At 46.7% G+C, this 72089-nt stretch overlaps 1 protein-coding gene across 1 annotated transcript; it reads right to left on the reverse strand.

Moving 5' to 3' along the window:
• Positions 1 to 13381: 13381 nt before the first annotated feature.
• On the reverse strand, positions 13382 to 23513 carry LOC123149010 (carbonic anhydrase, chloroplastic-like). Its single transcript, XM_044568539.1, has 5 exons — positions 23452 to 23513; positions 23297 to 23345; positions 14544 to 14800; positions 14360 to 14465; positions 13382 to 13643 (listed from the first exon to the last, which is right to left on the reverse strand). The coding sequence occupies exons 1-5, from the start codon at positions 23511 to 23513 to the stop codon at positions 13476 to 13478; spliced, it is 642 nt and encodes a 213-aa protein (XP_044424474.1). The 3' UTR covers positions 13382 to 13475.
• Positions 23514 to 72089: the final 48576 nt, after the last annotated feature.

Genomic DNA, 72089 nt, shown 5'->3' on the forward strand with positions numbered 1-72089 from the left:
AAAAAATAGCAACTGGGCCGGCCCACATCGGATCGGGGGTTATGCGCCCGATTGCAGAAAGGCTTTTAACGGGCGCAGGAGGCGCCGTTTAAGAATCGCCTCATGAAAGAGAGATTCCCTGCCACACGTGAGCAACTAATTGAGAAGCCTCGATGAAATCCTATTTGATGCATGATGCGTCAAAGTGCCCGTATTTCGCTCAGGTGAGTGCCCGAAGCGACGCGATGGGCCAGCCCATTTGCTTACACAGCATACCTAGAGCTTCATCCATTTATGGCAACATTCTGGATGATCCGTGAACCTGTTTTTGTATCTTTTACCGGTTTTTTTTTGTGTTCTAGTTTTTATTTTTGTTTTTGATGCTTTCCTTGATTTTCTTTTTTTCCAAGTATACTTTTTTTTAGAATTTTTTGTGGAAATTTAGAAATGTTTGTTCTTTTAGAAAATCATCATATTTCAAAAAAGTTTGTGCATTCAATTTTTTTCCTCAATTCACGAAAGGTTTGCATTATTTCAAAAATTGGTTTTATTTTGAAAATTATTTTTTTAAGTTTACTTTATTTAGGGAAAATGTTCAGAAATTTCAAAAAAGTTCTTTCTTATAAAAATGGTCAAAATTTAGAAAAGGTTGTGTTTCAAATTTTGTTCATAAATTCAGAAAATGGTAGCATATTATTGAGAAATTATCTGCGTAATAAAAAACTCATATTTTCCAAAAGATGTTTAGAATGTTTCAGTAAAAAAATCGTAACTTCTGAAAAAAGGTCGAGTATTTCATATAATGTTCCCATATTATATATTTGTTCACAAATTTTAAAAATTATTCATGTTTTCAAGTTTCGAGAAAATGTTTCCCTTTTCAAAATTGTTGACAAATTTCAGAAAAGTGTTCGTGTTTTCAAGTTTTGTTCGGGAGTTTAAAGAATGTTTGCCTTTGCCCAGTTTAGTTTTAAAATTTCGAAGAACTGTTCCCATTTTCCAAAAAGTGTTCATGACGACTGTTTGCTGGAGAGAGCGGCATATAGGAGGTCCCGAGCGCTCGTTCGGGCGCCTCCCCAAGGGTCACTTGGGGTGGGCTAAGAGTGCCGCACTTGGCAAGCTCTCAGCTGCTACCACTTGTCACGCTCTGGGCAGTCCCTTATGATTTTCTTTATTTTTCCTCACATGTTTTTGACTTTTTAGATGGTTTTTATTGGTTTTTTTGGCTTTTCGGTTTTTCATCGGTCTTTCTTAGATTTTTGATTAAAATTTTTAAAAAATGCGCAAAAAAAATCTGTTTTATTTTTTTTTGCTTCCGCGAGAAGCACAGTTTGCTTTCACAGGAGGCACGGTTCCGCTTCTGCGAGAGGCACGGCCGTGACTCTCGGAAACGGCAAAGAAAGCACTTTTTTATTATTTCCGCGAGGGGGTATGGTTTTGCTTCCGCGAGAAGCACCGCCATACCTCTCGGAGACCGAAAGAAAAACGTGTTTCTCTTTTTTTTCCTTTCGTGAAATGCACCGTTTCATTTCCGCGAGAGGCATGGATTTGCTTCCGCGAGGCACGACTGTGCCTCTCCCAAACAGAAAAAATGTTTTATTTTATTTTTCTTTCACGAGAGGTACGGATTTGCTTCTGCGAGAGAAACAACCATGCCTCCCGGAAACAAAAAAACCATATTTATTTATTTATTTATTCCTCCCACGAGATGCATGGTTTTGCTTCCGCGAGAGCCACGTATTTGCTTCCGGGAGAGACACGGTTGTGACTGTCGGAAATGACTACCGGAAAGGAAAAAAAACATGCTCCTGGTGTGGTTTTTTTGTCCAAATTTGTTCGTTAAAAAGAAGTTCGTCAAAACCTATCAACATGGGATATAATTTTGAAAATCTCGACGCGAGGAATCCAACACTAAAAATGTTTGAGATTTGAATGCACAGTTTAAGAGATAAAATGTTTTTAATAAATGGATCTACGAAAAAAGAGAAACTATTAGGTTGCGACAAGTGGTGCACATGCAGCGCACCACTTGTCATAACTTACGGAGGTGGAAGTGATCTTTGGAAGTAGTACTCCTCAATTTGTGATTTCGCTACCACACACATACCGTGGTTGCTACTTGGCGCGTGCTTTTAGCGACAGACGCACAGGAGAAGCTCTCGTAGCGCTATAGTAGTTACACTTCTCTATTTTTGTTCGGTTACCAATGAAAAACCGAACCGATCAAAATGAGTTCGGATAACAAAAGTAAAAGCCGAATTTTACATTACCAGTATTAAAAATAAAAAATTGGGTTATTTGGGTTTCAGCTTCGGTTCCTCGGCTTTTATGCCCACCCCTAGTGGGGGAACAAGGAAGTAAGTTAATTAGGTTGTGTTGTTAGAGCAACTCCAATGGGGCGACCCATTTCGTCCGTCCATGTCCGTTTGGGTCCGCCTGGACAAAAACGACCGCCCAACGCGCGGACTGTCGGTGTCAAAACCGGCGGATCTCGGGTAGGGGGTCCCGAACTGTGCGTCTAGGCGGATGGTAACAGGAGGCAGGGGACACGATGTTTTACCCAAGTTCGGGCCCTCTTGATGGAGGTAAAACCCTACATTCTGCTTGATTAATATTGACGATATGGGTAGTACAAGAGTAGATCTACCACGAGATCAGAGAGGCTAAACCCTAGAAGCTAGCCTATGGTATGATTGTCTGTTCCTACGGACTAAAACCCTCCGGTTTATATAGACATAGGAGAGGGCTAGGGTTACATAGAGTCGGTTACAATGGTAGGAGATCTACATATCCGTATCACCAAGCTTGCCTTCCACGTCAAGGAAAGTCCCTTCTGGACACGGGACGAAGTCTTCAATCTTGTATCTTCATTGTCCAGGTGTCCGGCCGAAGGTATAGTCCGGCTATCCGGACACCCCCTAATCCAGGACTCCCTCAGTTGCCCCCGAACCAGGCTTCAATGACGACGAGTCCGGCGCGTAAATTGTCTTCGGCATTGCAAGGCGGGTTCTCCTCCAAATTCCGTGTACCTGTTGAATAGTGTCCGGTTTCTTGTAAATGTAGTGCTCCTTGGCTTCTACGCCCAATAATGGCCGTCTTCCACGTGTCAAACGAATACGAAAAGTCAGGGTGTTTTTTTATATTTACACCCCTAGTCGCGTGAATGAGCCGCCTATTTAAGGGGACGAGGATTTAGATCCAAACCACACCTTCTCCCCTCCGCGAGTATTCATCAGAGCGTATCCGACAGAGGTCCATTCTATCATGGCCGGCCGCCGCAGCTCCTCCTCTCGCCCTTCCAGCCCTCAGCCTGGAGATTGGAAGAGGTGCTCCATCCCGCACAGCGAGCTAGTGACGCTCCAGACCAAGGGATTTCTCCCCCGGCCTATATGGTCCCGGTTCGAGCCGGACTTGCCACCTATAATGGCGGAGAGCAAGCGGAGAGCGCCCCCAATCCCTCCAAAGGAGAGCGGGTATGCCTTGTCCCTTACTTAATAAGAGGGCTCGGATTTCCAATTCATCCGTTTCTCCGGGGGCTCCTGGAGTTCTATGGCCTCCAGCTGCACAACCTCACGCCTGCCTCCATATTGCATATCGCGGGCTTCGTAGCCCTTTGCGAGCTATTCTTGGGCTGCGAGGCTCATTTCGCGCTGTGGAAAAGGCTATTATGCCTTGTGCCCCGTTCTCAGAAGGGGTCAATATATCAAGTGGGCGGAGCCGAAGTGTGGCGCATCGCCGGGACCGGATATCTATCCGGAACCCCAAAGAAGGCGTCCGAGGATTGGCCTTCGGAATGATTTTATATAGAGGACGTCCAGCTACCGGATCCTGTCCGGATCGGCCTCCTTGAGTTCGACAGTGCTCCCCTAAATAAGCGCCTAAGCTGGCGTCCACGGAGCCCTCAGAGGGAAAGCGACAAGGATGTTCTTTACCTGATGGGCCGGATAAGATTGTTAGCTCATTCCGGACTGACCATGATCGGGGTCATGGCCGCATGCATCATGCGAGGGGTGCAACCGCTCCAGTATAGAGGCCACCCCATGTGGGACTTCAACGGGGAGGACGACGCCACCCGCCACGGCCGTAAGGGGTCGGATTCGGCTGCCGCTCTAATAAAGACCTTGTCCACTTTGTACAAGGGAGAAGAGGAGGAATTTCTCCGCATCAACCCACAGGGTGGATTTTCTATGTATAATCCCCCAAGTTGGGTAAGTGGACACTTTTACTTGCCCATCCGTTTTATATTCCCATCGTTAAATATTCAGTCTAACGACTTCAACGCAGGAACTGTGCCAGGCTATCAAAGAAATAAACAGCCCTCCTCCACAACCCGAGGATCCGGGACGGTCCCTCGACCCGGCCTCTCAAGAGGATCCAGACTTATCTGTGGAGCTGATTGATGGGGTGTTTCATCAATTGAGCAAGGACAACGCCTTGGTGGCCATTACGGCCGATTACCCAGGGCTACTCCCAGCCTCACAGGTAACTGAGACCGAAGTCCCAGCACTTTGAAAAGGGATCTATCCTCGCGTGTTTTCGATTGCCGTATGACAACCGTGTTTTGCAAGGGAGGTCCTTGAGACGGGAGGCCGAGCCTGCAGCTACTAGCCAACGAGGGGCGGCAAGGCCCCGCGGGCTAAAAAGAAGTGCGGTCCGGACTGAGATGCCGGCGCAAAGGTATAGCGCGCCATCTTATTCCCAGGTGTTATTCCTTTAAGGCATACTAACGCTCGTGCTTTCTTCAGGACGAAGAGACCTCGCCGGACTATATCCGGAGAGGTTGCCAACCGCGCCTCCACCAGCCAGGCTCCAAAGTCTGGTCCGGAAGCGAAGGCGAACACAAGGCGCGCACCGGATGCTCCTCCGACAAAGGACGCGGACAGGCTGTCTGCCACCAATTCCGAGGTGGAGAGTGCCATGAACCACAGGCGTCGCCGGACAGTTCTTCGCGACGCTTGTTTCTCCCAAGAGGCATTGGATGCCTTCAATTCGGGAGATGCGTACCTCCGTGCCGCTCAAAATGGTCTAGCCAGAGCCACGGAGCAATATGTAAAAGACATACGGGTAAGAAAATTTTGCTAATTATATATATACCAGTAGCCCCCGAGACTTGAAATAGTTAGAATAACTGATTTAAGGATCATTTGTTATGCAGGTTCTTACATAAAAGAATACCCTACTGTCCCAGGAGCTGGAAGAGTGCAAAGCCCAACTTGAGGCCGCACTAGCCGCGGCAGGGAAGCCCAAGGAGACCCCCTCTGGTAATATATGCTTCGAAAGATAAGTATTTTGCGAAGTGCGGCGTGTGTGCAAATCTGACAAATGAAATTGCAGATGGCGCCGGATTAAATCCGGAACAACAACAACTCCTACGCCAGCTGAAGGCTGGTGAGAGCGTGCTGACAAAGGTGAGGCGGGAGAAGAACGATCTCCAAGATGCCAACACCAAGCTGGGCGTTGAACCGAAGGATGTTCGTGCCCAGCTGTTGGACTCCGTTAAGGAGAATCAACGGCTTCGATGCGGCATATTTAGTAAGTTCTTAAACGAACTTTGAAAAAAGAGTTCGGCGAGGAAGTCGACTAACAGAGTAATGTCTGTAGGTATGCTAACAGGTCGTCCTGCAGAGGAAATGCTCGGTTCTACGGGTGACCTTCTTTCCGAGCTCTCACAACTGCACGAGCGAGTTCGGCAGGTGATGCAAGGCGTTGCCCAGGCCTTGTGGCCATCCGTCTCCATGCCCGAAGGCCTTGGAGAGCTTGTAGAGAAGCTGAAGGGAGCGCGGCGGCGCTTCCGATTGTGGAAGATGTCGGCCTGCCGTCAAGGCGCCAAGGAGGCCTGGGCCATGGTGAAGACGTGGTACACGAAGGCTGACCCAAACCACATGGCCGAGGTCGGACCCGTGGGGCCCGATGGGAAGGAGATCCCTGTGAGCTTAGTATACGGCCAAGTAGAGTTGGCCGCAAAGTATTCCCAACAGGACTGTAAACTAGACAGCCTGTTAGATGGTATTGAAGAGGAATACAATCAGTCAGATTGACTATGTAATTTTAATTGACATGTGTAATGCCTTCTAGCCGGATTGTAGATCGTTTGTCATGGCCGACCTTTTCGCTTCAACCTCGGGACCTGACGGTCCGGAGTGTATCTGAATACCCTCGCGGTTATATAAGAACCGGGGTATGCATGGAGACCAGGCGTAGGGGTCATTAGTGCTTGAACAGACAAATGCCCAACTAGTTATGTTATATTACATGGTTAGTAAGAAACATCTTCCAGGGAGAATAGTTCCGTTAGGGGTTCCTTTCCCTGGGAGGCATGCCCTAAAGTGCATGTCCATTCTGCGAAAAGAGACGCAGGAAAAACATTTGGGGGCGCATAGATAAATAAAAAAAAGATCATCTTTAGTTGACCGACCGAATATTCCCTTAAGAACACTAGCTTTCGGCTTCACCCAGTCTGAGGTACACATCCGGCTGACCCGGCAGTAACAATCGCAGAGGTGCTCCCTTTACCACCTAGCCGAACAATCAGGAACGTAGGAGTAAGCACAGGAGCCAGGCAACCTAGCTTGGCCAAAACTTAAGTCATATCGATTCATATAATGGCGAATAAAAGGTACATGCGGAAGTATGACACATGTGTTGGACATGAAGCCCGTATAAATAAGCTTCTGTTTAAAGAAGCCCCCAGGTTTAATGAGCGCGGATAGCGCGTCACTTTATGAGCCTTTAATGGCTATAAGAGAGAGGGAGGGGAGAAGAAGAGAAATGTAAGACATAATGTATATAAAAAATGGACAGAGGAAGGAGACGAACACATAGTCCGGCGCTAGGCATAGAATCTTCGTAGACGGGCTGCGTTCCATGGGTTCGGCTCGAGTCAGTTATCCGATGCATCTCGCAGGCGGTACGCTCCACCAGTCAGGACTTGGTCGATTATGAAGGGACCTTCCCACTTGGGCTTGAGTTTTTCCTTCTTCTTGTCCGGCAGGTGTAGAACTAATTCACCAACATTGTAATTTTTGGCCCGTACTTATCTGCTTTGGTATCTTCGAGCCTGCTGTTGATAGAATGCGGAACGGGCTTTTGCCACATCACGCTCTTCCTCCAAGGCGTCCAAACTGTCCTGCCGATCGAGTTTGGCTTCTCTTTCTTCGTACATGCGCACTCGAGGTGAGTCATGAATTATGTCGCAGGGCAAAACTGCCTCTGCGCCGTACACCATGAAGAATGGTGTGTATCCGGTGGTGCGATTCGGCGTCGTCCGCAGCCCCCAGAGTACGAGTCGAGCTCCTCTACCCAGTGCGTGTTAGATTCCTTAAGGGACTGCACTAATCTGGGTTTGATGCCGCTCATGATAAGACCATTTGCACGCTCGACATGGCCGTTAGTTTGTGGGTGATAGACGGAAGCATAATCGAGCTTGATGCCCATGTTTTTGCACCAGAGTTTTACCTTGTCGGCCATAAAGTTCGTGCCGTTATCAGTGATGATGCTGCGGTGGACGCCGTAACGGTGTACAACCCCGGATATAAAGTCTATCACCGGTCCGGATTCGGCCGTCTTAACAGGACTTGGCTTCTATCCATTTGCTGAACTTATCCACCATGACCAGTAAGTATTTTTTTCTTGTGGGTTCCGCTTTTAAGGGGTCCAACTATGTCAAGCCCCCAGACCGCGAAGGGCCAAGTGATGGGGATAGTTTGGAGGGCGGTGGGTGGCATATGGCTTTGGTTTGCAAAAAGCTGGCAACCGACGCATCGTTGTAGTAAGTCCTGGGCGTCTGCCCGGGCCGTCGGCCAATAAAAGTCTGTACGGAAGGCCTTGCTTACAAGGGACCGAGCTGCAGCGTGATGACCGCCAATTCCGGCTTGAATTTCAGCCAGGAGGTTCCGCCCTTCCTCTTCGGAGATGCACCTTTGAAGGACTCCGGTAGTGCTTTTCTTATAAAGCTCTCCCTCATGGACTTTATGGGCTTTAGATCGGCGCACTATGCAGCGTGCCTCATTTTGGTCCTCGGGGAGTTCCTGCCTAGTAAGGTAGGCGAGGAATGGTTCTGTCCATGGGGCGATGACGGCCATTATTACGTGGGCTGAAGGTGTTATTTCATTGGCAGAGCCTCCAATTATGTCAGAGTGTTCGGTGTCGGGCAGTGCGGTTGGGTCCGGGCTGTTATTGTCGGGTTCCCCTTCCCATACTACGGATGGCTTGAACAGCCTTTTCAGGAAGATGTTGGTGGGGACTACATCGCGTTTTGCGCCGATGCGTGCCAGGACATCTGCCGCCTGATTATTTTCCCGGGCTATATGGTGAAATTCGAGCCCTTCGAACCGAGCTGACATTTTTAGGACGGCGTTGCGATAAGATGCCATTTTTGGATCCTTGGCATCAAAGTCTCCATTTATTTGGGATATTGCGAGGTTCGAGTCCCCGCGCACCTCTAGGCGTTGAATGCCCATGGATACTGCCATCCGGAGACCATGTAAAAGGGCCTCATATTCGGCTGCATTGTTGGAGTCTGTGTACATTATCTGGAGTACGTATTGAACCGTGTCTCCTGTGGGGGACGTCAAAACGACGCCAACCCCTAGACCGGCCAACATTTTGGAGCCGTCGAAGTGCATGACCCAGTTTGAATATGTGCCGTACTCTTTAGGGAGTTCGGCCTCCGTCCATTCTGCGACGAAGTTGGCCAAAACTTACGACTTGATAGCTTGCCGTGGCTTGTAAGTTATGTCGAACGGGAGGAGCTCAATGCCCCATTTTGCAATCCGGCCCGTCGCGTCGCGGTTGTTTATAATATCGTTAAGTGGCACTTCCGAGGCTACTGTTATTGAACACTCTTGAAAGTAGTTCGCAGCTTCCGGGATGCCATAAATACCGCGTATGCAATCTTTTGATAATGCGGGTACCGTGACTTGCACGGAGTAAGGACAGTGGACACATAGTAGACCGGCTTTTGAAGAGGGAATTTGTGTCCGTCTGTTTCTCGTTCGACGACGAGCACTGCGCTTACGACCTGATGGGTTGCTGCAATATATAATAGCATTGGTTCGCCAATGTTTGGCGCGGCCAGGATTGGGTTTGTTGCCAAGATGGCTTTTATTTCGTTGAGTCCGGCCGTGGCTGCATCCGTCCACTCGAAGTGTTCGGTGCACCGAAGAAGGCGGTAAAGTGGTAGGGCCTTTTCTCCTAAGCGGGAGATAAAGCGGCTTAGAGCCGCCACGCATCCGGTTAATTTTTGTATTTGTTTGAGGTCCTTCGGGATATCCAATTGTGACAGAGCTCGGATCTTGGCTGGATTTGCTTCAATTCCTCTACCGGATACAATGAAGTCCAAGAGCTTTCTGGCTGGAATGCCGAAAACGCATTTTTCCGGGTTGTGCTTGATGTCGTATGTTCGGAGGTTATCGAATGTTAGCCTCAAGTCGTCTACTAGAGATTCGACATGTCTTGTTTTAATGACCACATCATCTACGTATGCCTCCACTATTTTGCCGATCTGATTTGCCAGACATGTCTGAATCATGCGCTGATATGTTGCGCCGGCATTTTTGAGCCCGAAGGGCATTGTGTTGAAGCAGAATGGTCCGTATGGTGTGATGAATGCCGTTGCGGCTTGGCCTGACTCTGCCATCTTTATTTGATGGTAGCCGGAGTATGTGTTGAGGAAACACAACGAATCGTGTCCTGCGGTAGCGTCGATAATTTGATCGATGTGGGGGAGAGGGAAGGGATCCTTTGGGCAAGCCTTGTTAAGGTCTTTGAAATCAACGCACAGGCGTCAGGATTTGTCCTTCTTTGATACCATCACCAGGTTTGCTAGCCAGTCCGGGTGTTTTATATCTTTGATGAATCCGGCCTCCAATAGCTTGGCTAGTTCCTCTCCCATGGCCTGTCTCATAGGTTCGAAAAAACACCGAAGAGCCTGTTTGACTGGATTGAATTCTTTTAGGATATTTAAGCTGTGTTCGGCCAGCCTGCGTGGGATTCCTGGCATGTATGAAGAGTGCCGGGCGAAAATGTCCTAGTTCTCTCGTAGGAACTCTCGTAGTGCGGCGTCTACATCAGGGTTTAAGTGTGCCCCGATGGAAGCTGTTTTATTGGGGTCCGTTGGATGGACCTGGAATTTGACTATTTCGTCCACCGGTTTAAAGGAGGTGGACTTGGATCTTTTATCGAGTATCACATCATCCCTATTCACCATGGAGCGCAGCGCAGTCAGTTCCTCAGCCGCTAGGGCTTCGGATAGCGCCTCGAGGGCCAGTGCGGCTGTCTTGTTTTCGGCGCGGAGTGCTATGTCCGGATCACTAGCGAGAGTGATGATTTCGTTAGGCCCGGGCATCTTGAGCTTCATGTACCCGTAATGGGGTATTGCTTGGAAGACTGTAAACGCTTCCCGCCCTAGCAGAGCGTGATATCCGCTACTGAACGGGGCCACCTGGAACGTGACCTCTTCGGACCTGTAATTATCCGGCGTGCCGAACACCACATCTAGTGTGATTTTTCCTGTACAGCGCGCTTCTCGACTGGGGATTATTCCTCTAAAGTTGTGCTGCTTCGCTCAATGCGGTTCCAGTCTATTTCCATTTTTTGAAGGGTTTCCTCATAAATGAGGTTCAATCCGCTGCCACCATCCATGAGTACCTTGGTAAGACGAAAGCCGTCCACTATTGGACCGAGGACCAATGCGGCTGGTGCTCGGGCTGTTCGGTATTTAGATTCGTCACTGGCGTTAAAAGTAATAGCCGTGTCACTCCATGGGTTTATTGTTCCTACTTGGTAGACTTCGGCAAGGCTGCGAGTGTTCTTTTTCGCATATTATTTGATGCGAAAGTCTCGAAGACTGTTAATACCGTACTGGTTTCTCTAGGGTGGCTTTCTGTGGCTTCTGGAATTAGAAGATCTTTGCCAATTTTTGCCACCTGCCGGAGTATCCAACATGCTCTAAGGCTGTGAGTTGGTGTGGCGCCCTCTGCACTGTGAATTTTACAGGGTCCATTAAGCCATCCTTCCCGTACGGTTCCGTGCCCTGTAGAGGGCTTTTGCTTTTTGGTATTGAACCCGGGTGTCTGGCGATGAGGCATCCTTTTATTTCGGACTGGGTTTGTATTCAGGGCCGGATTGTCCCAAAATTTTATTTCGGTTTTCCAGGCACTTTCCATCGCACAGTACTTTCGTACTATGGACGCCAAGTCAGCGAAGCGTGTAATATCACGGCGACTTATGGCGTTGAGGATTCCCTTGTCCGTGCAATTATTGCAGAAGAATGAAATTGCGTCTTCTTCGCGACAGTCCTTTATCCTGTTCATAACCAGGAGGAATCTGGCCCAGTAGTGATGTACTATTTCTTCGGGCTCTTGCCTAATTTGGGATAGATTGCTTATGTACGGATGGGTGGGTGGAATCAAATCCGAAACCTCACCCAATCTGAGACCCAGGGGCCAAGGAGTTTCCGAACTCGGAAGTTTGGATTCTTCGATGGTGTCCAATGAATCTAGCCCGTCGTCTGACTTTAAGTTCAGGTCTTGAGTGATGTCCTCCCCTCCGCGGGTATCCAGCTTGGAGGGATCGGGAATCCGGACATAGCTAGTCCTTAAGATAGATGAAGGGTCGCCGCACTGTCCCTCTACCACGGCAACGTGATGGGTGACCTGGGGGGAGTTAATCTCTCTTAGATCGGGTTTAGGCCCAATCTGGTCGTAATCCGTAGCGGCTCCCAGGGCGGCGATGCGATCCAAGAGCTCGTTTAGGGAAGAGAGCTCCATTGGATCTAGCTGCTCGTCGAATTCCGAGCTGACGTGAAGATTGCTTTCGATGACCCGAGAGGTCATCGTCGGCGCAGTAGCCGAACAGGCGGTCATAAGGAAACCACCTAGCCGGAGAGTTTGGCCGACAGCCAAAGCTGCCTTAGCAACGGTGCCGTCTTTAAAGACGGGATGAGGCATCCTTCCTGATGGCGACGGCACAGAGGAACTCTCAATAAAAGCACCAATGTCGGTGTCAAAACCGGCGGATCTCGGGTAGGAGGTCCCGAACTATGCGTCTAGGCGGATGGTAACAGGAGGCAGGGGACACGATGTTTTACCCAGATTCGGGTCCTCTTGATGGAGGTAAAACCCTACGTCCTGCTTGATTAATATTGATGATATGGGTAGTACAAGAGTAGATCTACCACGAGATTAGAGAAGCTAAACCCTATAAACTAGCCTATGGTATGATTGTCTGTTCCTATGGACTAAAACCCTCCGGTGTATATAGACACCGGAAAAGGCTAGGGTTACATAGAGTCGGTTACAATGGTAGGAGATCTACATATCCGTATCGCCAAGCTTGCCTTACACGCCAAGGAAAGTTCCTTTCGGACATGGGACGAAGTCTTCAATCTTGTATCTTCATAGTCCAGGAGTCCGGTCGAAGGTATAGTCCGGCTATCCAGACACCCCCTAATCCAGGACTCCCTCGACCCATTTCCATTTTGTGTCCGCTTTGTGTCCGCATGGACCCATTTTGGTCTCAAATTTGGGTTGCATTTGGGTCCGCTGCGGACACAAAGCGAACGCTTTCTGCGTGCTCCTTGTCCGCTTCGTCCACTGCATGCGAGGTATGGCCTACTTGTCACAGGCTCACTTCTGTGTCCTCCTTTTGTCTGTACTGGCCCACCACCCACGCACAAGATCTCGTCCCGTGCTGTGCTCTTTGCCGGCGCCCGGAGCTACTTCTCGCCGGCGCCCGGATCTACTCCCCGCCAGGCGCCCGTCCCCCGTCCCCTACCGGAGCTACTCTGCCCCGGCCTTGCATTCATGCGAGCTAGCTAGCTGGCGTAGTAGCTAGCCACACGCCTGCGTGCACCGCTGCGTGCGTGCAGACCAGCTAGCTAGTCGGTCGTGTGCTAGCTAGCTAGCTAGCTAGCAGCAGCCTGCTGCGACGAGCCGCGCGCCACCGCGCTCGCCCCGGTAGCCCCACTCGCCATGCACCGTCGCATGGGTGCTGACCAGTCAAAATCACGCTGAGATAGCACGAAAACTGCTTTTGCTAAGTCTAAGGGACGAAATATGTCCGGTTTGAAAAGTTAAGGATGCAACTCGTCCGGTTTCAAAATTAAGGTACCAAATCTAGACTTTGCCAAGTTGACAGATGAAAAGTTTACCTTTCTTTTAAATTAATTGTAATAACAAGAGTAGCAACGAGAGGCAGTAAAAAGTCTGAAATAACAATTAGCCAGTGTCACATACCGAAGGGAAGCCCAAAATTCAAAAGGTAAACACTTGATGAAGAATATGATTAGAATAATATCTGATGTATTTTGATCACGTGACGATTAAATTATACATCACATAGTAACACAATACTTTTGCGTCAGAAAATACTATGGTTTATTACAAAAACTGACACCAAGCCATCCGACATTCACTACTCGGAAATACGAGTACGTACTCCATGGCATTCATATCGATGGATCGATATATCTTGCTATATGTACATATCTATATATGTCAGAGAGATGAGCGATGGGAGGAAGTTTGATTTTTAGCTTTCCATGTATCAAACTTGCCGGAGACGAAGTCATAGTGGCCGCCGACCAGCTTGACTGTTCCGTTGTCCAAACCATCCTTGACGAACGGGTAGGTTCTCAGATTGTCGAGGGACACGTCGACAACCGCCTGTGGACGAGAACGATTAAGAGAGATCTCTCGCTCAGCGAGTTAATCCATCATTCACACGCAAAAGAAATTTAGCATACATTACAAGCTAACTGCTAAGTACTACTCCCTCCGTTGCTTTTTTATTTTGCATGTCAAATTTATTTTAAGAAGTTTGACCAAATTTATATTAAAAACTATCACATCTAGCATATGTAAGATGTTTAATATGAAAATTAGGTACTTGATGCATCCAATGAAGCGAATATCTAATTCGGAGCTCGAGCTCATCTACACCCTATGAACAGTAAATAAAAAAAGTTACTTGACAAATAAAAAAATTCCAGATTTTTTTGTAATGAAAGATGCTTGAGTGCAAGATCTCCGTGTCAAGTTCCAGTGCATTTGAACATCTAAGCAGCTCTTGGCAAAAAAATCGGGTCCAAACTGTAAAAGACAGTAAACTTTTTCACGGACCCTAAATTTATGTTTTTTTGCTGAGAGCTATTTAAATGTTCAAATGCTCCGAAATTTGCCATGAACATCATGCACTCAAGCATATTTCACCACAAAAAATTTATAACTTTTTTATTTTTTTCTAATATTTTTAAGAAACTTACTGTTCACTCTCTGGCTCACCTGAACCCGGGAGCTAAAACGCCGCGTCTCCAATGAATCGATTACAATATGAAAGTAAAGTACTATAAAATGGTAGGTGGCCTATGGTGCAAGCGAACCTTTTCCAAGAAGGCACATTGCTCCTCTGGAGGTTTGCCTGAGTACTCGTCTTCGACCTTCCTCTTAGCCGATAACCCGATCCTGACCCAGTCCTCAACAAATTTGCTGAGACCAACCAACCAAACAGCTCCGGTCAGAAACAGACCAAAAAAAGAATCAATCAGAACTAAGCTACGTACTTACAAGGAGTCATCCGCGCCATCCTTGAGCGAGAGGAGGGTCTTGATTCCACCGCAGCGGCTGTGGCCAATCACCACGATGACCTTAACCTCAAGGACGCAGATGGCGTATTCGATGGCCGATCCAATGCCGGTGTGCTTGTTCTCACAGTAGAAGGGGACCATGGCGCCGATGTTGCGGACGATGAATGCCTCACCGAGTTCTAGGCCCAGGGTGACTGATGGGCACACACGCGAGTCAGCGCACGCGAACACCAGATACTGCAAAACAGATTTTATTGGCAAAAAAGTGAAGCATCAAGAGGATTCAAACACAATAAACATATAGTCGGCCTTTGCATAACTAGGCTACACACAACAAATACTAGTATACACAAAAAATCACACCAGTAGATAACAAATTCATATAAAACCAAACCTGTGCGTAGGCGAGAAAAAAGAAACTCAAAGTGATCAGATCCGCGATCAGCAAACTACAACAATGATCATATTCGCACCAACTATCTCATAACAACACACAGATGACGAGGTTCTTAAACAGCAACGCTTTTAGGTAGAGATAGATTCCTTCAACAAGGTAACAACGTAAAAACATCATCATTACCCGGTATAACCAAGTGAGGTCAGAACTAGACTACCATCGACGTCATACATTACAATATTTCTTTCAAACTCCAACATTTCACAATTTTTGGCGATAAGAAGAGAAACTACTCATTATAGCTTGGGGCATATTAGTCAACCTGGTGAAAAAAATAAAGAATGTGTTCATATGATGATATTATAAGAGCATGGTCAAGAGTAGTCACAATAGGGAGTATCATATACTAGTATCATGCATATGATACTAGTATATACGATACTATCTTCATAATGCATAGTATTATAGCTTGATATCATAATGACTTTATTTATTGTCATACATGACACATAATATTGTATCATTTAATACGATACTGTATTATATCATGATACTCAATTCTTTCCTTCCTAACTAGATTATGTGTCACATCGGAAAAATGCCTAGTTGACACGTATGATATTATCAATGATACTTTAATTATGACCAGCCTTATAGCTAGTTGATAGTTTTATGCATCCGTCATGTCATTTAGAGTCCCCATCTCCAGTCACTCATATATTAACGTGGTCTATAAGGTTGACTATTAGGCTAGCATTTTTTTCAACCTTATATCTTTCTCTTTCTTTATAATTACTACATTTGTCTAGGAGCAAGTATAGAACCAGGCTCTTACAAGTGAGATTTTTTAATGTATTTATTGTTCGCGTAAGTAAAAATGCTATGTACAGCAGTATATAAAACCCTTATCATACTTGCTCTGATTGGTGGAATAGACATTTTTGACACTGCTTTGCACTGAAGGCTGCCACTTTTGAAATTCTATCTCGGACCACTTTTTATTTAGTCCGGCAGGAGAAACTCGGAACTAAATTTTGCTTTTGTGACAAGGAACCGAATCGTAGAGACACCAGGAGAAAGAAAGGCAAGCAAAGCAAGTAGCAGCAACGTTCACTGGTCGCAACAGGGCTGTTGGAGACAGCCGGTTAGAACCGTACGATGGCCTCTTTTTCCCTTCCCGCATGGTGTAGTCAACGTAGACGAAATAATTTTCCTTCTGCCGTCCGACTCGCACAACTCCGCCTTTCCGCCCACGCATGTGCTGCTCCCACGAGGCACGACAGCACCCCCTACCCCGACATCACCACCGCTCTCTGCAACATCCGCATCACACCTAGGCCCAACATCCCTGATGATCGTCAACGCATCGTCATGGATGGCCTCCGTGACTGGTCGTCGCACCCATGATGTAGCCTCGCTACGCACCGTTCAGCTCGCTTGCGCTTGCCTATCACCGGTTGTAGAACTTCCCCATGCCGGTTGTAGCTCGTTAGCCGCCAGTTCCAGCACCACCTCATGGCGGTTGCAGCTCGCATGTCTCAGCACTGGAGGTCATGGACCGTTCCACTGATGATGGCCAATCCCAACATCGACATAATGGCTTGTCCAAACATGCCACGGTGCCAGACGTAGCAAATTTAGACCCAAGTTCCAGCACGCTATGATGACGGTCGCAACATGCCAATGCACCCAACTCCAAGCATCAAACACATCAATACATAGGTTTCAGCATGCCATGGTGCTGGTCGCAACAAATTGAGATGCTAGTTCCAACACGCCGGTGGTCGCTTCACGCAGAGGCGCCCAATTCCAAGTGCCCAACACGTCGATATGCTAGTTCTAGCATGCCACGGTGCATGTCGCAAAAAATTGAGACGATGGTTCTAGCATGCCATGATGGCGGTCACAACACGTAGTGGCACTGGTCGTAGCAAGTCGAGACACTGGTTCCACCATGCCATGGTGCTGTTCCCAGCATCGCACTTTAGTGGTTAAATCAAGCATTGGGTGGCCTGATCCCTGCTCGCTCCCAATAGCAATCGAAAAAAACACCGATGTTAGAAGCATTCCCATGGCAATAGCAATGGCCGGTTGACACCGCGTGTTGCTGATGGCAGTGTTGCACGTGCTGTTCGCAACTCTTTTTTTTGCGGGGGCAAAAAAAAAGAAGAAGTAGGGACACTGGCGGCAGCCGTGGCTTAGAGCACCCCCTTGCTCCACAACTATAAGCGGGCCACCCCCTTGCGGCTAGAAGTGCTCTCGTGGTTTCGATGTTGGGAGATATTGTTTGCACTGTGGCGTCATGAAGATGAGAAAGCCACATAAGGGTGGAGCTCATGTGTGGGACGCTCACTCGGTTGAAGAAGAGGAAAAAAAGGAAAGAAAACATGTGAATAGGAAAACGACAAAGGGATAAGGCAACTTCTGGATGTGAGCGAGGCGACCGGCCTGACATGCAGCCGGTCGCCTGGCTAGAAACATTTTCCAACCAAATCACTGAATAACCACTTGAATATGATGCATGATAGTAAGGCCCTTTTTTTTGCTGATTCTCCTAGAATCTTGAGGATCGGAGCTCCCGCATATTCTCCCAGAAACTTGAACCCATATTGTTTTGACAATCCTAGCTAGTTAGGGAGTCTAAATGGCTAGGATTTTTCAAAAAGTTCTCAGTTCAAGATTCTAGGACAATCTATGGGAAGGTCCGATTCTTAAGATTTTGAGAGAATCGATCAAAGAAACTTGCCTAAATCCAAAACGAATGACTTGATCATCTACCATACCAGCCATGCCTCTTTGTGAGTTACCTTGAAAGGAATACAAGCCCATGTCTGGAAGTTGATCCACCCACTGGTAGCACCATTATAGTGGGCTCTTAGACCTCTTTCAATGCAAATGTGCTTAGATGAGGTGCTAAATATATTAAATGCCTTAGCAACTCAAGTTCCCAATGCATAGGTACTAAGCTTTTGGGTGCTAAGCTTCATGCATTTAATTAGTTGTAGACTCAAAATTGTGCTTCTATCTAGGTACATGTGCTTAGCACCGTTTCTTTCTAGGGTCACCATACTACTGTCTCTTTTCTTAACTAGCATGCCACATCAATTTTTTTGCTTAGTTGACAATCTTAGCACATGTACAAGGTGGAGCATTGGGATGGGCCTTATGTATGTAGGCAGGGCGGCAGGGCCACAACCATGTATATCTGCCATGTTCACCGGTCTTGTGTGTGGAGTTCTATAAGGTCTAGTTGGGTCAAATTCGTAGAGAGCGCATGTATGTGGGCGTCTATTTGCTTTAAGATAGGTGAACTCGTTTATATCATTAATCCTTAATTTATGTACTAGGATCCATGCATGCCAGATTTTCGCTGCTTTTGGCATCTCCATCCACCCAGCTCTCATGCTTTTTCATTTTCTCTCCAAATTTCAATCTAGTATATCTTCTGAATCGAAAGTACAAATTATGTTGCTTTTGCATATACATGTTTGTTGCAAAAGTACTTTCGACCAAGGCCAAATTAGAATACATTTAGGCAATTTTTAAGGTTTTATCAAGTTTCAAAAACTTGATAGTTGTAATATTAAGTTTTTACCATGTTTCCTTTGTTTTTAGGGCTTTGGGTTAAAGTCTTAGTTTCTAAAACTTGATGAATTTATCATTCGTTCCTATCAAGTTTTGGTAGTTGAAGCTTGATGGACTTTTAAAAACTTGTCAAAACATATTCAAAAGTGGACTTGTTTCAATGCCCTCATCACAAGCAACACGAATATGCAAAAAGAAAATATTGGACTTTCCATTCAGAAGATATAAAAGATTTGAATTTGGAGAGGAAATGTTAAAGCATGAGTGGTGGGGTCGATGGATCTGTCAAAAGCTTTGAGAAGCTAATATATGGTCATTACACTACTAGAGAAAACTTTATAGGTGGAGGCTTAACAGTAGTGCAGGTCAGAGGCAGGCGCTACCGCTACTTTACAGTAGCACGGGTCCAAAGCAGCGCTACTGCTAACGATCGTACTACTAATCCAACTTGGTCACTTTGGATGGATCGTGAGGTAATCAGAAGGTCAGAAATTTGTGTGCTCCCACACATGTGTGCCACAAATCCTCCCTTCTTGTTGGGTTCTTATATGTGATTGATTTCGGTGCAAGGTACAGACGCAAGAAAAAACTAACTGGAGCCTATATATCAAGAATCCATCTCAAGGTGAGGATCTTAACAAGAATGCAACATCCTAGCCATATCCATCCAATTCCTGGTCATTGCACCTGGCTACTACTTCCTATATTTCAAAACATTTATTTAAAGTTCTGTGTTTGGTCTAAGTCAAAATTCCTTAAGTTTCACCATGTGTACAAAAAAAATTAACATCTAAAATATCAAATATATATTATGAAAGTATGTATTATGATAAATCTAATGAAAATAATTTGGTGTTGTTGATGTTGGTATGTTTTTCAGTAGCATAAATCTAGAACTTCAAATATTTTGAAAGAGAGGGAGTATATGGGATATAGACTGGCCTGATAGAACAATACTAGTATTTTTTTGCGCACTTTGTCCTCCATTGAACACTTGGGAAAAACTTCTCGGACTGTCACTCATCCTCAAATTACCCTAGACCAAGCATGCTTAACCTATAAGTTCATTGGAGACGAGCTTCTGGTAGAGAAGGTGCACATTGTTTATATGAGTAGTCTATCATTCCTATTAAACCATTATGTCATAAGTTAACCCATCCCATACATTTGTAACCTGCAGGTTCTTCGGACACGAGCTTCCGAAAAAGAAGATGCATATTTTTTACGTGAGTAATATATCATTCGTATTAAGTGAGGATGATTAACAAGGTGCACCTTCTTTTCTAAAAGCACAAAGTGCATAGAAAGCCTAATATTGGTCTATGGGGTCAGTCAAGGTCACAAGTGATAGCCAAGAAATTGAGGACTATGGCCGGGGTGTTATAAAGATGTGTTCACTTCTTCACAGGTCAATCGTGTTATACTTGGAACTCCCACCTTGGTGAATTATTATCCATAGGTTTTCATCAGGTTTTGATCTATCCATAATTTTGTACATCCTAACTGTTGGTCCTCCTGTTTCCTCGATTCCTAAATAAGTACAACCCACTACATATCCTACATGTCAACATGCATACTTCCACATCATAATTTTTTTTTGTAACCGTTAGATTTACTAACTTGGTGCACTAGCATCCATCCGATATATTCATGAGAACCTTCTACCATGCAACATGCAATAGTGCATTCTAAGCGAGTTTTAAATCGCATTGCATTTAACGGTGACATGCACTAAGCCCATTACCTATTTTCCTAGGAATGCAACAAAGCCACATCAGCATGCCATGCATGTAAGTAAAAAGCTACATTTTGTATTAGTGTGTCCATGCAGCAATCTCATGCCACATCATCAGTTCATGCATGTATGTCATTAGTTAATTTTTTGCACGAAATTGTGCACTTTCATGGACACCATATATGTATTGGGCGCTTGGAGCATACCTTTCTAGGTTATCATTGACTTTTTTGTTTTGGAAATGACACTCTTTAAACTGAATATAGTATTTTTCTCTTTTATACACCATTTTTATATGTTTTGTATTTTTGAAATATTTTCAAATCTAAATGAAGAATACTCTTAAATTTTATTTTTGTCAGTTTTATTTCTTTATGTAGAACCTAATTATGCATTTTTTAACAAAGATTACAACACCAACCTCGCACGGGATATCATCTAGATTGTCCTCGACATAATCATGCCACATAAGCAAGCCATGCATTTACGTCATAAGTTGTATTTTTTTTGCATTATTCTATGCATGCAACGCTGCTACATCGTCAAAACATACATGTTAGTCATCCTTCATATCTTCCTTAGAAATGACTCTCTTAACTGTAAATTTCAAAAGTTTTTTTTCTCTTTTCATTCGCTTCATTGTGTCTGTTGATTTTCATGCTTACAATGTCTTCCCAATAGATTTAGTTGTTTTTAGCAATTATTTATGTATTTCTTGTTACAAGGTTTGGATCAACGTGAGGTCATCTAGATAATATATAACCGTTAAGGGAAAAAAATCCTATCCTATCGTCCACAAGACCATAAAAGTGATAGGGACGGTGACATCTGAATAAGCCAAATCATATATCATGGCTATGCACATGTCAGTCGTTACCAATGCAGTGCATATCTTGAAAGTGCATGAGACAATTTCAACAGAAGATTATGCACTGCATATCTTTGTAGTTGGTTTAGCAAATAAACTAGTATCATGTGCAATTAGGACAAGCAGTCATTTCCTTTATTATATCATCCTTGACGGTAAAGCAAATGGTACGGGCACCCCACCCCCCAGATTCAGCGTGTATCCCTGGTTGTACCTGGAAATTGCACGTGCCGGGTCAAGTACCTGTCAAGCCCTACCCGGTCGCTCGATTGCCTCACGATTCATGAAGTAGTTGCATCCCACATGAAGGCAAGTAAATTTTAAGTTTCAAGTGTTGAAACTTATGATTGGTTACCTGAAACTTATGATTTTCTCGCTCGCTCTTATCAAGTGTCATAGATAAAAAATTTAAAATATTTTTTTGTTGGTTGTAGCCAAAAAATCATGATTTTATCAGTCGCTTGGATCAAGTTTCAAGAGTTGAAACTTAACATGTTTTTTTGAATTCGTGAAATCATTTTCGAAATGGATCTTATTTGAATGCCCTTGACACGGGAAACACGAATATGAAAACATAACTTAATTTGGAATCTTTATTTAAAAGATATGAAGGTTTATAATTGGAAGCCAAAAGAAAAAGCACGCCTGAGGGACTCAGTGTCAACGGCTTTGGATACCAACATCAAGCAACATTGTTCTACTACTAGAACAAGTGAACAAGTATTGCTCGATAAAGTTAGTCATTCCCTCACTACCTATGGGCGGGGTACTCCTCGCACCGTGTTGTGGTTAGGAGGAGGCACTGAGGAAGTTGTTAGTCTTTCTAAGAATGATGCATCACCTTAAGTAATGAAGATCTCCTTGGCCCCACAAATAATAGTACGGCTCAAGACCTCTCGGGACTAGATTTACAATCCACAACAGGAAAGCCACGTGTTTTTGGACAGATATTTGGTGTGGTGAGGAGAGGTTATCCCAGGCTTTTCCACGGTTATTTGCCATCGCCTCAGACCAATCCGCCAAGATGGCGGAAATTTGGCGGAACAGGCAATGGGCGCCTCAGTTCGGGTGTCCTTTCGGGTAAATAGAGAGTGAGGATTGGGAAGCATTGCGTCAAAGCCTGGATGGTCTAGCAGTGGGTCACGGTCAGGACGAGGTCATCTGGCGCTTGGAGCCATCAGGACACTTCTCCACCGGCTCCTTATACAGAGAAATCTTCAAGTCTATAACGCCGTGTGACATGTCTGGGATTTGGAAAGCGCGTATCCCGGCAAAAATTAAGATTTTCCTATGGCAAGTGGCTAGTAATCAAATTGCGAGTGGGGACCAAATGCAAAAAATAAGAGGCCCAGGTGATGGCAAATGTGTTTGGTGTGGAGAAAACGAGGATTGTGACCATATCATCTTTCGTTGCACCATGTCTCAATTCATGTGGAGCTCGCTGAGGGCGGTAATAGGATCTACATGGAATCCGAGTGGTTTTTCGCACTTCTATAGGTTGGCTAGGGACACCTCCGGGAGAGATAGACGGATGGCTTGGGTGGGATTTGGGGCGTTAGCATGGGCTCTATGGACCACAAGAAACAAGGCTTTGATAGAGGGAATATTCATCAAACACCCGGCTGATTTATTATATAAAATGGTGTCTTTCTTGCAGTTCTGGAAACATCTGTCAAGGGAGCAAGACAGAAGGCACGTGGAGGGGCTCGCAGTAAAGGTGCGGATAAAGTGTACCGAGCTTCGTCGATCATCACAAGGGGCGCCACCGACATGACGCATGTCTATGCTACCTCGAGAGCCTGTTGGTTTGCCCCTTCGGTGTGGCGCTGCATCGTCCTTTGGCCTCTGGGCTTGTATCCCTTGTTTTTCTTTTCCGCACTTGGTAATACTTTTCGATCCGGAACTCGTGTTGGATCTGTAAGTGCCTCAGTTTAAGGCCGGGCAAGCGCCTCTTTTCTAAAAAAAAATAGTACGGCTCGATAGCAGTAAATAGAGAATCACCAAATCTTGAGAGAACACATTTACTGGCCAAGCTTCCAGACGAACTCAACGAGCCAATCAACAATCGCAAAAAAAAGCAACCAGAATTGGTAGCTAGCCAGAGAGAACATTTTAGTTATGGTGAGGTACAGAGGGTACTGTACATACCCTGGGTTTCTGTTTGGTCTTGAGCCGCTCGAAGAGATCCGGCTTCTTGCTGCCATAGCCCGGTCAGAGAATAATCAGTTGAAGAAAGCAACAATAAATAATCTCAAATAGATGGAAGCAAAGCATAGCGGCAGCATCAGAGAGAAGAAGCTTACTCGTAGACCTCGGTCCTGAACTTGTCGAAGCCGGTCCTAAGGCGCTTCTCGTCGGAGTCCATCTTTCTATCTGCAAGGGTGGTTTGAAGAGGAAACGGACCTTGTTGGAGGATGGTACTAGGTTGGTTTCTTGAGGAGGGAGAGGAGGTCGGTTATATAACAGCAGGGGAGGGTAGGGGAGGCCGCATTTCATGTATGTATATTTTTCTTTGTGACGCGGTCAAACAAACATGACGACACGCCGAAAGGAGAGGGCTTAGTTTTTTTTAACTGTTGGTAGTTGCTACCAAATTCATTAATCAGTGGTAAGAACAGCGAGCTACAAGGGAACCTAGAATGGGTGCACAACAAGTAAACTCAAAGGCCCGAGGGCCAGAGAGAGGAAAGAAAAGAGAAGGGCGGGCACACAGGTCGCCCAAAAAAAACCGGATTTTCTTCTTAGGCACCTGGTTTGGTGGTCCATCAGAATGACAAGAGCCTCCCTTTCTTCTCTTTAGGCCCTGTACAACCGCAAGTGCTTACACAGGTGCCTAAGAAGAAAATCCGTTTTTTTTAAGAATGGATTACACAGGTGCTTAGGACGGATGGCAGAAGCAAAGTCTTGCTTCCGGTGCCAGCCAGTGCTTACAACAAATAACCGCTCCTTTCAAGTCACGATGCCTCGACTCAGTGCCTCGCAGGCAAAAAAGAAAAGGGCCCAGCTAGCACCTCATACCAAGCACTACGCGTTGAGGGTTAAAGAAATTTTCGAAGCGCCATGCAGCTAGCACCAGCGTTGTACAAGGTCTTAGTATACTCCTGTTGATCAAGCCCGTCCGTGAATCAATGGTGATTTGACTTTTCTTTGGCGAGAGAAGAGAGTGGAGATGTTTTTTATAAGACACCTAAAATGTATATATTTGATACTACTATTTATCAAGAAAAGTAATAGCCAGTATAAAAAACAAATAACTAGACGCGAATCGATCAATACAAAATAAAATGGCCTATGCTAGGCGCCGGCTGACAGTTGGAAGCGCGTGGCCCGTCGCCTAATAGCCGTCCAATCTAATTAATTACGTTCATCTGATCGCATGTCAACTGATGTCCTTGGTCGTCCCTTTCCCTCGCTCAACTCTCTCAAACAGCTTCTCACACGCATTTGCGCCAGAAATAAAAGGAGGAGACTGTTAGTTTATTCTGCGTGCAGTCCGCGCCACGCCGGCGTCAGTGGCGGAGCCAGGAAATTTATATCACTAGGGCCGAAGGCTGTTAAAACAGGCTGGGGAGGGCCAAACCAATGAAATATAGGCTTTTAACAGTAGATAATCACTGGTTTTTGCACTGTTCATCAACTAATTAGCACTACATTCATATTGTTAGGGGGGGGGGGGGGGGGGCAGGGCCCCTGCTAGTCCCCCTGCCTCCGCCACTGGCCGGCGTCTCCTGCTACATCATCGCGAGCCGCCCTCTATCACGGCCGCTGCACCGTCCCTCTCAGCATGACTCGCCGTGCCTCTGGTTGACCATTCTTGGCATCGACGACTGGTTTTGCAACTTTCCGTCGACCGTCGCAGCTCGGACAGGGTTCGATCACTCCAAAAAAGCTTGCCTGTCCCAATAAAAATGTATCACCGTCGCAGCGGAGGATAAATTCGCAGTTTTGACCTTTTCTAAAAAGTTGAGCAGGATCTAACCCCATTTTTTTAAAAAAAAAGGGATATGCCTTTTTCTACAGCCAACCTCCCAATGGTAGCGTAACACACCCTACTACCATACATTTAGGTAGTAGGAAACCGACAGGCAGACGGCTAACGGTCGTCAGTGCTGCTGACGTGGAAAAGGGTCCTACCGATGAGGCCCCTGGCGGTAGGATATGTTGCCCTACCGACAAGGCCACTGGCGGTAGGGTCCTCAAGTGGATAAGTGGTTGGGGTGGGGGCTGTGCACCCACCTACCCATTCACCCCCCTCCCCCGAGCATATATAGCCCCTCTTCCACCTCTCTCCTTCACACATGGACCTCTCAAATCTCTCTCCATTGCTTCAGATTTGTCCGGTAGATCTGGATCTTTTTCATCACTCAAGGAATCTCTCTCACCCCCCTCATTTTGGTTGGCTGGAATCATCTATTTTTCTTGTGTAGCACACTTTTGTGCAAACCCTAGTTCCTGCTCTTGTTGTGGTGAAATCATTGTATATGATGCATTTCAGAGTTAAGCAAGATCTAGTGTTAGGGTTAGTGGTTTTGTTAGGGTTTGGGTTAGGGTTAAGGTAACGATGACGGTAAAAATTACTTGTTGAATTGTAGGGTGGCACCGATTTTCTTTGAGTGTACTGCTGAAGCGGCGGCGAAGCATGAATGCGTAGTCATTCTAGAAGCGATGCAGGCGTCGGTTGGCACCATCGATGAGTTGAATGCAGCTTCAAGGGAATTTTCCAAGTACTATTTCTCCGAGTGCCCTCGAAAGTTGTTTGAACATAAATAGAAAAGGATACATGACCTTCAGACGAATGAAAAACTTCGTAGACGTGGTCTTGCAAGGTAAATTGCATTGTGCGCAACAAGGGAAGAATTGGCTTAGCTGGACTTGGATAACCTTGGCCAGGTCATTGACTTGGTAATGAAGCAAGGACCATCGCCGATACCAAGACAGGCTTCTCACTGGGCTTGAGTCCTTGAAAAAAGGATATCATTTTTTGCAACCCGGGACCCTACGAAAAGATATTATGTTGAAGCCTGTGCCAGAGCGCAGTAACAATTATGCACACATGAAAAACAAAACGGGGTTGAAGTCCATGAGCGCCTCTTGTTGACCTCTGTGATGTCATAGTGTCATTTGAACTATAATGGCATAAATCCCTTATCATTTTCTATATCTACCTTAGTTGAACTCCGTATGTGTTATGTAATCTTTGTTATTTGAAACCCATCAAAACTTCGTGTTTATGTTTTGGCGAATTTTAGGTATTAGTTTCCTGCCTTTATAGTTTGTCTAGCTAATTTCAACAGTGTGCAATACACTTCCACCTACCCCGACCTAGGCGCTGGCGACGCCGCCCGCACCACCCCATTTGTTCAGCCAACCATTCCGGCGCTTCCCCAGCCTATCCCCGCGCCGCCGCCGCTTCCTCCTTCTCCCTCCAGTCGCCGCTGCCCCTCGCGCGTGCCATTCCTCTGACGAACAGCGCCCAACCGCCCACTGCTGCTGGGCGCCCACAAGGTGTTTGATAAAACGATTGCAAGGTATGTATTGCTTCAACTTCACATTTTTTACGTGAATTTGGTGCTTGTTGTTTGTAGTTTTTATAGCCTAGTTTAAATTGAACATTGTAGATGAGTTCGTCATATGATTCTTTCGAAGAAGAATCTGATATTGAAGAGGAGGAGGATCTTGCAATGATCCTAGCTATGCACATCAATAAAAAATCGAAGCACGGTGGTTCGGTTATGGGTCGGCAGAAAATTTGAAGGGATAGGATCGATGCCCACAACAGATTGATAAGGCACTATTTTGCGAAAATGCATGATGATCTTCAAAAGGATCTCATTGAGGAGTGGTGGGCATGGAATGGCTGACAAAGAGCATCATGGTTTGTGCGTTTGATGTTATATTGTTGAACTATTTGGTCTATTGCAAGATAAACTATTTGTTTGAGTTGTAATAATGAAATTGAACTATTTATTGTTGATTTATTTTGTTTATTTTTGATCTTTTTGGTTGTGCTTGGAGTGCATATGTTGTTTGTGCGAGAACGCGCACGCAGTTTTTTTGCAGTGGCTGCTCGCGCGCGCTAAACTTTGCAGCGGCCTCTGGAGCAAGCGCTTCGCGCCGCGCAAAAACTCGCGAACCACACGCTGCAAATGCTTTTTAGCCCGCAGCACGTAGCACGGCTGTTGGAGATGCTCTGAATCATCAAAGATTGCCATGTTTTATTCCAACCCCGCCTCTCCCAGAAACATCATTTGCAAACACTTTCAGTGTTATAGCTTGGGTAGTGCGTTTTTGTTGTGGAAAGTGTGAGTTGTTAGTGGACAATTCCTCTTGCAAACATGCACCAGAGTCATGAACACAGATGGTTGAAAAAAATGGTTTAACCAATTCCATTTCTGCTTGTGAACTATCCAGGCTATAACTAAATAAGAGTCGGAAATCCCAATGCCTCACGCTTGCAGGTAAACACTCTGACTACCAAACACACCCGATGTGATTGAGCATATGAAATTCCCACGATGTATCTCTTACAGTGTTAAGATATCGAAACATATTGTGCCTAGCAAAGAAGGCTGTACTTCCTTTTTCACGATTCTTATTAGAACGAGAGGAAATGGTCATTTTGTGATGGGTTCGGTTCACATTCTTTATTATTTTCTTCTGTTTTCATGGCAGCTTGCCAGCATATCTGCATATGTGAACAGTCTCGATGATCTACCAAGTTCATTTTGGGACCACTATGTTTTTTAATTTTTAGATCAAAACTTATATAACTATCATCCGAAAGTTCCAACATCACATGCCACACAAATACATGGAATGATGAATTCGGTTCTCTTTGGTTCATCTACAAATACACATGAAATTCTCTTAGTTCAAGCTAGGGTGCACATAAGGTTGGCAATGCGTAGGGTATGGGGCGGGTAGAGCAATATTATACCCATACCCGTGTAGTCAATGTGTACAAAATTCTAAGCATACCCATACCCATGGGTACAAAACTTTACCCGTACCCATACCCGACGGGTACCCATACCCATTGGGTACCCAACGAGTAAATCAAACAGTACACAATTTATTCACTATTTTACATTCATCAATAGCACATTTGATAAAATAAACATTTATCTCAACTCAATAACAGATAGATGAGTACAAGACAATTATCTCAATTCAAATTTACAACTGGTGACAACTTTAACATAGATTCAAATGCTCACGATACACTTCACCAAATATCATTCACCCAATATGTAACATGTCAGTATAAACGGGTAGGGTATAGGTATATCCATGGGTACAAGACTATACCCGTGCCCTACCCATGACTTAACAGGCAGGGTACGGGTACTACCCGTGGGTATAAAATTGTGCCCAAACCCTGCCCATGCGGGTATGGTACCCGCGGGTGCCCATACCCATGTGTAAAATTGCACATAGAGGTACAACCAGTAGTAAGATATCGATCATACCTATATTTTTTCAGAACTAAGGGTGAAGTACCAAGACAGAAATAAATAGGTTCTATCAGCAATAAGAAGGTTCGAGAGTACTCAACTCTCGCAATTTATTAGTCATACAACAATTTTTTCTGTTTAGGATTCTAACTTTCACAAGCTAAAAAACATGTAATAACATGCTTATCTGCAAGACCCTAGATTCTTAGGTTTCTTAAGCCTCTCCATGGCATGAAAGAATCCCACAAATCACAATCAACAAGAACAATAATGTAAGGAATAAATGGGAGGGACATTTTGGCTCTGGGGTGCATATGCTCCCTAATGAACAATAAATTCAAAATAAATAGTAAATAAAATTTTAAAATTCTGATTTTTTTGTAGATGTTGTTGTTAGTGTAATAAGTGTGCTTGATAATTTTTATGCGAAACGGGATGACACTGCTTCGTCAGTGAAAAAAACAAAAATAAGAGTAACATTTGGAGGTAACATTTGCCATTCGACTTGTTGTTCTTTTTGCACATATCAAAATACTTAATCTTTCCTCCTAAAATTTTGTAGGTAGCATTTTAGTGTGACAATCAATACATCTATTTATTCTTTCAATTTTTTTGGACGTCTGCAAAATATATTTTTGATGGCCAGGCACATATGCTTCCAAGAGCCGAATTGGATTTCCTGGAATAAATAGGTTATTTTTAGCAAGCCACCAACTTCGCAACATATGAGGAATTGAAGTCAATTCAGTACATCGAAATCCCCAACCTAGACCAAGACCAATTAAGATCAAGGTTTTCTTGCTCATTAGGCAGGTGTATTTATTCCCCACAAGTGATAGCTAAGTGCTTTAGCAGTAGCGTTTTCATGTCCAGCGCTAAAGAGCGCTACTACTATATTTTCTCATATGTTTTTTTGCTGCGTATTTGCGATGTTTTTGGACAGGTTTTATACAATATTCTAATCATATCATAAACATGTAATATGCTCATCATATCACACACATAATAGTCTCATCATATCATCCAACACAAATCATGTTGTCACATCATAATCATGATATAGCTATACAAGTGACATGACATGTCTCATCGTACATAATGTAGTACTTCTTGAGGCGTCGGTTCATATCCCTATCTCGCACTAGTGTGAACCTAAACTAACTACTGGTTGTCACTCGGAAACCGGAAACCGGTACACCTGGGCCTGACACTCCGGCCACTCGTCGTATACTCCTGGTGTAGCACTTCTTTGCCATCGATGATCTATGCGCCTCCATCGTCACATGAGTCGATGATATGCAACATATATAGTTGAGCAATAGAAAGAGACATACTTGGCAAAAATAAAAGCAACATATCATAAGCATAAATAACAAAGTTCATCGTACCCAAAATGCATGCCCTAACTAGAGTGATCTTCGCTAGTTGAGGAGGACGGTTTAATTACATCACAAATAAAGTTTTGTCGTGCATAACTCAAAATTTCGTCATACAGAAAGTATGGACTAAACGGACACACTATCATATATCGACAATCACTCCAACATGTCGTGCCATCCATCCAAGTCAGGGAGATAGTCCCCGAGCTTAGTGAAAGGCTTCAGGTCGAGACACTGAGCGACTACGTGTGTTCGGACGTCTTCCCGCGACATTTGCACTTCCTCGTAGAACATCCCTGTTTTGTAGAGGACCTCCTTTATGATGATTTGGGCAAGTTCACGCTGGATGTGATAGAACTCAGCTCGAAGTCGATGATCCGGGATATCTCCTAGGTTCTTTGCCCATTGCAGAATATGGGCATCGCCGGATTTAAGTGACATGCGAAGGTGCTGCTGATCCTGTCTGTACTTCAGCATGTGGTGTATGACATAGAATCCATCACTAATAGTATCACTCGGTTGCCGGATGGAGAAGAAGTCGATGTTATGGCCGAAGGCGGGCCCGTGGTTCTTTGTCTTCTTGGTCTTGATCTCTCCACCCCGTACGCCGTAGAAAAATATAGCACTGTCGCAAATAGACTTGATGTGGGTGTAATCCTTTTTGTTCATGTTCTTCGACGAGTCCAAGTAAAGAGCGTGGGAGTATCTGGGGTAAAGGATGATGAGGACGTCGCGCCCGTGGCTGCGCAAAATAAGTACACCTCAAATTAGTCTCCACCGTGCAAATGAATGATTGAAATCGAAGGAAGGATATCCGCGCGGATGACTTACATGGGATGATAATGCACGAGAATCGTCTCCTTATCCTTATTGGCAACCATGAATTCGACGATGTAGTCCCTCGCGTATTCACGGTGCACTGGGAAGACTGCCAAGAAACCCTCATGCATGAAGTACGAGTCAGCGACACAGATATAAGGTATCTGCTCAATCCCGATGATGTAGTTCATGTACAAGGCAAAAAGGCGGACAAACGTAAAATCCAACTTCTTCAAGTGAAACATGTCAAAGATTTAATCGAATTGAAGGAAGAACTTCTCTACGGGGAATGTGTCAACGTACGACCTTTGCCGTGGCACGTTAACCACGTAGAGTGGGTATCCTGCATTTTCCGAGGTGATTAGGCTTTTCTCTCTCTGCAGCACATCGTCATGAAGTCTCCTTAGATCGCTGTATGTGGCATCTACCGCTGCCTTAGGTAGGATTGGTTCACCGGGGATATGGTATTTCACCGCACCCTTGATAGGTATACGGTCTTGAACCCGGGGCTACGGAGGCGGCTGGATCATAGGAGCACCTGTGTTGTCTTTCCTCGCTCCCTTCCTATGCTTATATGGTGCTGGAAGGTCGTCTATAATACGTTCAGCCTCCGGAGTCGGCAATTCAGGCAACGACTCATGACGCTCAAACCCTGAGTACTCATCCTGCTGAGCCATCAATCCTCCATCATCATAGGCTCCAGTATTGAGATACTGTAGAGTGTCATCATCATCCTCATCCACATCTTTGGCGATGTCATCAGCAACTAATGGAGCCTGTTCCTCACCATGTCCGCTATCACCCGACATAACATGCGACACTAATTGGGTAGGTGGGATGTTGATGTTCATACCTTGCTGAGGTTGTGTGGTCGCGGGTGTGCTCCCGGCCGCCTCCAGATGAAGCAGACTCTTTAGCCACAACAGGACCCACCCCTTGCAATTGCCAAGCCGCCGCGGGGTCTCGTCCTCATCCCTCCTAGTATCAGAGGAGCCAAATTCTCGTGGCCCGGTTTAACACTAGCCATGGAAACCTTGAAGACGTCAGGGGGTTCGGCCGGCTGTGGAACAATTGTTCCTTCGGCTTCATTATCGCCGCCTTCCCCACATCCACCTTCTGGTCGCTAATGGTGTACAATATGGTGCACGAGGCTACGTTGGCCTGCAAAGATATGTCTACAAAGTGAGACATCCGAAAGGCAACGAAAACGGGAGATTATATATTTATTGAAGAGGGCCGGTGTGACAGGTACCGTTAGGGCGTCGAGCTTAGCCAAAGATGAAAGCACCGCCGAGCATGTCCAAGACGGAGGACGGGCTGCTATGAGTAGGTGCGGGAGCCGGTGCAGGGGCTAGTGCGGGAGCTGGTGCGGGCTGCTATGAGCATCTTTATTTGGATTTTTCCTGCTCCAACTGACGATAGCCGGAACCAAGACACCACATATAGCTGCCATCTCCCGTTTTGCGGCAGCTACCGCTGCTTTGATTGTCTCACCTGATTTCTTCTCAACCACAATCTCAACCTTCTTTTCGATGTTTTCTTCAGTTAACCTCCGTCTTTCCTTTCTCTCCTCCGTGGTCTCACGGTAGTACTTCTTCCACATGGCGCCGTCCCCGACGCCGTGCACACGTCCATACGACGACCGAGTGTCCACCGGGAGTCGTTTCAATATGTTCAAGGCCCAGTTGAAAGGGGTGTCCCATTTGGGCCTCGCCAATGCCTTAGATGGCGAGTCACTTTCGGCCGCAATCTTGTGCTGCTCTCTCTGCAAAAGGAACAAGGATCGTTTACAAATATGACGAAACGTGCAGTCAAATTGATTAGAAACTAAAATTACCAGCAGTCTCATGAACTCCATCGTGGCCGGGCCTGTCTCGAAAACCTTCTTGACTGGGTCCCAATGGTACTGGGCCGTGAGGACGTCACGCTCCTGCGGGACGGTGAACTCCTCCAAGGGGTCTGGGATGCCCAGACTTTCGCGTTCCACGTCCTCCTTGGCCCATATGGACCTCTTCCCCGTGTAACCACGACTTCCGAGGTGGTGGCACCCCATGTTTCTCTCTTGAAGCCCCTTCATGTACTCCGTCTTTTCTTTGACAACTTCGGCAACGCAAGCCGCCTTGAATATTTCGAACCGCTTTCCGTAATTGTCGGATTATCCTTTACAATCTCGGAGTAGGGCCCCTTTTTGTCGGTGATCCTTGCTTTCACCCTTACTTTCCAGGAGGACAACACGCCGCTAAACTTGCGCATGGTGCGTCTGTTTATCTTCTTCGTTGTTGGGTCTTTATCTGAATTTTTATATTTGCTTTTATCCCGGCCCGGGAACAAGAACACCTGGTGCAGCTTCCACTGGTGTGCGTCGGTCCTAAACAAACAGTTTTAACCCCTTTCCGCGATGGCATTTGGAACCGTCACCAAGAGACTGTGTGCGATAGCGTGTCCTTCGCACATGACCCAGAAATCATCGAGGATAGGCCCTCCTGGGACCCAGGCTAGGGCCGTGTGCAATCGGGTAAGGCATCGAAACCCAATCATTTCCATAGGTATGTACATTCCACACGGTAATCCGAGAAAATCATTTCCGTAGGTATGTACATCCTACACGGTGAATCCTAGAAAAATATTTCCGTTCGTATGTATATCAAACATAGTCAATCCAAGGAATACGTTTCCGTTCTTATGTACATCCCACACATTCAATCAAGGGAAGATGTTTCTGTTCAGACGTACATTCCACATAGTTTTATGTGTAGGCTCGTTTGTGAAAAGTGTAACTATCACACACGGTTTGTCATGGTTAACTGTTTGTTTTTATCAACTATATCACACGCGATTTGATGAAGAAAACTGTGTGGCATTGGGCTATCCATTGCAAGCGCTTTTTCTGCTAGAACCGTTTGCAATGGTCCATGACACATTTAGCAGGTTTATTAGTTACAATTAATAATTCCAGTATCACGCAAATTCACATTTCATATCGAATAGCTGTTTGCCAATTTCATATTAGGCACATAAATATATTATAACATCACAGTACGGTAGCTACACACTACTAGGGAAAACCTTATACACAGAATCTTAGCAGCAGCGAGGCACAAAAAGAGGTGCTACTGCTAATTAGCAGTAGCGAGATTAGATAAACCACGCTAATGATGTAAATTTAGCAGTAGCGCATGATGTCTAAACTGCGTTGCTACAAAAATCGACCGGCAGTACACACCAACCTAAGTTTACCAGCAGCGCGGCGTCACGAAGTGCGCTGCTGCTAATGCAATAGTAGTAGCACGCTTTTTTGTCACGTCGCTGCTGCTAATTTTGAAATTGTCCACACGGTTGGCCCGTTTAGCAGTAGCGCGTGTGAGGAAAGCGCGCTGCTGCTATGCTCTTAGCAGTAGCGCGTTTTTCCTCTCGCGCTACTGCTAAGACGCAGCCCCACCACCTTTTTCCACCAGTCCTCCCCTCCCCCATCTCCTCTCCTCCATTTCCCCTACTTCCCACATCCTCCCTCTCTCACTCTTCTTCTTCCTCAATACTTCTCCCCCCATTACTCTCCCTCTTCTACCTACCTTTCTCTCTCTTCATTACTCCTAGCTAACTACACCACCTCCATTAATGCATCTTTTTTCTCTTTTTCCTTCCCCCTCCACTAGTTGAAGTTGTCTCCTCCCAAATTAGCTAGCTAGGTAGATGTCGCATTTAGTTAAGTGACCTATTTGCCCCCTAACTAGATCTATCTTTGTCAAGAAGAGCTTTGTGCACTTTTGATCTCCCTACATCATCATCTCCACCGTGTGCTCGATCTCGAGATAGAGGTGATTAAAATTTCATGCTTTTGCAAAATGGAAACATGTGTATGTGTGTGTGATATGATAATTGGGCAATATGATGGAAATTGTGTGTGTGGCATGTGTTGACACCAAATTGAGCTTTTGAGTTGCCTATGTTTTGCCAAAATGTCGATTTATTTCCCTTTGGGCGAATTTCGGGCAAACTCTAGATCTATATATGTCATATTTTTAGGGAAGGTCATGCCGAATTTTTGTATGACTTTGATGCATGCACGCATTTTTATAATCAATTTGTTTGTTATTACCATGCAGACATTCATGATGGTCAGTGGAACGATCGTGGACAAGTGGTTGCGGTTGGCGGTGCAGGACATGAAAGAAAATAACCGGACAGAGGTTTTATGTCCATGTCGAAAATGCAAAGGAATGGTTTGACTCGACCCCTATGACGATGGTCGTGTCGAAGCGCACCTACTCATGAATGGTTTCATGGATGGCTATACTCAGTGGATAATTGAAGATGAGGATGAGGATGTTGAGGACGCCGACGGGGCAGGCGATGACGACACGGGGCAAGACGAAGAGATGATCGATAATGGTGGCGGGGAAGAGGCCGGACATGGCGGCAGAGAAGGGGCCGGACATGGCGGCGGAGAGAAGGGACCGGACATGGCAGAGTAGAAGGGGCCGGACATGGCGGCGGAGAGAACGTGGACTCCACGCAACAGAGTTCGTCGTACTAAGTTCAATCGTGCGGGACCCTCATGTTCAAGCACCGCTTTGCAAGGAGACGAGTACTGAGGGAGCTGCTTCTAGAGAGGAGGCTAAGCTAGAGCAACTGGTGGTAGACTCGAACACTCCACTGTATGATGGTTGCAATCCTGAGGTGACCCTCTTGAGTTTCACACTCCAACTCCTAAAGATGAAGGCTAAAAACAAATGGACCAACACTAGCCTCGATGAGCATCTCAAGCACCTAAAGGATGTTCTTCCCGCGGGGAATCTATGTCCTACTAGTGTTGATGAGGCCAAGAAGATCGTGTGCCCTCTTGATCTGCCGCATGTTAGATACCATGCATGCATCAACGATTGCATAATTTATCGGAAGGAGCACACGGAAAAAACAAGTTGTCCGGTGTGAAATGCTTCTCGATACAAGAAGGCCGGGAAGAAATGTCCCAAGAAAGTTGTATGGTACTTACCGATCACTCCCTGTCTCCAGTAATATTTTGTAGATCCCAAGAACCTAACATATCTCGGGCACACACCAGAACAAGGAACTGTGGCAGGACCTTGAACAGAAAGGAGAGGAACACATACGGGACAACAGCAGCAGTAGCACTGGACTTGGGGACGGTGTCCTCGCCAGCCATGTCGTCGAGGAGGTTGTAAACGTCGGGGAAGAAGTCGTCGTCGGGGAAGTAGTTGATGACCCACAATTATAGGGGATCAATTGTAGCTCTTTTCAATAAGTAAGAGTGTCGAACCCAACGAGGAGCAGAAGGAAATGACAAGTAATATTCAGTAAGGTAGTGTCTGCAAGTGCTGAAATTGTGAGCTGCGAGTAGTTTGGTAGCAAGATAATCTGTAATGAGAAAGTAACGATAATTGTAACAAGTATGCAGCAAGGTAGCCCAATCCTTTTGAGGCAAAGGACAGGCCAAAATGGTCTCTTATGATAAGCAAAGCGTTCTTGAGGGTGCACGGGAATTTCATCTAGTCACTTTCATCATGTTGGTTTGATTTGTGTTCGCTACTTTGATAATTTGATATGTGGGTGGACCGGTGCTTAGGTACTGTTATTACTTGAACAAGCCTCCTACTTATGATTAACCCTCTTGCAAGCATCCGCAACTATAAGAAAAGTATTAAGAATAAATTCTAACCATATCATTAAACTCTAGGATCCAATCGGTCCTTTACGGAGTAGTGCATAAACTGGGGTTTAAGTTTCTGTCACTCTCGCAACCCACAATCTATTTACTACTCCACAATGCATTCCCTTAGGCCCAAATATGGTGAAGTGTCATGTAGTCGACATTCACATGGCACCACTAAGGGAATCACAACATACATACTATCAAAATATCCAACACATATCAAATTCACATGATTACTTGCAACATGATTTATCCCGTGACCTCAAGAACAAAGGTAACTACTCACAATTGCTACCTCTTGAGCACTGGGTTGGTTTTCCCTTGAAGAGGAAAGGGTGATGCAGCAAAGTAGCGTAAGTATTTCCCTCGGTTTTTGAGAACCAAGGTATCAATCCAATAGGAGACTACACGCAAGTCACTCGTACCTACACAAACAAATAAGAACCTCGCAACCAATGCGACAAAGGGGTTGTTAATCCCTTCACGATCACTTACGAGAGTGAGATCTGAAATAGCTAGATGACGGAAGATGAATATAATAGAGAATAGACCCGGGGGCCATAGGTTTTACTAGTGGGTTCTCTCAAGATAGCATAAGTATTACGGTGGGTGAACAAATTACTGTCGAGAAATTGATAGGAAAGTGCATAATTATGAGAATATCTAGGCATGATCATGTATATAGGCATCACGTCCGCAACAAGTAGACCGAAACGATTATGCATCTACTACTATGACTTCACACATCGACCGCTATCCAGCATGCATCTAGAGTATTAAGTTCATAAGAACAGAGTAACGCATTAGGCAAGATGACATGATGTAGAGGGATAAACTCAAGAAATATGATATAAACCACATCCTTTTATCCTCGATGGCAACAATACAATACGTGCCTTGCTGCCCCTGCTGTCACTGGGAAAGGACACCGCAAGATTGAACCCAAAGCTAAGCACTTCTCTCATTGCAAGAAAGATCAATCTAGTAGGCCAAACCAAACTGATAATTCCAAGAGACTTGCAAAGATAACAAATCATACATAAAAGATTTCAGAGAAGAATCAAATATTGTTCATAGATAATCTTGATCATAAACCCACAATTCATCGGATCTTGACAAACACACCGCAAAAAGAGTTACATCGAATAGATCTCCAAGAAGATTGAGGAGAACTTTGTCTTGAGATCCAAATAGAGAGAAGAAGCCATCTAGCTAATAACTAAGGACTCGAAGGTCTGAAGTAAACTACTCACACATCATCGGAGAGGATATGGTGTTGATGTAGAAGCCCTCTGTGATTGATTCCCCCTCTGGAGGAGCTCCGGAAAGGCCCCAAGATGGGATCTCTTGGGTACAGAAGGTTGCGGCAGTGGAAATAGGGTTTAGTGGTGCTCCTGGATGCTTTCGGGATATATGGACATATATAGGAGGAAGAAGTAGGTCGGTGGAGCCATGAGGGGCCCACGAGGGTGGGGCGTGCCCAAGGGGGCAGGCGCGCCACCCTGCCTCATGGCCTCCTTGTTGGTTTCTTGACGTCCATTCCAAGTCCTCTGGATCACGTTTGTTCCAAAAATAACTCTCCCGAAGGTTTCATTCCATTTGGATTCTATTTGATATTCCTTTTCTGCGAAACACTGAAATAGGCAAAAAAACAACAATTTGCACTGGGCCTTGGGTTAATAGGTTAGTCCCAAAAATAATATAAAAGTGTATAAATAAGCCCATTAACATCCAAAACATATAATATAATAGCATGGAACGATAAAAAAATATAGATACGTTGGAGACATATCAAGCATCTCCAAGCTTAATTCCTGCTCGTTCTCGAGTAGGTAAATGATAAAAACAGAATTTTTTTTGTGCAATGCTACCTAGCATATTTATCAATTTAATTTCTTTATCGTGGCATGAATGTTCATATCCGAAGGATTCAAGACAAAAGTTTAATATTGACATAAAAATAGTAATACTTCAAGCATACTAACAAAGCAATCATGTTTTCTCAAAATAACATGGCCAAAGAAAGTTATCCATACAAATCATATAGTCTGGCTATGCTCTATCTTCATCACACAAAGTATTTAATCATGCACAACCCCGATGACAAACCAAGCAATTGTTTCATACTTTTGGTGTTCTCAAACTTTTTCAATCTTCATGCAATACATGAGCGTGAGCCATGGACATAGCACTATAGGTAGAATAGAATGGTGGTTGTGGAGAAGACAAAAAGGAGAAGATAGTCTCACATCAACTAGGCGTATCAACGAGCTATGGAGATGCCCATCAATATATATCAATGTGAGTGCATAGGGATTGCCATGCAACGGATGCACTAGAGCTATAAGTGTATGGAAGATCAAAAAGAAACTAAGTGGGTGTGCATCCAACTCGCTTGCTCACGAAGACCTAGGGCATTTTGAGGAAGCCCATCATTGGAATATACGAGCCAAGTTCTATAATGTAAGATTCCCACTAGTATATGAAGGTGAGAACATAGGAGACTCTCTATCATGAAGATCATGGTGCTACTTTGAAGCACAAATGTGGAAATAGGATACTAACATTGTACCTTCTATCTTTTTCTCTTATATATTTTCTTTTTTTATTTAGGCCTTCTTTTTTATGGCCTCTTTTCTTTTTTTTTCTTTTCGTCCGGAGTCTCATCTCGACTTGTGGGGGAATCATAGTCTCCATCATCCTTTCCTCACTTGGGACAATGCTCTAATAATGATGATCATCACACTTTGATTTACTTACAACTCAATACTTAGAACAAAATATGACTCTATGTGAATGCCTCTGGCGGTGTACCGGGATATGCGATGAATCATGAGTGGCATGTATGAAAGAATTATGAATGGTGGCTTTGCCACAAATACGATGCCAACTACATGATCATGCAGAGCAATATGACAATGATGAAGCATGTCATAATAATGGAACGGTGGAAAGTTGCATGGCAATATATCTCGGAATGGCTATGGAAATGCCATAATAGGTAGGTATGGTGGCTGTTTTGAGGAATGTATATGGTGGGTTTAAGGTACCGGTGAAATTTGCGCGGTACTAGAGTGGCTAGCAATGGTGGAAGGGTGAGAGTGCGTATAATCCATGGACTCAACATTAGTCATAAAGAACTCACATACTTATTGCAAAAATTTATTAGTTATCAAAACAAAGTACTAGGCGCATGCTCCCAGGGGGATAGATTGGTAGGAAAAGACCATCGCTCGTCCCCGACCGCCACTCATAAGGAAGACAATCAATAAATAAATCATGCCCCGACTTCATCACATAACGGTTCACCAAACGTGCATGCTACAGGAATCGCAAACTTCAACACAAGTATTTCTAAAATTCATAACTACTCAACTAGCATGACTCTAATATCACCATCTCCATATCTCAAAAGAATCATCAAGTATCAAACTTCTCATAGTATTCAATGCACTTTTTATGATAGTTTTTATTATACCCATCTTGGATGACTATCATATTAGGACTAATTTTATAACCAAAGCAAATTACCATGCTGTTCTAAAGTACTCTCAAAATAATATAAGTGAACCATAAGACATCAATAATTTCTATAAAATAAAACCACCACTTTGCTCTAAAAGATATAAGTGAATCACTAGAGCAAAATTATCTAGCTCAAAAGATATAAGTGAAGCACATAGAGTATTCTAATAAATTCCAATTCAAGTGTGTCTCTCTCAAAAGGTGTGTACAGCAAGGATGACTATGGTAAACTAAAAATCAAAGACTCAAATCATACAAAACGCTCCAAGCAAAACACATATCATGTGGTGAATAAAAATATAGCCTCAAGTAAAGTTACCGATAGAAAAAGACGAAAGAGGGGTTGCCTTCTGGGGCATCCCCAAGCTTAGGCTTTTGGTTGTACTTAAATTTTACCTTGGAATTCCTTGGGAATCCCCAATCTTAGGCTCTTTCCACTTCTTATTCCATAATCCATAAAATCTTTACCCAAAACTTGAAAACTTCACAACACAAACCTTAAACAAAAAATCTCATGAGCTACGTTAGTATAAGAAAACAAACCAACACTTAAGGTAATGCAATGAACTCATTATTTATTTATTTTGGTGTTAATCTTACTGTATTCCAACTTATCTATGGTTTATAACCTCCAATACTAGCCATAGATTCATCAAAATAAGCAAACAACACGTGAAAAACAGAATCTGACAAAAACAGAACAGTCTGTAGTAATCTGTAGGTTTCGTATACTTCTTTAACCCCAAAAATTCTAAAATAAATTTCTGGAAGTGAGGAATTTATCTATTAATCATCTTCCAAAATAATCAACCTAATCTCACTCTCCAGAAAAAAATGGCAGCAAATCTTGTGAGCGCTAAAGTTTCTGTTTTTTACAGCAAGATCGTAAAGACTTTCCCCAAGTCTTCCCAAAGGTTCTACTTGGTACAAACACTAATTAAAAGTATAAAACCACATATAAACAGAGGCTAGATGAATTATTTATTACTAAACAGAACCAAAAAGCAAGGAACAAAAACAAAATTGGGTTGCCTCCCAACAAGCGCTATCGTTTAACGCCCCTAGCTAGGCATAAAAACAAGAATAGATCTAAGTATTGTCATATTAGGTATGCAATCCATAAGTGGCTCTCATAATAGATTTATAAGGTAATTTAATTTTCTTTCTAGGAAAGTGTTCCATGCCTTTCCTTAATGGAAATTGGAATCTAATATTTCCTTCTTTCATATCAATAATTGCACCAATCGTTCTAAGGAAAGGTCTACCAAGAATAATGGGACATGTAGGATTGCAATCAATATCAAGAACAATGAAATCTACAGGCATCTAATTCCTATTTGCAACAATAAGAACATCAGTAATTCTTCCCATAGGTTTCTTAATAGTGGAATCCGCGAGGTGCAAATTTAAAGAACAATCATCAAATTCACGGAAACCTAACACATCACACAAAGTTTTTGGAATCTTTGAAACTCTAGCACCCAAATCACATAAAGCATAGCATTCATGATCTTTAATTTTAATTTTAATAGTGGGTTCCCACTCATCATAAACTTTTCTAGGGATAGAAACTTCCAATTCAAGCTTTTCTTCATAAGATTGCATTAAAGCATCAACGATATGTTTGGTAAAAGCCTTATTTTGACTATACGCATGCGGAGAATTTAGCACGGATTGTAATAAGGAAATACAATCTATTAAAGAACAATTATCATAATTAAATTCCTTGAAATCCAAAATATTGGGTTCATTGCTATGTAAAGTTTTGACCTCTCCAATCTCACTTTTACCAATTTTTGCATCAAGATCTAAAAACTCTGAATCATTGGGACGCCTTTTAACTAAAGTTGACTCATCTACAGTCCCATCATTATCAAGATTCATATTAAAAAAAAATATTTAACAGGAGACACATCAATCACTTTTAGATCTTCATCCTTATTATCATCAAAACTAGAAGAACACGCTTTAATAAAGCAATCTTTTTTAGCACGCATCCTAGCGGTTCTTTCTTTGCACTCATCAATGGAAATTCTCATGGCATTGAGAGACTCATTGATATCATGCTTAGGTGGAATAGATCTATGTTTCAAAGAATCAACATCAAGAGAAATTATATCCACGTTCCTAGCCAACTCATCAATCTCAGACAATTTTTCTTCAATCAAAGCATTGAAACTCTTTTGTGAACTAATAAATTCTTTAATACTAGATTCAAAATCAGAGGGCATCTTATTATTATTTCCATAATAATTGTTGTAGGAATTACCATAATTATTAGATGAATTACTAGGATACGGCCTAGGATTAAAGTTTCCTCTATATGCGTTGTTACCAAAATTGTTCCTACCAACAAAATTCACATCCATAGATTCATTATTATTCTCAATCAAGGTAGACAAAGGCATATCATTAGGATCAGAAGAAACACTCTTATTAGCAAACAATTTCATAAGTTCATCCATCTTTCCACTCAAAACATTAATTTCTTCTATAGCATGAACTTTTTTACTAATAGATATTTCGGTGTGCCATTGAGAATAATTAACCATAATATTATCTAGGAGTTTGGTAGCTTCTCCTAAAGTGATTTCCATAAAAGTGCCTCCCGCGGCCGAATCTAAAAGATTTCTAGAAGCAAAATTCAATCCATCATAAACAATTTGTATGATCATCCACAAATTCAAACCATGTGTAGGGCAATTGCGAATCATTAATTTCATCCTCTCCCAAGATTGTGCAACATGCTCATGATCTAGTTGCTTTAAATTCATAATACCATTTCTAAGAGAGATGATCATAGCGGGAGGAAAATACTTAGAGATAAAAGCATCTTTGCACTTGTTCCAAGAATCAATACTATTTTTAGGCAAAGATGAAAACCAAATTTTAGCACGTTCTGTAAGCGAAAACGGAAATAGCTTCAATTTAACAATATAATTATCCACATCTTTCTTCCTTTGCATATCACACAAATCAATAAAGTTGTTTAGATGGGTAGCGGCATCTTCACTAGGAAGGCCAGAGAACGGATCTTTCATGACAAGATTCAGCAAAGCAGTATTAATTTCACAAGATTTAGAATGGTCAGAGGAGCAACCGGAGTGCTAATAAAATCATTATTGTTGGTATTGGAAAAATCACACAATTTAGTATAATCTTGAGGCATCGTGACAAACAATCCAACACACAAGCAAGCAAGAGGTGAACGGAAAAAGAGGCGAGCGGAAAAAGAGGGCGAATAAAACGGCAAGGGTGAAGTGGGGGAGAGGAAAACGAGAGGCAAATGGAAAATAATATAATGCGAGGGATAAGAGTTTGTGATGGGTACATGGTATGTCTTGACTAGTGCATAGATCTCCCCAGCAACGACGCCAGAAATCCTTCTTGCTACCTCTTGAGCACTGTGTTGGTTTTCCCTTGAAGAGGAAAGGGTGATGCAGCAAAGTAGCGTAAGTATTTCCCTTAGTTTTTGAGAACCAAGGTATCAATCCAGTGTGAGACTACACGCAAGTCCCTCGTACCAACACAAACAAATAAGAACCTCGCAACCAACCGATAAAGGGGTTGTCAATCCCTTCACGGTCACTTACGAGAGTGAGATATGATAATAATAAGATAAATATTTTTGGTATTTTTATGAAATAGATTGAAAGTAAAGATTGCAAAATAAACGGTGCTAGAAATAGCCAGTTGACGGAAGATGAATATAATAGAGAATAGACCCGGGGGCCATAGGTTTCAGTAGTGGCTGCTCTCAAGATAACATAAGTATTACGGTGGGTGAACAAATTACTGTCGAGCAATTGATAGAAAAGTGCATAATTATGAGAATATCTAGGCATGATCATGTATATAGGCATCACGTCCGCGACAAGTAGATCGAAACGGTTCTGCATCTACTACTATTACTCCACACATCGTCCGCTATCCAGCATGCATCTAGAGTATTAAGTTCATAAGAACAGAGTAACACATTAGGCAAGATGACATGATGTAGAGGGATAAACTCAAGGAATATGATATAAACCCCATCTTTTTATCCTCGATGGCAACAATACAATATGTGCCTTGCTGCCCCTGTTGTCACTGGGAAAGGACACCGCAAGATTGAACCCAAAGCTAAGGACTTCTCTCATTGCAAGAAAGATCAATCTAGTCGGCCAAACCAAACTGATAATTCGGAGAGACTTGCAAAGATAACAAATCATACATAAAAGATTTCAGAGAAGAATCAAATATTGTTCATAGATAATTTTGATCATAAACCCACAATTCATCGGATCTCAACAAACACACCGTAAAAAGAATTACATCGAATAGATCTCCAAGAAGATCGAGGAGAACTTTGTATTGAGATCCAATGAGAGAGAAGAAGCCATCTAGCTAATAACTATGGACCTGAAGGTCTGAAGTAAACTACTCACACATCATCAGAGAGGCTATGGTGTTGATGTACAAGCCCTCCATGATCGATTCCCCCTCCGGCGGAGCTCCGGAAAAGGCCCCAAGATGGGATCTCTTGGGTACAGAAGGTTGCGTCGGTGGAAATAGGGTTTCGTGGTGCTCCCGGATGTTTTTGAGGTATGTGGACATATATAGGAGGAAGAAGTAGGTTGGTGGAGCCACAAGGGGCCCACGAGGGTGGGGGCGTGCCCAGGGGGCAGGCATGCCTCCCTGCCTCGTGGCCTCCTTGTTGGTTTCTTGGCGTCCACTCCAAGTCCTCTGGATCACGTTTCTTCCAAAAATAACTCTCCCGAAGGTTTCATTCCGTTTGGATTCCATTTGATATTCCTTTTCTGTGAAACACTGAAATAGGCAAAAAACAACAATTTGCATTGGGCCTTGGGTTAGTAGGTTAGTCCCAAAAATAATATAAAAGTGTATAAATAAGCCCATTAATATCCAAAACACATAATATAATAGCATGGAACAATCAAAAATTACATTTACATTGGAGACGTATCAACAATCAAGAAACATGCTCATGATCAAAGGGGTATTAATATGCATAATAGATCTGAACATATAATCTTCCACCAAATAAACCATATAATAATCAACTACAAGATGTAATCAACACTACTACTCACCCCTAGCAACAATTTATAGTTTCGGCAACAGGATTGAATACAAGAGATGAACTAGGGTTTGAGATGAGATGGTGCTGGTGAAGATGTTGATGGATATTTCCCTCAGTAACATGGGAGAGTTGTTGGTGATGATGATGAAGATGATTTCCCCCTTTGGGGGGGGGGAAGTTCCCCCGGCAGAATCACTTCGTCAGAGGGCAAAAGTGCTCCTGCCCAAGTTCCGCCTCGAGGCGGCGGCGGCGCTCTGTCCTGAAAGTATTATTGTGGTTTTTTCTAGGTCAAAACCACTTATATTCTAGAACATGGGCACCGGAGGTGGACCGAGGAGGCTACAACCCACCAGGGCGCCCCAGGGGGGCCTGGCGCGCCTATGTGGGTTGTGCCCACCTGGTGGCCCCCCTCTGTTACTTATTGGCTCCAATATTTCTTATATATTCCAGAAAAAATCTTCGTAAAGTTTCATCCCATTTGGAGTTGTGCAGAATAGGTGGCCTGACGTAGCTTTTCCAGGTCCAGATTTCCAGCTACCGGAATTCTCCCTCTTGGTGTGTTCCTTGCAAATTATGAGAGAAAAGGCATTAGAATTACTCCAAAAAGCATTATTATGGATAAAAACATTGTAAATAACAGTAAGAAAACATGATGCAAAATGGACGTATCAACTCCCCCAAGATCAGACCTCGCTTGTCCTCAAGCGAAAACCAAAATGGAAAAACATGTCCACATGCTTTGAGAGAGAGGTGTCGATAAAGGCAAAATACAGACATAGAAGCATCATGTTGATTATTATAACAACAACATGATTAAACAAATGACTTTTATCATAGAACTTCCATCATATAATTCCTATGAAAAAGTAATAGTTCATCACACAATCGAAGTATAAAGCAAAAACTTTATTAGAAATCAACAAACTATATTCTCTGTCAACTTTGCAACTACAATTCATCATCTTTTGAGGAAGAGTCACATGTCGGAGCCTTTAAAGCAAGTCCACATACTCAACCATCGTATAGTCTTCTATGATTTCTAACACTCACCCTGTACCCATGAATAAAATGTTTCAGTCGGACACATAGAAAGATAGGGGCTTATAATTTTGCCTCCCAACATGCTCATCTCAAGGGTGATGTCAACAATAATAACTCATGCTGTCTATATTGAACTGGACATATGTGCCTAGATCTTTCCTCACCACAAGATGCTTGCCAAAAGAGAGAATACAATAAAATAAAAAGGAATAGAAGGAAAACTTTGACTCTTTGCATAAAAGTAAAGGATAGGCCCTTCGCAGAAGGAAGCAGAGGTTGCCATGCGCTTATTTGTTTGCATGCTCAACCCCTTAGTGCAAGAGAATGTCATGTTGTATTGCTCCTTAAGATGACAACCTTTATTATGCAGTCCGTCGCTTTTATTCGTTATCATCCAAGTTCGTGCAACGCTCAATTTTCTCTTCCGCTAAAAGATCTCACATATTTAGAAGCAATTTTTATTGCCTTTTTGCATCGATAACAACTTACTTGAAGGATCATGTTCAATCCCTAGGTACGTATGGTGGACACTTGAAAAAGATTTGGGTTTAAGGGTTTTTGGATGCACAAGTAGTATCTCTACTTAGTACAGAATTTTTCGCTAGCAAAAATAGGGGGCAAGAATCACATGTTAAAGGATCTATGACAATATGACTTGTATGTGAATATAAACAAACATAAACCATTAAGTTGTCTTCCTTGTCCAATGTAAACAATTTTGGCATATAATATTTTGATGAGGGCTCACAATCACAAAAGATTTCTAGGATAGTATATCTATATGAGAATCTTCTCTTCCCTTATTAATTCTTTCATGAGTTGCATCATTGACTAATGATATGTTTGTCAATCTCTAATAAAATTTTCTTACCTATACTTTTCCTTATGTGGTGCTATCACCTACCATAGGATTAGCACATAATCTTATTGACTTATTTCCCTTCTTTTATTTATTTCCTTTCTCCTTTTCTTTCCTTCTTATTTCTTTTCTTTATTAGAAACACGAAAATAAAGAAAGCAAAAACTCAAACTAACTTTATTATGTAACTTGCACACGATAACAATGATAGATCACTAAGCAAACTCAAAAAGAAGAAAAGATCGAACTAAACTTTATTCTTCTAAGCAAAAGATTTAACTAAGATAAGTAAAAGTAAAAAAGATAGTGGGATGATACGGTACCAGGGCACCTCCCCCAAGCTTGGCGGAAGCCAAGGGGAGTGGCCATACTCGATACTCAGTTCTCCTTTGGTGGTGATGAAGGTGATGGTGGTGATGAAGCGATCCTGTCCTAAAGGGCCAAGAGATCCTACAGCCGATGGATGACGCTCCGAAGATAGATGATATGCTCTTGATGCAGAATATTTTCACGAGTGAGACACTTATTTGTATGCGAACCATTTCAAAAGCAGGAAAAGCTTTAATCTGAGCATGAGTAAGGTGAGTAAGACAGGGTTTAAGGATATCTTCCTCCTCCTCGGCCAACAGTGCTTGTGTTGCCACTGGGGATGGATCCACGGTAGTTTCCTTGCCCTTATCTCCTTTGATAGCATCCTTGGGCTCCTCCCTCTTCGTCTCGATCTTCATCAGCCAAGCATCTTCTTCCATGTGGTTGGAGGAACAGGAAGACATGATGCCCAGCTTGAAAAATCTGACTAGGAACAGCAAGAAAAGAGAACAGAGGATCTTCTCTGCAATACAGTGGTTAGTGGGTTCGGGAAGTATATATAGATTTTTTTTCTTGGAGCACAAGCATATGGAAGAAAAATGGAGTATGGGAGATGTCCCAGGTGGGCACAACCCACCTGGGCGTGCTAGGCAAGCCTGGCGCGCCCTCGTGTATTGTGCCCACCAAGGGACGCTTCCTGGGAGTTTCTTTATTTCCAAAATTTTAAAATATTCCAAAATTGATAAAAATATATTTTTTCTGATTTTCGGAGTCCATTTACTTACCGTATCACGTACCTCCTTATTTCGACGATTCTGGAGTGTTCCGGAAGGACTCTTTTATGTGTTCTTCCAGTGTCAAAGTTTGGATAATATTGCTTGCAACATTAATAGGCATACCTGAGATATAATGCTTTATTCGTTATCCATTGACAACCTTCGGGTTAGTACCTTCCGAATTATTTATGTTGATGGCACCGAACCGGTAAACCTCCTTGATGACATAGGGGCCTTCCCCTTTGGAGAGGATTTTTCCTGGAAAGAATCTGAAACGAGAGTTGTACAAAAGAAAATATTCTCCAACTTCAAACTCACATTTTTGAATTATTTTGTCATGCCATCTTTTAACTTTTTATCTAAATAGCTTTGCATTTTCATATGCTTGGGTTCTCCATTCATCTAGTGAGCTTATATCAAATAACCTCTTTTCACCAGAAAGTTTGAAATCATAATTGAGTCTTTAAATGCCCAGTATGCTTTGTGTTCTAACTCAAGAGGAAAATGACAAGCTTTCCATAAACCATTTTATAAGGAGACATACCCATAGGATTTTTATATGATGTTCTATAAGCCCACAATGCATCGTCTAATTTCTCAGACCAATTCTTCCTGGACCTATTAACAGTCATTTGCAAATTAATTTTATTTCTCTATTGCTAAGTTTGACTTGACCACTAGACTTAGGATGATAGGGTGATGCAATTCTATGGTTAACATCATACTTGGCAAGCATTTTACGGAAAGTATCATGAATAAAGTGTGAACTGATACGTATCCAACGTATCTATAATTTTTGATTGTTCCATGCTATTATATTATCTGTTTTGGATGTTAATGGGCTTGATTTTACACTTTTATATTATTTTTGGGACTAACCTACTGTAACACTCTCGATGCGGCTATATCTCCCACGTGCCAGAGCACGACTTAGAGGCATAACCGCATTGAAGGCAACGTCGCAAGAGAGGTAATCTTCACACAACCCATGTAATGAATAAGGAAAGGGATACATAGTTGGCGTACAATCTCCACTTCACACAATACATGAAAACAACATTACAACATCTAGATACAATAAAGGTACGACCACGGAACCAAAATAAAAGAAAACTACCCCTAATGCTACAGATCCCAGATCGCCCCAACTAGGCTCCACTACTGATCAACTGGAAACGAAACAACTCAACGCACACGGTCTTCATCGAACTCCTCCTTGATCTCGGTTGCGTCACCTGCACGGTATCATCGACACCTGCAACTGGTTTTGGAAGTAATCTGTGAGTCACGGGGACTCAGCAATCTCACACCCTCGCGATCAAGGCTATTTAAGCTTATAGGTAGGGAAAAGGTATGAGGTGGAGCTGCAGCAAGCACTAGCATATTTAGTGGCTAACTTACGCAAAAGAGAGCGAGAAGAGAAGGCAAAGCACGTTCGAGAATCTATGATCAAGAAGTGATCCTAGACTACTTACGTTCAAGCATAACTCCAACACTGTGTTCACTTCCCGGACTCCGCCGAGAAGTGACCATCACGGCTACACACGCGGTTGATGCATTTTAATTAAGTTAAGTGTCGAGTTTTCTCAACTAAACATTAACAAATTCCCATCTGCCCATAACCGCGGGCATGACTTTCGAAAGTTCAAAACCCTGCAGGGGTGTCCCAACTTAGCCCATCACAAGCTCTCATGGTCAAGGAAGGATATTCCTTCTCCCAGGAAGACCCGATCAGACTCGGAATCCTGGTTACAAGACATCTCGACAATGGTAAAACAAGACCAACAAAGCCACCCGGATGTGCCGACAAATCCCGATAGGAGCTGCACATATCTCGTTCTCAGGGCACACCAGATTGTCCAAACTGCCAGTAGGCCAGCACAGAGTTGCTCCTGGTGGCCACCGGCGGCTGACAAGTTGGACCAACACTCAGAGGAGCACTGGCCCGGGGGTTTAAATAAAGATGACCCTTGAGTCTGCAGAACCCAAGGGAAAGAAAAGGCTAGGTGGCGAATGGTAAAACCAAGGTTGTGCCTTGCTGGAGGAGTTTTATTCAAGGCGAACTTTCAAGGGGTTCCCATTATAACCCAACCGTGTAAGGAACGCAAAATCAAGGAACATAACACCGGTATGACGGAAACTAGGGCGACAAGAGTGGAACAAAACACCAGGCATAAGGCCGAGCCTTCCACCCTTTACCAAGTATATAGATGCATTATTTAAATAAGAGATATTGTGATATCCCAACAATAAACATGTTCCAACAAGGAACAAACTCCAATCTTCACCTGCAACTAGCAACACTATAAGAGGGCTGAGCAAAGCGGTAACATAGCCAAACAACGGTTTGCTAGGACAAGGTGGGTTAGAGGCTTGGTTTAGCAATATGTGAGGCATGATAAGCAAGTGGTAGGTATTGTAGCATATCATAGCAAAAGAGCGAGCATCTAGCAAGCAAACATAGAAGTGATTTCGAGGATATGGTCGTCTTTCCTGCAAAGTTCTCTGAAAGACGAAAGCTTGATCCTCGTAAACGTACTCAACGGGCTCCTCGAACACGAACTCATCTCCCGGCTCTACCCAAGGCAAGACACAAGCAAAGGGAACAAACATCAAGCACGGTGCAATGCGCAAGCAACATGATGCACAACATGGCATGATGTACGGGACGTGATATGCAATGCATATGCGTGCTCCGGAAGGAAAATATTGAATCAGGCCTCAACTTGGAAAACCAAGAGTGTCGCTGGAATGATGAGTTGATTTCGGTTGAAATCGATATAAAGATCACCGAAATCGGATGCACGGTTTGCAAATCACAAGCAAAACAAATATGGCACTGACCTGCGATTAACAGCACGAGGCCATCTAAATGCATCAAGAACAACAAGCTACTGCACTCTAACATAACAACAAAATACATGGCAGGGATCCACTCAAGATGCTTGACAAAAGATGAACACTGAGCTACGGCTAATTCACTCAATAGCAGGTTCAAACAAGCATGGCCAAAGTGCAAAAGATATCAGGGTACAGACTTGGTGAAAATGACAACATGTCAGGAATTTAACATCAGAAAGCAATGTTTAGAGCATGATAATAACATGCTACATGAACATATCATGGAAAAGCAAGGCATGGCATGAAGCTACTCAAAGCATACAACAAAAATCCATTACTGACCATAAGCCAAAAGGGATAATAAAATACAATGGCAACCATGTGAACATAGCAAGTTACGTTAACAGATTCAGACTTAGCAGAAAAACCGAAACATGGCAAAACAGATATTAAGTAGGCATGTTTACGAGCTCAATGCACTCACCACAAGGCATTGCATGACAAACTAAGCATACACTCAGCAAGTAGACATGGCATAGAAGCTAAACATGGAAAGAACAACATCATAGCACGCATGGAACAACTACAACAACCTCGGCAAAAATGCTTAACATGTAAATATTCTGCCAGGAACATTTTATAGCAAAAGTAGAGCTCGATTGAGTCAAGCTAGGGTGCTCCATAATTGCAAACAAAGACATGGATGGATAGAGCACCACAATATCTACAAAACATCCTTACTGATCTTTATCAAAAGAGCCATGGATCACTCTGTATCAACATCAATACATGGCATAAAAATATTATCAGGGCAAGTCCCTGAAATCAGCAACATTACGAGAGCTACTTTGCATGCTTGTGCTAGTCACCACAGAGATCACAAAAATACATGGCATACACCCCTGTGAAGATGGCATGGAATACTTCAAAACACAAGTAGAGCTCAAGTTCATAGGAGGCACACATCAATCATGGCAAAAATGACAAATGTCCAAATACTGATATGAATCTAAAACTAACAGAAACTAGCACTCTTCCAACAACATTTTGGGCATCACAATGAACTCAAGTGAATATGGTGCAATGAGATGAAATGAAGTACTCGACGAGACGAACAATTTGATACGCTACATGCCCAAAATGGAGCCACGAAGATGAAGTTATGATGCGTTGAAAATGCCCAAAAATACTGGGGACTTAGACGAAATATACCCTCGGGGAGAAGTTGGACGGGGAGGACCCTGGACGGAGCGGCGCGGAACGGGCTGCGCGCGTTTGGTTCCGGGACGGGTGGATCTCATCCCACCCGTCTGGATCCGGCGACGGGGGAGCGCACCGGCGCTGCGGCGGCGAAGCACGCCAGCGGGGTCGAGGAAGGAGAGGCGCGGCCGGCGAGCTCCGACGAGCCTCGCGGGGCCGGCGACGAGGGGAGGCAGGCGAGGCGCGAGCGCCATGGCGGCGCCGGCGACCGGCGCCGTGGAGGTGAGGCGGCGACGACTGGCGAGTCGGCGGCGGTGCGCGCGGCCAGCTGCGGCGGTGGATGGAGGCGAGGCGCCTCGGTCGTGGGAGACAGGCGGCGGCGGCTGCGGGCTCGCGCGGGCCCGCGATAGGCCTGGCGGGCCGCCGCGGCGGGCGGTGGCGGAGTGCCACATGGCGCTCCCTGGATGGCTACGGGCGGCGGCGCTGTAGAGCGGACATGTCCGGCGGCGACGGAGACGCGTCCGGCGGCGCGAGGAGGACGGAGTTAGGGTTGAAGTGCGCGAGTTTCGGAGGGGATCACATATATATAGGTAGAGGGAGCTAGGAGAGTCCAAATGAGGTGCGTTTTTTGGCCACGCAATCATGATCGAATGACCTAGATGATGGAGGGGGATTTCGGTGGGTTTTGGGCCACTTTGGGAGGGTGTTAGGCTGCAACACAAAGAGGCCTTTACGGTTCCTCGGTTAACCGTTGGAGTACCAAACGAAATCCAAATGGCACGAAACTTGACAGGCGGTATACCGGTAGTAAACCAAGGCCGCTTGGCATGTCTCGGTTCAATCCGAGAACATTTAACACCCGCACACGAAAAGAGGCAAAAGGGAACACCGGAGGACATAGGAGCGCCGGATTGCAAAACGGACAACAGGGAAAATGCTCGGATGCATGAGACGAACATGTATGCAAATTTGATGCACATGATGACGTGATATGAAATGCATGACACGCAAGCAAAGACAAGGCAACAACAGCGAATGACTGGAAGACACCTGGCACATCGGTCTTGGGGCATTACACCTACTAACCAGAGGCCCAGCCCAAATTGCTGTTTTTTTGCCTATTTCAGTGTTTCGTAGAAAAGGAATATTAAATGAAGTCCAAACTAAATGAAACCTTCGGGAACGTGATTTTCTCAACAAACTTGATCCAGGAGACTTGGAGTGGGCATCAAGAAACAATCGAGGAGGCCACGAGGCAGGGGGCGCGCCCTCCACCCTCGTGGGCCCCTCGTTGCTCCACCGACGTACTTCTTCCTCCTATATATGTCGGGGGTTGGGTGCGACATATGCCAAAGGATGGCTTATCATGGTGGGGCGAGTAGAACGTCGCCGGTGCCTGGAAACGGGATGAGGCGAAGACATGCACGCCGGCGAATCTTACCCAGCTTCAGGGCTCTCCGGGGAGATAATACCCCTACTGCTGCTCTGCGGGGTCTCCGCATGATCACTACGGCAAAGTGTTTACACGATTGCTCCTTGAGCTGTTTCCTGAAGGTAGGAGAAGGCAAGACTAGCTCTCTCCTTCCTATATGGTCTGGTGTAGTGCTAATGGATTCCAACCCTCTGCATGGGTGCCCTGGGGGTTTATATAGGCCTACCCCCCAGGGGTACAATGGTAATCCAGCTGGGCATGGGCCCAGCCGTCAGTCTCTCTGGCCGCCGTCTTATCCGCCAACTCCTAGGGCCCGCCGACTGGTGGGCCCCGCCGACTGGCTCGGTACGGAGCCGACAGGCCGCGTCCGCCGCGGGCGGGTCTTGCCGGCTGCAGATCACTGTAGCCGTGCTTCTAATGACGGGGGCTCGGTCATGGGGTCGTGGCAACAGCTCCGCCGTCTGGCGGGCGATCACTGTAGCCATTCCCTATCACATCTGGTTGATGGCGCGTGGGACCCGGGGGAGGAGCTGGCCGACTCCCGGGGGCCGACTCCCAACGAGTCTGACTGGTGGCGCACTTGCCGTCTTCTGGGGTCCCGCTAGCTGGTGGGACCCGCTGCCCCAAGGTCGTACGGACAAGCCATCGTGGGCGCAGGATTCGGTCCACCGGTGCTGATGGCAGGGCTGGCTTGGCAACAGTGTCACGCCGGACGGAGATCTCCGCGAGTACGGCGTACTGTAGCCATGCCTGCCTCTGGAAAGGGGCGGGAGCAGGCTTCACTATAGCCACTCCCCTGCCCTATCCCTCTTGATGGGGACAGGGGGTTTGTTGGAGTCGCGGGCCGACTCCCCAAGGTCGGCTTCTCGGGAAGCCGTCAGTCAAGAGTCGGCATATCCTGAAGTCGTTCCTGGGGCTCGTCCGCGAGTGGCTAGTTGGTTGACTAGCTGCCGACTTCTCAGAAGGTGGCTCTTCGTCCTGGGGTCTTGAGGGGCGCAGCCTGCCCTGATGTCTTGAAAGGTTCTGGGACTCGGGTTAGCCTACCCGTGGCCCATTACTCCGATAGTAGTCCCCGAAGCTGATGAGGCACCGCGGACGATCGGCCGAGGAGCCTCAGCAGTTTCTCTTTCTGGGTGCCCGAGACATGGATTTTGCTCGACTTCTGCCGGGCCGACTAGAAGGAGTCGGACTCGCCCAATTCTGACTTGCGCAATATTTCGAACGTCGCGGCGGGATCCATGTAGCGTGCAGGCTAAGCTTCCTGGCCGTCGCCCGTTCTGGGCCTGTCACGTGGCAATACACGGCCGGGCCAGTCTGCCAGCCTACGTGCGTGACGGGACAGGCCTATAGGCGGGGCCCGCCACTACCACACCTCGACGCTCGAGCGGATCCGCTGTGGTCCGAGTGGACGATTGGGATTCCCGTGAAGTTACTGCGCGCAGTAACTTTGTCGCGGAATCGTGGGGGTCGTGGGGTCGTGGGCGCAGTAAATCCCACGACCGCCCCCTCGACTTCGCAGCCCATGAGGCTATAAGTAGGGGGAGGAGGGGGGGCGCGGCAGAGCACGCGCGCCCGTCCTTCCCACTACTCCTTGCTCTTCTCCTTCTTCTTCTTCCTCGCCCCGCCGTGCGCCCAAGCTTTGACGAACGCCGCGGCGATCAGCTCACGATGAGTTCTTCTTCTGCCGCCACACCTCCCTCGATGCGTACCGGCACCTGGGACGACTCAGAAGTTCACGACGACCACATCGAGTTCCTCCGCAAGACTCATCGGCTCCCCGGCGAAGATTACGTGTGGGTGCGTCTTGCACCGAGGGAGGAGATTTCCCCAGCGCCGGAGGAGGGCGAGCGGGTCATCTTCCGCTCGCACTGCCTGCGCGGATTGGGGCTGCCGGCGAGCAGCTTCTTCCGCTCTTTTATGGAGTTCTACGGCCTCCAGCCGCACCACCTCACGCCCAACATGGTGGTGCTGATGTCCGCCTTCGTGGCCTTGTGCGAAGGCTTCCTCGGAGTCCTCCCCACCCTTGAGCTCTGGGGGGAGTTCTTCTACTCCAAGCTCGGCACCCAGGCTGCAGGCGTGCCGGCTCAATGCGGCGTGTTCATCGCCGGTCGGAGATCTGGAGCCGACAACCCCTTCCCCACCATCAAGCTAATAAAGTCGGTGAAGATGTGGCAGCGATCGTACTTCTACATGAAGAGCGTCTTCACGGGGGGCGATTGGGTCAACCTGCCGGCCTTCGAAGTCGGCCCGCCGGCTAGACTACCCAACTGGTCGTTCCGGGCGAAGTCGCTGACGCCCGTGGGAGCCGGCGCCTTCGCACGACTCCGAGTGCTGACGCAATCGGAGGGCCTGACCGGTCCGGACCTGCTGGCCGCCTTCGTGGCGCGCCGAGTTCTCCCGCTCCAAGGCCGCCCCCACATGATATGCCAAATGAGCGGGCGCCGTGACCCGAGTCGGATGTGCACCAAGGACATGCCTCACGAGGAGGTGGCCTATATGGTGAACTACCTCTCGGATAGCAAGCTGCTGGAGGACTGGCGGTTCGGCAAGGAGCCGTACTCCCGCGCCAACCCCCCACCTACAGTGAGTTGCCCTTTCTTTCTTTCTTCGAGTTGTCTTCTTTCTTGCCGAGTTTGTTTTGTGCGACCTGACCAGTCGGCTTTGGTCAGAATCCCCTCCTCCATCCACCAGCCGGCACCTCGGGGCCGGCCCGCGAGTTCCTTGCCGACCGGGCGGAGAGCGACGTCGACGACCCCGATCTGGGGGCGGCGGCTTTGGAAGACGACGCCGAAGGAGGAGGCGGCCCGCGGCTCGGGGCCAGTCTAGAGGACTGGCCTAACGATGATGAGGAGATCGCCCCCCGCCCCCGGCCAGGAGCCAGCCATCCCGGCGCGGGCTCTTCTACCACGTCGGGTACTCCAGGCAGCGGGAAGAAGCGCAGGGCCGTGCTGACTTTGTTCGGCAGTCGGCCGAAGAAGCCCAAGAGTTCGGCTGCGTCAACCAAGTGGGACGAGGCGGCCACAAAGGCCGTCCGCTTCCGCAAGGAAGTAAAGAAGCCGCCACTGGTCTCCGCGTGAGTATTCCGTCTTAACACTTTATTCTTTCTCTGTAGCTTTGTCTGAGTCTTTTACTGGCTTCCCTCGCTTCAGGGCTCCCCTCACTCTTGAGAGGGTTGTCGCCGCCTCCGTCATGGGGCCAGCGGAGACGTCCGCCACCACTCAGCGGATTGACCCCGCTGCTGACCTCTGGGAGGCGACGGAGCGGAACACGCAGGAGAAGCGCAACAAGTAAGAGGCCGCCCACCTGGAGAAGGTGGAGGCCGATAAGGAGGAGGCCTCCGCCAAGAAGAAACTGGTGGAGGCCGAAGCTGTCGCCGCGACGAAGTGGCAGGCTCAGGAGGCCGCGCACCGCCAATCGGCGGTGTTCCTCACCCCGCTGAACTCAACGCCGCCGCCTCTGGAATTCACGGGGCAGACTGGGGAAGCCGGCCGCGAGAACCCCGTCATGGAGAAGGAAGGCGGCGACTCCTCCACGCTGGACATGATCGTTCCACCGCCGTCTGGGGGCGTGCAAGGCGAATAGCCGGCGGACCCGCCGGTGCCGCCGACTGAAGATGAGGCCGTGGCGAGGCTACTCCTTCAAGTCGGCTCGCCAACGCGACGCCGTCTTGAGAAGGCGACTTCGGCGCCACGCCCCCTAGAGACCGGCACCGCCAGCTCGGCGATCCCAGACGCCGAAGCGACGAGCGCTGCACCCATTGGGTGGGTGCGAGGAGGCGGCACAGGGCCGCTGAACCAGGCGCTTCTGGACGTCCAGACGAAGCTGCAAGCTAAGGGCGACGCGATCCAGAATTGCACCAAGGCATACCTGGCGTCGCGAGCAGCCGTCCGGGTATGCTTTCTCTTTGGTCCTCTTTTTTTTCTTGTTCCTCTCTGTGGGGGCGTGCCAGCGCACCCACTGGGTGTAGTCCCCGAGTTTCGGGCCGGCTGCTGACCAGGCGGCTCGGAACTCCAATTGGTGAGTTCCGGGTACTTACTTTTGTCTGAAATATTTGTCGCTGGACTACCACAACCTCCGCGTTACTGCCTTCAACCGTAATGTTGAAGAGCTGGGCAAGTAGACCGCCGACTTGTCAGAGAGCCGGAGTAAGTCCTTTTTCTTCTTTGCGGGGGCGTGCTGGCGCACCCGCGGGCTGTAGTCCCCGAGATTCAGGCCAACTGCTGAGCAGTCGGGCCGAATCTCCCCGGCGACCTACTTTATTGATGACTTAACGCCTTCTTTCTTCCTTCTCTTCAGAAGCCAACGCTGTTCTTCAACAGCAGCTGAGCGAAGCCAACTCCGCGTTGCGCGCCAAGGGGGAGGAGTGCAGCAAGCTCGCCACAGAGCGTGATCTGATGGCCACTCAATTGGCAGAGCAGAGGGAGCTGCTTGCAAAGATGCAGAAGGAGGCGGAAGAGGCGGAAACCGCCCTCCTGGCCGAGTTCGCGAGCGAGCGCTCCTCCTGGACTGACAAAGAGGCAATGCTGGCCTCCGGCTTCCATGAGATTGAAGACATTGTTGATGGTGAGTTTCTTTACTTTCTTTCTTTGAGCTGCCGATTGTAAATCGTGCCGACTCCCGGTTTTTGACTTGTTTCTTCGTTTCTTCCGTCTTGGCAGACTTCTTCCCTGGGCACTCGCAGGCCGCCATCCAAGCCATCGAGGCTGACCGTGAAGGTCGGAGGGCGGAAGGTGCAGAGATCGCCGCCGACGCTCCCCGAACCCTTGATGAGCATATCCTGAGCATCGAGGCCCGCATTCGGCCGGCTCACCGGATGCTGCACCGGCTTCAACGTGTCGGCGCCCAAGCGATTGCCGCCCTGTGGCCGCACATGCAGGCTCCGCGCACCCCCGGTTAGACTGCCGACTGGCTGGAGGTCGCGGCTGGTAATCTTGAAGCCTGGAAAGGTTCCTCGGCCCGAGCTGGAGCGCGCTAGGCCTTGGAGTTCGTCAAGGCGTGGTATCCGGGGCTGGACCTAGACCGGCTGGCCACACTCCGGTCAGAGGCCCAGCCAGAGCTGGCAGTTGTGGAAGACGCCCTTGTCAAGCGTGCTGCGGCGATCGCCGAGTACACCGACACCAGCATCTTCGTCCCCGAGCGGTCTGAAGACGGCGAGGAGGTACCGCCGGAGTGGTTTGGGATGAACCCAGACTACAGCGAGGACTCGGCGGAGGTGATCGGTTCCAGCGCCGAGGAGGAAGGCGAGGCGGAGGACGGAGGCGAGACGGAAGAACCAGAAGACAGAGCGGACGGCTAGCCTCAGCTCGATCGTGCCTCCAGCAACGAGCCGCGTGCGACCGAGCCGACTGCCGCCGGGGGCGATCGAGCCGAGACTACCCAGCCGGCCGCCCCAACGCCTGACGCTGCCGTCTCCTCCGACCCTCCGAATCCGTCTGCCGCATCTTAGGTTGCCTCCTATTTGATCTGCTTTAGTAGTCTTTGAAGAACTTGTTAATTTGCACAATTCCACCTGCCGGGTGTATTTTGAACTTCTGCTCGAAGATTCGGCCAAGGGCCTATGCTATGTAAATATTTATCCGAATTCTATCTTTTCTTGCTCATTGCTCTTTTGGATTATTCCTTTGCCGCTTTCCCTTAGTTGCCTGTCTTGCCAGTCGGACAGCCGCTCTGCGGACTGCCGTTGGATCAAATGCTTGGCTACTTTGGGAAGGCAAGTACTTAGCCGTTTTAGAGTTTTTTAGCAAGTTGAATAGAAGGAGCTGAGCCGACTGCTTAATAGTCGGTTTGCGAAAAGAAAAAAGGAAGGCTGGAAGCCGGCTTTAAGCTATGTTCTATGCTTTGAGTCCTTAGCCATTTTTCATGTGAACGCCCATTCTACCTTACTCCTGCCCACCGTACAGTCGCTCTGCGAGCTGCGGCTTCTGACAGGAGACGGCTTAGGCGTCACACACTACTTGTCCGGCTGCAGGAAGCATTTCATAGTGCAAGGCGGCAAGTCCCCGGGCCGACCTATCGAGCCGGTGCCCAGCGACAATCAAAGAGTAACATACCCGTAGGCATAACTTTTGTCATATAGACAAAAGAGGGCAGCCCCCGAGCTCGTCTCGGGGGGCCCGAAGTCTTGGTACTTTAATACAAAAGGTAGCGTGGTACATACTACATCAACTGTAAAATCTTCGGAGGAGATTTGCATTCCATGGCCGCTCTGTCTCTTTGCCGGAGTCGTCCCTCTTGCGTGCTCAGGGCTTCTGAGCGTCAATCAGGTAGTAGGAGTCGTTCCCCAGCACTTTGCTGATGATGAAAGGGCCTTCCCAAGGTGCCGACAGCTTGTGCTGGCCGGCTGTTCGCTGGATCAGCCGGAGCACAAGGTCGCCTTCTTGGAAAGATCTTGGCTTGACCTTCCTGTTGTAGTATCGGCGCAGGCTTTGCTGGTAGATGCTGGACCGGCTGAGTTCGAACAGCCGGCCCTCTTCCAGCAGATCGACGCCGTCTTGACGTGCTTCTTCTGCTTCCTCCTTGGTGTACATGGTGACTCGCGAGGAGTCGAAGTCTATGTCCGTTGGAATGATGGCTTCGACACCGTAGACGAGGAATAAAGGTGTGAAGCCGGTTGACTTGTTTGGAGTCGTGTGCAGACTCCAAAGGACGGTTGGCAGCTCGTCGAGCCAGCAGCCAGCCGAGCGCTCCAGAGGCTCGACCAGCCGGGGCTTGATGCCGGACAGGATGAGGCCGTTTGATCGCTCCACCTGGCCGTTTGACTGTGGATGGGCAACGGACGCTAGGTCCAGTCGGATGCCCTATGTTGCGCAAAAACGGGCCAAAGCGCCTTTGGCAAAATTTGTGCCATTGTTGTTGTGTGGTATGCCGTACCGAATTGTGATATCGGAGATGAAAGTCACGGTAGTCGGACCGTTCAGTTTCTTGATTGGCTTCACTTCTATCCACTTGGTGAACTTGTCCACTGTGACAAGTAAGTGAGTTAAGCCACCTCATGCCGTCTTGAATGGTCCCACCATGTCTAGACCCCAAACTGTGAAAGGCCAGGCAATGGGGATGGTCTTGCGTGGAGAAGCCAGCTGGTGCGGCTTGGAGCTGAACTTCTGGCATCCTTTGCATTTTTGGACCAATTCCTTGGCCTCTTCTAAGGCAGTCGGCCAGAAGAAACCGTGTCGAAAGGCTTTTGCGACGAGTGCTCTTGAAGCCGCATGGTGGCCGCACTCGCCTTGATGGATGTATTTGAGAATTGCTTGGCCTTGCTCTGGCTTTACGCAGCGCTGGTAGACACCAGTGACGCTGCGCCTGACTAGCTCTCTGTTGACTATGGTGTAGGCTGCCGCTCGGTGTTGTACTTGCCGAGCTGAGGTCTCATCAGTCGACAGCTCTTTGCTCACCAGGAATTTGAGGATGGGCTGGGCCCATGAGGGTGCTGCTATTTCTTCGACTGCCAGAACTGCGACTTGGACGAGGGCGGTTGGGCTGGGAGGCGGCGGGTTGGAGTCAACAACCGCTTGTTGGGTTAATGAAGTCCCCGGGCCGACTGGCGCAACTCTTGGGCCGAGTTCTGGAGTCTTCGAGCCCGCCGCCGCAGTCCCCGGGCCGACCTTGACTGTGGTGGCTTTGGAGCCATCTGCCAAAATCCCCGTACCGTCTGCGGGGCTCTAGAGTCGGATCCAACTTCTTCGGGAGGAGCCGACACAAAGATGGAGTCTGATTCTGGTGAAGGCTTAACAGACGGCTTGAGGAGGCGCTGAAGGGCGACGTCGGATGGTATTGCTTGGCGAGTAGAGCCGATTCGTGCCAAGGCGTCTGCTTGGTCGTTGTCGTTTCTTGGCACATTGAGGAACTCACACCCCTCGAAATACCCACTGAGTTGCTGCACGAGGAAACGGTAACTCGCCATGTTTGCATCTTTGGCGTCCCAGTCGCCAGATGCCTGTTGGACCACTAAGTTTGAGTCGCCATAACACAGGATCCAGCGAATGCCAAGTTCTTTTTCAAGCCGGAGCCCGTGAATGGGCGCCTCGTACTCGGCGACATTGTTGGAGGTGGCAAAATGGATTTGCAGTGCGTATTTGAGCTTGTCGCCTTTAGGGGAAGTGAGGACGACGCCGGCTCCCAAGCCGGTGCGCATCTTGGAGCCGTCGAAATGCATCCGCCAATGGGTGGAGTCGGGCGCTGGAGGTAGGTATTGGGTCTCAGCCCAGTCGACGAGAAAGTCGGCCAGTGCTTGTGACTTGATGGCGATGCGAGGCTGGTAGTGGATGGTGTAGGGAGCCAGCTCTATGGCCCACTTGGCCACTCGGCCAGAAGCATCTCGGCTTCTGATGATCTCGGCAAGTGGGGCCGTGCAGACCACAGTGATTGGATGCTCTTGAAAGTAAGGCTTCAATTTCTTGGCGGTAAAGTGTACGCCATAGCACATCTTCTGGTAGTGGGGGTAGTTCTACTTGGAGGCTGACAGTACTTCGCTCAGGTAATGTACTGGTCTTTGGACAGGTAGTGCCTTGCCTTCCTCGTTGCGTTCCACTACAATGACCGTGCTGACTACCCAGCTGGTGGCGGCGATGTACAGGAGCATAGGTTCCTTAGGAGTCGGAGCCGCCAGAACGGGTGGAGTAGTCAGCATCTTCTTCAACTGGAGAAAAGCTTCGTCCGCCTTGTGGTTCCATTCGAAGAAAGTGGTCTTCTTCATGAGTTGGTATAAGGGGAGAGCTTTCTCGCCCAGCCGACTGATGAACCGGCTGATGGACGCCAAGCAGCCGGTGAACTTTTGTACGTCCAGCAGTCGGCTGGGTACCTCCATCCTCTCAATGGCCTTGATCTTTACAGGGTTGCATTCTATGCCGCGTTCGGAGACCAGGAAGCCAAGGAGTTGGCCGGCTGGTACTCCGAAGACGCACTTCTCGGGGTTGAGCTTGATCTGGAATCGGCGCAGGTTCTCAAAAGTCTCCTTGAGGTCTTCCAGCAGTGTTCCACGCTTTTCCGTCTTCACCACCACATCGTCCACGTAGACGTGGGCGTTTCTCCCGAGTTGCTTGAGGAGGCACTTCTGCATGCAACGCTGAAAGGTGGCGCCGGCATTCCTCAAGCCGAACGTCATGGTGAGGTAGCAGAAGGCTCCAAATGGTGTGATGAAGGCAGTCTTCAGTCTGTCAGCCGGGTTCAGCTTGATCTGGTGATATCCTGAGTATGCATCCAAAAAGCTCAACAGTTCGCATCCGGCGGTGGAGTCTATCACCTGATCAATTCTTGGTAGAGCAAACGGGTCCTTGGGGCAGGCCTTGTTGAGGCTCGTGTAGTCAATACACATTCACCACTGCTTGTTCTTCTTCAGTACCAGGACCGGATTGGCAAGCCACTCTGGAAAGAATACTTCCATAATGAAGCCGGCCGCTAGGAGCCGGGCTATTTCTTCTCCGACGACTCTTCTCTTCTCTTCTGATAGGCGGCGCAGGGGCTGCCTGGCCGGCTTTGCATCAGATCGGACATGTAATTTGTGCTCGGCGAATTCCATCGGTACACCTGGCATGTCTTTGGGGGACCATGCGAAGATGTCCCAATTCTCACGGAGGAAATCGACGAGCTCGCCTTCCTATTTGCTATCGAGGTTTGCACCTACGTCAGCGTACCTCTCTGGGTGCTCGGGATCCAAGGGTACCTTCTTTGTCTCCTTGGCCGGCTTGAACGAACCCTCAGCCTCTAACTCCTTCGGGTTAGGCGACACCTCTGGATGCTTGCCGGCCATCTCCACAACCCGTTCAAGGAGCCGCTTCTCGGCTGCGATCACCAGGGACTTGGGTAGCCGACTGCTCTCAGCCGCACAGGCAGCCGACTTCCGGTAGTCGCCGGCTATGGTCAGAATCCCCCTGGAATTGGGCATCTTCATTTTGAGGTAGGCATAGTGGGGGACCGCCATGAACTTGGCCAAGGCGGGTCGAACGAGTAGTGCATGGTATGGGATCTCAAGGTCCACCACCTCAAACCAAACTGACTCCCGGCGGAAGTGATCTTTGTCTCCAAAGAGGACGTCCATCAGGATCTTACCGATTAGTGAGCAGGAAAGCCCAGGAACAATGCCGTGGAACACAGTCCGGCTGTTCTGAAGCTGTCTTTGCTTGATTCCTAATTTCTCCATGGTGTCCTTGTACAGGATGTTAATGCTGCTGCCTCCGTCTATCAGAACTCGCGAGAAACGAGCAGCTCGTCTATCCGTGGCAAAGGTGGCATCTAAGACCAAAGCATAAGAGCCTGGACTCGGTATCACCTCTGGGTGATCAGCTCTGCTCCAGCTGATAGGCTTTTCGGACCAGTGCATGAACTCTGGCGTCTCTGACGCTACTGCATTCACCTCTTGTCGCTGCAGCCGCCTGCTGCGTCGATCATCAGCCATAATGGTAAATACCACGTAGGCTCTGTGTTCTTCGGGGTATTCGTCTTGTACTGCGTCGACTGGCCTGACAGCCGGTTGCTTGGGCGGAGGCGGCGACGGCTGCCCTGCAGGCGGGGGAGGTAGGAGGTCGTCTCCTTTGGCGATCCTGGTGAGCCAGTGGCACTTCCGGGTGGTGTGATTCGACGGCTTCGTGCCGCTATGGAACTTGCAAGGACCATCCAGGGTTTGCTTGTATGAGAAGGCCGGCAACCAGTTGGGTCTGCCACCTTTCTGTCGCTTGGGTGGAGGCTGCCCATCCGGCAGCTGGGCTTCGACTATCGCAACCTGCCGGCTGCTGGAAGCCGGCTGCGGGGCCTTGCGCTTGTGGTCGCTCTGCTGTTGCCGCCGACTGGCATCTCCCGCCGGAGTTCTTGGAGCTTGAGGGGCCACTTTGCCAGTTGCGCTAACTTGAATCTCCGCCTTCATGGAGGAGTTGGCCGTGGCGTACTTGTCTGCTATGATCAGCAGCTCGTCGAGGGTTTCTGGCTCGTCGCAGAGGAGCTTGTGCTTGAGGAGGGTGCCTTCTCTGCACCCGGCGGTGAAGTACTTGATAGCCTGCACCTCGTGCACGCCCTCACAGGAGTTCCGAAGCACGGCCCAACGCGTGAGGTAGTCGCGAGTCGACTCGTCGGGACCTTGCATGCACAAGGAGAGCTGACGAGGCTTGGGAGGACGCTTGTATGTGCTGGTGAAGTTGCGGATGAATGCTTCGGTGAAGTCGACCCAGCTGTTGATGCTGCGGGGCTTCAGGCTGTTCAACCATGTCCGGGTCGTGCCCTGGAGCATGAGTGGAACGTATTTTACGGCGACATGCTTGTTGCTGTTCGCTATGCTGACAGCCGTGGAGTAGTCGACTAGCCAGTCTTCCGGCATCACGGAGCCAGTGTACTTGGGCGTGTCTCTTGGGAGCGTGAACACTTTGGGAAAGGGCTCGTCTCAAATGGGGGCCCGAAACAAGGCAGACCCAACTCGTCTTCTTCTTCCAGCGCCAGGGATCGGTGAAGTCGGTCGATCCGATGGCGGGCGTCGTTTTCCCCGACTGCCTCTCGGCAGCCAAGGCGGTCGCCAAGAGTCGGATGATCAACAGGCGGCGGGGAGACTCGCCTTTCCCTGCGAGGAGGAGGAGGCGGACAGTCGTCCCGTCGTTCTACTGCTCTCGGGCGGCCGTCTCGGTCGCGCTCTATGGTAATGCGAGTCCGACTGTGGCTGACAGTCGGATCCTTGTCCTTTCTTCCTCGGGCGCCACCAGTCGGTGTTCGAGATGTCGTGCCTTGGTCTCGGCGAAGATCGTCGTTTTGCCGCTGCGGCGCCTCTGTGTGGTAGCCGGCCTTGTTCTGCGCGGCAGCCGCGTCGAGGAGCCGCTGGACTCGCTCCATCATCAGGCGGCGCTCTTCACCCTCGAAATTGTCCAGCTCGTCCGCCACCGCCGGGCGGCTCGAATGTTCTCCGCAGGCGTGGCGTACACAGGGCGACTTGCCCCGATCAGGTTGGCGATGGCTATGCCACGCTGCTGGACCGCGCCGAGGTGGCTGGGCCCAGCTGGGGCTGGCGAACCGCCAACAGCGTGATCCATCTCCCGCTGGTAGGCTTATGACAAGCGTCTCATGCTAGCCAGCTTCTTCGCGCCTTCGACGAGCTGAAGGCGGTGCGCCTCCAACGTCTCTGCGTCAGCGTCTTCCGGAATGGGCAGAGTCAGGTCTTGTAGCGCCGCGCCAAGTGGGTCATGCGCTCCTCCACCGGGAGGCTCGTCATGACTAATGACGAGCACCTCGGTGACGGTGCTTCCGTCGCTCTCCGCGTGAGGGAGAGGTTCGTCATAGACCACCACATTGGTGGGGAATGCGTCGAGCGACGCGGTGTCGGAGTCGACCAGCATCGGGTCGGTGGAGCCTACAGACTCCAAGTCCACGGCAGGCTCACCGGAGACGTGGAGTTGATCAAGGAGGCCCGCGAGGAGGCTCTCGGAGCCGCCCGTGCCTGCGTCGGATGCAGGTTCGTCGGAGATGCGAACCTCGTTGACAAGTTTGGCGAGGCGGCTAGCTGCGCAGGCAATCTCAACGCCGTGCAGCACGTCGGCGCAAACTCCGTCTGGCGTGCCTGGCCGGCTGGGCTCGCCAGTGAGGAAAAGGGTTCCCGTCCAGAACAGGTCTCTGGACGACGGTGCACCAGGCCCCATGGTGGGCGCCAAATGTCGGGGGTTGGGTGCGACATATGCCAAAGGATGGCTTATCATGGTGGGGGCGAGTAGGACGTCGCCGGTGCCTGGAAACGGGATGAGGCGAAGACAAGCACGCCGGCAAATCTTACCCAGCTTCAGGGTTCTCCGGGGAGATAATACCCCTACTGCTGCTCTGCAGGGTCTCCGCATGATCACTACGGCAAAGTGTTTACACGATTGCTCCTTGAGTTGTTTCCTGAAGGTAGGAGAAGGCAAGGCTAGCTCTCTCCTTCCTATATGGTCTGGTCTAGTGCTAATGGATTCCAACCCTCTGCATGGGTGCCCTGGGGGGTTTATATAGGCCTACCCCCCAGGGGTACAATGGTAATCCGGCTGGGCGCGGGCCCAGCCGTCAGCCTCTCTGGCCGCCGTCTTATCCGCCGACTCGTGGGGCCCACTGACTGGTGGGCCCCGCCGACTGGCTCGGTACGGAGCCGACAGGCCGCGTCCACCGTGGGCGGGTCTTGCCGGCTGCAGATCACTGTAGCCGTGCTTCTTATGACGCGGGCTCGGTCATGGGGTCGTGGCAACAGCTCCGCCATCTGGCGGGAGATCACTGTAGCCATTCCCTGTCACATCTGGTTGATGGTGCGTGGGACCCGGGGGAGGAGCTGGCCGACTCCCGGGGGCCGACTCCCAACGAGTCCGACTGGTGTCCACTTGCCGTCTTCTGGGGTCCCGCTGGCTGGTGGTACCCGCTGCCCCAAGGTCGTACGGACAAGCCGTCGTGGGCGCAGGATTCGGTCCACCGGTGCTGATGGTAGGGCTGGCATGGCAATAGTGCCACGCCGCACGGAGATCTCCGCGAGTACGGCGTACTATAGCCATGCCTGCCTCTCGAAAGGGGCGGGAGCAGGCTTCACTATAGCCACTCCCCTGCCCTATCCCTCTTGATGAGGACAGGGAGTTTGTTGGAGTCGCGGGCCGACTCCCCAAGGTCGGCTTCTCGGGAAGCCGTCAGTCAAGAGTCGGCTTATCCTGAAGTCGTTCCTGGGGCTCGTCCGCGAGTGTCTAGTTGGTTGCCTTGCTACCGACTTCTCAGAAGGCGGCTCTTCGTCCTGGGATCTTGAGGGGCGCAGCCTGCCCCGATGTCTTGAAAGGTTCTGGGACTCGGGTTAGCCTACCCGTGGCCAATTACTCCGACAATATATATCTACGTACCCCAAACATCCAGGGGCACCACGAAATCCTAATTCCACCGCCGCAACCTTCTGTACCTGAGAGATCCCATCTTGGGGCCTTTTCAGGAGCTCTGCCGGAGGGGGCATTGATCACAGAGTGCCTCTACATCAACTCCATGGCCTCTCCGGTGATGTGTGAGTAGTTTACTTCAGACCTTCGGGTCCATAGTTATTAGCTAGATGGCTTCTTCTCTCTCTTTGGATCTCAATACAAAGTTCTCCTCGATCTTCTTAGAGATCTATTCGATGTAATCTTCTTTTGCGGCGTGTTTGTCGAGATCCGATGAATTGTGGGTTTATGATCAAGTTTATCTATGAACAATATTTGAATCTTCTCTGAATTCTTTTATGTATGATTTGTTTATCTTTGCAAGTCTCTTCAAATTATCACTTTGGTTTGGCCACTAGATTGATCTTTCTTGCAATGGGAGAAGTGCTTAGCTTTGGGTTCAATCTTGCGGTGTCCTTTCCCAGTACCAGTAGGGGAAGCAAGGCACGTATTGTATTGTTGCCATTGAGGATAAAAAGATGGGGTTTATATCATATTGCATGAGTTTATCCCTCTACATCATGTCATCTTGCTTAAGGTGTTACTCTGTTCTTATGAACTTAATACTCTAGATGCATTCTGGATAGCGGTCGATGTGTGGAGTAATAGTAGTAGATGCAGAATCGTTTCGGTCTACTTGTCTCAGACCTGATGCCTATATACACGATCATACCTAGATATTCTCATAACTATGCTCAATTCTATCAATTGCTCGATAGTAATTCGTTTACCCACCGTAATACTTATGCTCTTGAGAGAAGCCACCAGTGAAACCTATGCCCCCCTGGTCCATCTTCCATCATATTAATCTTCCAACACTTAGTTATTTCTATTGCCGTTTATTTTAGTTTGCATCTTTATTTCTCTTTATCATAAAAATACCAAAAATATTATCTTATCATATCTATCAGATCTCACTCTCGTAAGTGACCGTGAAGGGATTGACAAGCCCTTTATCGCGTTGGTTGCGAGGTTCTTATTTGTTTGTGTAGGTGCGTGTGACTCGAGCATGATCTCCTACTGTATTGATACCTTGGTTCTCAAAAACTGAGGGAAATACTTACTCTACATTACTGCATCACCCGTTCCTCTTCAAGGGAAAACCAACGCAGTGCTCAAGAGGTAGCAAGAAGGATTTCTGGCAATGTTGCCGGGGAGATTTGCGCCAAGTCAAGTCATGATTTGACTCCCGAGAATGAGCCATTTCTGGCGCCGTTGCCGGGGAGTCTACACACAAGTCAAGACATACCAAGTACCCATCACAAACTCTTATCCCTCACATTACATTATTTGCCATTTGCCTCTCGTTTTTCTCTCCCCCACTTCACCCTTGCCGTTTTATTCGCCCTCTCTTTTCTGTTCGCCTCCTTCTTTCTTTTGCTCCTCACACTTCCTGTCGTTATGTCTGAAATTGGGGAAATTATTGTCGATATGGACAATAATAATAGCATGGAAAATTCTGATGCTCCTGCTGAAGAACCCCCTATCTTACATACAAAAAAATTCTGAATCGGTAATGGTAATATTATTGGAAAAGGAGTTATCCAAGATTTCTTTACTTGTGTCGGTGCTTTGCCTTCTATGGGTAGTTCTATTCTTCATAGAACTAGCAGTCTTGCGTACGCTATCGCCATGCTTGTAGTCGAACTTGAAAGGCAATTTATGCACATGCATCCTTGCATACAAAGGATTTTCCTAGAATTTTCTAATATTGAGCATTCTTCTGTTAAGCGTGCCGCTACTATCTTTTTGGCTCATGAGTTCAGATTTATAATAAAAGAGGCCAAAGAAATCTTTGCGCACTATAGGGTGGACGCTGGCCGTCCTCCCATAGAGGCAATCATCTTTGATGAAGAGGAAATAATGCGCTTTCAATCTCTAGACTTTGTTTCTTTTAATGAGAACCTTAGAAAAAATGTTCCTACCAATGTTCTAGTTGATAGAATTTCCGAACTTAATAATGATTTTGCTATTCGAAATAATGAGCTAGGATATTCTCTTGAGTATAGGCTTACGAAGTTTTGACAAAAGAATGCTTATAATGATGAACTGGTTGTGCAATATGAAGGGCCAAAGGAGGAACCTATACCTCCCAAAATTGATCTTGGGGACTTCTAGCCCATTGAATTTAGCCCTTTTGATTACTTTTGCTTGCCTCAAAGAAAACTTGCTGCTGAACGTAGAGAATATGAAATGAGTTTTCGTGATCTATCCTATTAGTATGGCAATACCTAGATCTATCTTCACTTTTACGCCTAGCTAGGGGCGTTAAACGATAGCGCTTGTTGGGAGACAACCCAATTTTATTTTTATTCCTTTCTTTTTGATCCTGTTTAGTAATAAATAATTTATCTAGCCTATGTTTTGGTTGTGTTTTTTTTAATTAGTGATTGTGCCAAGTAGAACCGTTGGTAAGACTTGGGGGAAGTCTTTTTGATCTTGCTGTAAAAAACAGAAACTTTAGCGCTCTCAAGAATTGCTGCCATTTTAATTTGGAAAGTGATATTTAGTTAATTATTTTTTCATATGATTAATAGATAAATTCCTCACGTCCAGAAATTTATTTTAGAAATTTTTGGGGTTCCAAAAGTGGTCAAAGCCTACAGATTACTACAGACTGTTCTGTTTTTGACAGATTCTGTTTTTCATGTGTTGTTCTCTTATTTTGATGAATCTATGCCTAGTAAAAGAGTTTATAAACCATAGAGAAGTTGGAATCCAGTAGGTTTAACACCAATATAAATAAAGAAAGAATTCATTACAGTACCTTGAAGTGGTGTTTTGTTTTCTTTTGCTAACGGAGCTCACGAGATTTTCTATTTAAGTTTTGTGTTGTGAAGTTTTCATGTTTTGGGTAAAGATTTGATGGATTATGGAACAAGGAGTGGAAAGAGCCTAAGCTTGGGGATGCCCATGGCACCCCAAGGTAAAATACAAGGACACCAAAAATCCTAAGCTTGGGGATGCCCCGGAAGGCATCCCCTCTTTCGTCTTCGTTCATCGGTAACTTTACTTGGAGCTATATTTTTATTCGCCACATGATATGTGTTTTGCTTGGAGCGTCTTGTATGATTTGAGTCTTTGCCTATTATTTTACCACAATCATCCTTTCTGTACATACCTTTGAGAGAGACTCACATGATTTGAAATTTATTAGAATACTCTATGTGCTTCACTTATATCTTTTGAGCTATATAGGTTTTGCTCTAGTACTTCACTTATATATTTCAGAGCATGGCAGTGGTTTTATTTCATAGAAATAATTGATCTCTCGTGATTCACTTATATTATTTTGAGAGTCCTTCAGAACAACATGGCAATTTGCTTTTAGGCATAATAAAAACTTTCATATAAGTGCATTGAATACTAAGAGAAGTTTGATACTTGATGATTGTTTTTGAGATATGGAGATAGTGATATTAAAGTTGTGCTAGTTAAGTATTTGTGAATTTGAGGAATACTTGTGTTGAAGTTTGCAAGTCCAGTAGCATGCACGTATGGTAAACATTGTGTAACAAGTTTGAAACATGAGGTGTTATTTGATTGTCTTCCTTATGACTGGCGGTCAAGGATGAGCGATGGTCTTTTCCTACCAATCTACCCCCCCTAGGAGCATGCGTGTAATACTTGGTTTTTGATCACTTGTAGATTTTTGAAATAAGTATGTGAGGTCTTTATGACTAATGTTGAGTCCATGGATTATACGCACTCTCACCCTTCCATCATTGCTAGCATTTTCGGTACCGTGCATTGCCCTTTCTCACCTTGAGAGTTGGTGCAAACTTCGCCGGTCCATCAAAATCCCGTGATACGATACGCTCTATCGCACATAAACCTCCTTATATCTTTCTCAAAACAGCCACCATACCTACCTATTATGGCATTTCCATAGCCACTCTGAGATATATTGCCATGCAACTTTCCACCGTTACGTTTATTATGACACGCATCATAATTGTCATATTGCCTTGCATGATCATGTAGTTGACATCGTGTTTGTGGCAAAGCCACCATTCATAATTATTCATACATGTCACTCATGAGTCATTCCACATCCCAGTACACCGCCGGAGGCATTCATATAGAGTCATATGTTGTTCAAGTATCAAGTTGTAATCATTGAGTTGTAAATATATACAAGTGTTATGATCATCATTAATAGAGCATTGTACCAAATAAAAAAAAGAAAGGCCAAAAAAGAAAAAAAAGAAGGCCCAGAAAAAAGGAAAATAAAAAGGGGCAATGCTTCTATCCTTTTTCCACACTTGTGCTTCAAAGTAGCACCATGATCTTTATGATAGAGAGTCTCTTGTTTTATTATTTTCATATACTAGTGGGAACTTTTCATTATAGCACTTGGCTTGTATATTCCAACAATGGGCCTCCTCAAGTGCCCTAGGTCTTCGTGAGCAAGCAAGTTGGATGCACACCCACTTAGATTCTTTTGTTGAGCTTTCATACATTTATAGCTCTAGTGCATCCGTTGCATGGCAATCCCTACTCCTTGCAATGACATCAATTGATGGGCATCTCCCTAGCCCATTGATTAGCTGCGTCGATGTGAGACTTTCTCCTTTTTTGTCTTCTCCACATAACCCCCTTCATTATATTCTATTCCACCCATAGTGCTATATCCATGACTCACGCTCATGTATTGCGTGAAAGTTGAAAAAAG

The sequence above is a fragment of the Triticum aestivum genome, chromosome 7A (assembly GCF_018294505.1).
Source record: "Triticum aestivum cultivar Chinese Spring chromosome 7A, IWGSC CS RefSeq v2.1, whole genome shotgun sequence".
Taxonomy (NCBI): Eukaryota; Viridiplantae; Streptophyta; class Magnoliopsida; order Poales; family Poaceae; genus Triticum; species Triticum aestivum.

Coding starts and splice junctions, on each gene's coding strand:
- LOC123149010 (XM_044568539.1), bottom strand. CDS start 23,513: ATGGACTCCGACGAGAAGCGCCTTAGGACCGGCTTCGACAAGTTCAGG. Junction 14,801..23,296: donor AGACCAAACAGAAACCCAGG/GTATGTACAGTA, acceptor TCTGTTTTGCAG/TATCTGGTGTTCGCGTGCGC. Junction 14,466..14,543: donor GATGGCGCGGATGACTCCTT/GTAAGTACGTAG, acceptor GGTTGGTCTCAG/CAAATTTGTTGAGGACTGGG.